Source organism: Xenopus laevis, chromosome 7L (genome assembly GCF_017654675.1).
Source record: "Xenopus laevis strain J_2021 chromosome 7L, Xenopus_laevis_v10.1, whole genome shotgun sequence".
Taxonomy (NCBI): Eukaryota; Metazoa; Chordata; class Amphibia; order Anura; family Pipidae; genus Xenopus; species Xenopus laevis.
In genome coordinates, this window is record NC_054383.1 from 14,379,524 (window position 1) to 14,449,230 (window position 69,707).

Genomic DNA, 69,707 nt, shown 5'->3' on the forward strand with positions numbered 1-69,707 from the left:
ATGGCACCATGCACAGCTTAGGACTTGTTATTGGCATAGCTTTTCCCCCCAGATATATCATATTGCTTATAAAAATATTAATAATGAAATAACACATCATATTATTTAAATAACTTTATTTGTATTAAATATGGAATCATTTTGCAAGTAGCTGCATGGCATTGCCATCATTTAAATCAATGCATCCACTGGATCTGGCTGACTTCTTCTTATAAGATAAGCTGCCAACTACCTGGCCAATCGCACCCTGACTGCTTTGTATTTTGGTGATTTCAAATGGATTAATATAGTAACATTGTAACATAGTAAGTAAGGTTGAAAAAAGTTCATCAATCATCCATCAAGTTCAACATTTTAGTTTTTGTTTTTTTTATCTGCCTAACTGCTAGTTGATCCAGAGGAAGGCGAAAAACCCATCTGAAGCCTCTGCAATTTTCCTCAGATGGGGAAAAATTCCTTCCTGACTCCAAAATGGCAATCGGACCAGTCCCTGGATCAACTTGTACTATGAGTTATCTCCCATAACCCTGTATTCCCTCACTTGCTAAACACCATCCAACCCCTTATTAAAGTGTTTATATTCATTAAATGCAGCCTCTGTCCCAACAGATTTGTAGTTTGTAGAACTTGTAGTTCTTTCCTATTAACTTCTTTATTTCTGTATTAAGCCACATTGGATAAATCTTAGAGCTTCTACATTTACTCCTTAGGGGAGTGTCTTCACAGTTTTTACCAAGTTTGGCTGCATACTCACATCTCATTTCAGTGCTATGATCCCATGGTATAAGTCCTGTTCTTATGCACCTACCTGCTTTGTAGCATATTGCTTGAAGCAATAGCTTCATTCACAATGAATATTAATCCACAGAAGGAATTGTTTTAGCATCACTTCAAATGATCCCCAAAAGTAAATTATGTTTTTTAACCCTCCCCCCACCCACATACCCACCCCTCTCACCCAGCTGTACCTTTGAATAGGTTGGGTTGGAGTGGTCATTGCAATGCAACTATAGACTGGAGTAATGTTCACATTTGGACCAGATTCTATTGATGCATTGCTCCACCACCCTACAGCCTAGTGTTTCAGGCCACATGGAGCTTTTGAAAATAAGCAATAAGGGTGCCATCAAACACTAGTCTGAGGGGAGGTTTGGGAGGGTTTTCAAAAAACATAAATTCAATTCATAAATTCAAAGGTTCTTTGCATCCTTCTTCTTCATTACAATCCGTTTTCTACGTCTGCAAAAGATCCTTCTAAAACATCCTGTAGTTTTCTTTTTTGGAATGTATGGAGGTTCTATTTGTTTTTTTGCCAGGGCATCAAAATCTATTGCACCACCACCCCACAGCCTAGTGTTTCAGGGGCACATGGAGCTTTTGAAAATAAGCAATACGAGTGCCATCAATTTAAACACTAGGCTGAGGGGAGGTTTGGGAGGGTTTTCTGAAAACATAATTGCCAGGCCTGGTGGAGAGGCCACCAAGGCCCGGACCTTGGGCTGCACAAATTTAGGTGGCGGCAAGCAGCCCAACCATACCCACATTGGTTCCGAAACACTGGTGAAGAGAAGGAGATATGATTGTTTTTTAAATCTCCTGTGCACCAACCCCCATTGCTCCGGTCCCAATGATGAATATTTGAGGGAATAAAATCCAACAGTGAGGGGGATTAGTGATTCTAATAGTGAAACGTTGGGGGATTAGTGATACTATTAGTGAAACGTTGAGGGATTAGTGATACTAAACTGACTTTAGTATCAGAATCCATCATGGAGGCCAGCCTCTTCTGCTTCTTAGCTGGTCTTAAGAAGTTGAGATTCCATCGTCTTTTTTTACTGGAAAAATAATAAATCTGGAAATCATCGAATTGTCATGACAATTCGATTATTTTTTTTTTTAGCATGATGAGGTTTTTTGGCATGGTTTTGTCTTTTTTTTGTGTTTTTAATAGGTTTAAATGTTGCTTGGTAGAAACAGCGAACATTCAAAGGAATTCACTTCAAATGATCCCCAAAAGTACATTATGTTTTTTAACCCTCCCCCCACCCACATACCCACCCCTCTCACCCAGCTGTACCTTTGAATAGGTTGGGTTGGAGGGGTCATTGCAATGCAACTATAGACTGGAGTAATGTTCACATTTGGACCAGATTCTATTGATGCATTGCTCCACCACCCTACAGCCTAGTGTTTCAGGGCCACATGGAGCTTTTGAAAATAAGCAATAAGGGTGCGATCAAACACTAGTCTGAGGGGAGGTTTGGGAGGGTTTTCAAAAAACATAAATTCAATTCATAAATTCAAAGGTTCTTTGCATCCTTCTTCTGTCATTACAATCCGTTTTCTACATCTGCAAAAGAGCCTTCTAAAACATCCTGTAGTTTTCTTTTTTGGAATGTATGGAGGTTCTATTTGTTTTTTTGCCAGGGCATCAAAATCTATTGCACCACCACCCCACAGCCTAGCGTTTCAGGGGCACATGGAGCTTTTGAAAATAAGCAATACGGGTGCCATCAATTTAAACACTAGGCTGAGGGGAGGTTTGGGAGGGTTTTCTAAAAACATAATTGCCAGGCCTGGTGGAGAGGCCACCAAGGCCCGGACCTTGGGCTACAGAAATTTAGGTGGTGGCAAGCTGTCTAACCATACCCACATTGGTTCCGAAACACTGGTGAAGAGAAGGAGATATGATTGTTTTTTAAATCTCCTGTGCACCAACCCCCATTGCTCCGGTCCCAATGATGAATATTTGAGGGAATAAAATCCGACCGTGAGGGGAATTAGTGATTCTAATAGTGAAACGTTGGGGGATAAGTGATACTAAACTGACTTTAGTATCAGAATCCATCATGGAGGCCAGCCTCTTCTGCTTCTTAGCTGGTCTTAAGAAGTTGAGATTCCATCGTCTTTTTTACTAGAAAAATAATAAATCTGGAAATCATCAAATTGTCATGACAATTCGATGATGTTTTTTCAGCATGATGAGTTTTTTTGGCATGGTTTTGTCTTCTTTTTTTGTTTTAAGAGGTTTAAATGTCGCTTGGTAGAAACAGCGAACATTCGAAGTTTTTGAACACCTCTGGGAATAAATTCAAAGGTTCTTCGCATCCTTCTTCTGTCATTGCAATCCGTTTTTTACGCCTGCAAAAGATCCTTCTAAAACATCCTGTCGTTTTCTTTTTCGGAATGTATGGCGGTTCTATCTGTTTTTTTGCCAGGGCATCAAAATCTATGTCCTTTAAAAATCAGATACAAATGTAAAAAGTATTACTACTTGGTAAATGTAAAATTATTATTCACGGCTTTAATTAAAGAACAAGCAAACTGACAAAAGGGCATGTGCAATATTCACCGTAGATAAAAATATAGGTTTTAGCATCCCAAAAAAACTAGAACGTTATATAAAATATATATAGAATATATATTCTACTACATGTCTTTGTAGCCCAAAAATCCTAATATATGGAAATTATTATCCAGAAACCCCTTACCCAGAAAGCACAAAAATATGGCATTCCCGTCTCCCATAGTTTTCTATATAAGCAAGTAGTGATGGGCGAATTTGCGCAGTTTCGCAGAAAAATACGCAAATTTTTCTTATTTACCTTCAAGTACAAGGAACTAATTTGTAACTATAGAGAAAGGGGAAATATAATAAAAAACAATTGATTGCTTAAAATCAATAAAATGGCCTTCCTGAATTTCAGAGCTTATTATTATTAACATGTATTTATATAGCGCCAACATATTGCGTAGCACTGATATCTGTATATAATACACAAAAGCCATGAATATCCTGTAAATTATATCCTTATAAACGGTGAGTTCTGATGTCATCAGTTATAAACGGTGAGTTCTGATGTCATTTCTGTCACATGACTCACTTAAACTTGTGCATTATAATAAATAAAGTACCCCCAGTTGCAAAATATGAGGATTTGTGTTTTTATATGGTCATGAAACTCCTCGTTAACTTATAATATCCTTATATTTTACAAGAGGGGGTACTTTATTCACTATATACGTCATATGCACAAAAGTGTCTGCACCGTGATTATATAGAGAGGTGTAGAAAAAAGAATCTGTTTTCTTGATAAAGGACCAGCACTTTAAATACTAAATAAATGTGTATATTTATAGTTATATACAGGTAGGGGACCTACTATCCAGAATGCTCGGACCTGGGGTTTTCTAGATAAAGGATCTTTCTGTAATTTGGATCTCCATACCTTAAGTCTACTAGGAAATCATGTCAACATTAAATAAACCCAATAGGATTGTTTTTCCTCAAATACGAATTAATAACATCTTAGCTGGGATCAAGTACAAAGATACTGTTTTATTATTACAGAGACGAAGAAAATCAATTTTATAAATCTAAATTATCTAAATAAAATATAGTCTATGGGAGACGGCCTTTCCATATTTCAGAGCTTTCTGGATAATGGAATTCCGGATATTGGATCCCACACCTGTACAAACTTAATGACATTATACTGTGGGATTATTGCACAATTTAAAAACGGTGGCGCTCAATCAAAAATATTGCGAACACTTTAAAAAAATGTTAAGGTGACCCAGGATGTGTTTTCTATTGGTCATTTACAGACTCTACGATCCCCAGTCTGATGAACCATTATGGCAAGTGCACCTGAGCATCTCTTATAATTCGGTAATTCTATACTGATTCATAAGCGGAGTTATTATTGTTTATAAAATTTGAACATACCTTATAGAAAGAACATTTCTTCACATCTTCCGCATCTTCATCAGTTGACCCAAGTCGCATTTCAGGGTTTTTATTCAAGAGCTGTAAATATATAAATGTAATGCTTTTATATTTATCATTTGACAAGGAAAATGCCCTAGTAAAGGTTATTAATTGATTACTATTTTATGTTAATTATGCTAATGTATATTGGTAGCATAGATGATAACAGAAAGCATTGGTATGGCCTCCTTGATTAATGTGCTGCTTATATCATCAACTTTATGTTCTGTTTGGACTGATATTTGAATTATCAGAATAACTTTAAGGGTTTGTTCGCCCTTTAAATTCCCCTTTAGTATGATGTAAAGAGTGATATTCTGAGATAATTTGCAATTAGTTTTCATTTTTTATTATTTGTGGTTTTTGAGTTATTGAGCTATTTATTATTATGAATATGCTGAGTTACTGCATACCCAGTATTGTTAGAGAGAGCTCTAAAATGGACATTAAGGGGCAGATTTATCAAGGGTCGAATTTCGAAATGTAAAATACTTCAAAATTTCGACCATCGAATTAAAATACTTTGAATATCAAAGTCGAAGTATTTTTCACTGAATTTAGCCATCGAATGATCGAAGTAAAATCGTTCGAATCAAACGATTTTAGCGTACAATTGAAAGATTTTACTTCAAAGTGTAAAAATGGTTGTAGAATGTCCCCATAGGCTAACATAGCACTTAGCAGGTTTAATTTGGCTAAGTATTGCAGTCAAAGTTTTTTTTAAAGAGACAGTACTTCGATTATCGAATGGTCAATTATTCAAACTATTTTTACTTTGAATTGAATTTGAAGTAAATTCGAAAAACGTAGTATCCTATTCGATGGCCGAAGTATCCAAAAAATGACTTAGAATTTCAATTTTTTTTTTTTACTTCGAAAATTCCCTTGAATTCACTTTTGACCCTTAGTAAATCTGCCCCTTTAAAAAAACCAAAAAACATTGCAAAATAGCTAAACCTTTCAAGCAACTTACTCTTTCTATGATGTCGATACTGTCTTCGCTCATTGTATCTGGAAACTGTGGCTGATTTTCTGTGATGTTGTGCTTCAGTATTGCTCTGTCACTCCCGTTAAATGGATACTGCAGAAGAACAGTGTTTGTTTAGGAAGAGAAAAACGCATACATATACATGATAATATTTTTGATATATTATTGGCTTTTTTATCTTTTACATCAGTATGACCCAAATCCTAATTGCGTATCATTAGTGATGGGCAAATTTGGGGTGAAAAATATGCGAAACGGTGCCGGCATCCCGTTATTGACGCCGGCATTAGTTTTTGATGCACATCCGCCAGCGAAAATGCGCTGGTATCCAAAAACCGGATGCTGGCGAATTTTCACTGGTGAAAATCCGCGGGAATTCAACGCAAATTTGTGCCTGGAGAATAAATTCGCCCATCACTATGGGGCGGATTTATCAAGGGTCGAATTTCGAGGGTTAATAAACCCTCGAATTCAACCCTTTAAGTAAAATCCTTCGAATTTGAATATTGAAATCGAAGGATTTTAGCGCAAATGCTTCAATCGAACGAAAAAAAAAGCTTAGAAAAGTGCTGGGGAAGGTCCCCATAGGCTAACATTGCACCTCGGTAGGTTTAAAGTGGCGAAGTATGAAGTCAAAGTATTTTTTAAAGAGATAGTACTTCGACTATTGAATTTTCGAATAATTGAACGATTTTTACTTCAAATCGTTTGAATCATTCGATTTGATCAAATTCAATCGAATTTGACCAATTCGATGGTCGAAGTACCCAAAAAAATACTTTGAAATTCACTCTTCACTCAAGTAAATCTGCCCCTATGTATCATCCATTATTATCATAAATTATTCTATTGGAAACAGGAACAGATAAGCCAATGGAATGCAAGACAATCAGGAAAACATTCATGTGCATTATATAAATAACTAGCTGGTCTATTGTAATATTTTTTTGCTTTTCTGTTTCTGGTTCTTATTCCTGTACAGAACTAATTTCCAATTAGAGACCATTGTGTCTAAGCTTACCTTAGCTGTGAGCATTCTATAAATCATTATTCCGAATGCCCACCAGTCCACAGATTTAGTGTAGCCAATTTCTTTGATCATTTCGGGGGCCATGTAATAACAGGTTCCGCCTTTGCTCCAAGTTGTATTTCCGTAGCTTAAAGCTTTAACAAAAAAAGAAAAAAAGTGACCGTTAGATGATAATTAGCATGACTTTTGTAAACCCTAATCCTAAATCTAATAACCCTAAGCCTATGTATTTGTATTTGAGGTAAATGTATTATTGTTTTGTTATTGGCCCAGCGTTCAGTTTTATTTCTGGTTACACTGCCATTGCTTTAGCTTCTCAGTCTTTCCATGTCTCATAACTGTCCTATTGTTTTATAAGGGGTGTGTTTCCTAGTTAACCAGGCCTATGGTCTGACATCACTGATGAGATGTTCTGCCATATAATATAGTAAATAGATGACAAAGCTATAATTGTACAGAGTGTGATAACCAATTATCCAGACAGAGAAAAATCGAAGGGAATGCTATGGCCCTGGGTTGTTATATTTGAGTGTCCAAACGCACTTACTTCTCTTGGCGACTCCATAATCAGTGATTTTAGCATAACCGTCACTGTCCAGAAGAATGTTTTCTGGCTTTATATCTCTGCAATGACACAAAAAAAAGCTTATTAACATGAGTTCAAGATGAAAATAGTTAGAGAAGGAAATGTAACTATTATAAAAAAAACGCATTTTCCTAATGGGAAAACAAAATTCAGAGGGATTTGCTGAATCCCTGAATCATGTGCTTTCACCTTATAGTTAAATGCCGACTTAAATTTTCTCTGTACTTACCGGTGAATGATGTTGTGTTGGTGCAGAAACTGCAACCCTAAAACGACACAACCCGAATAGAATCTGCAAAGAGAAACAGAATTAAGACTCAGATCAGATTTTTTATAAACATGATTTTTTAACAAAGTAATACCCGTTCTTGAATCTCTACATTACTGCTATTCTGATTACAATATCCTGTTTAATATTCTACTTTTGTTTGCCAAGCATCGCGGAATCTTATCCAGTATGGCATATTCTTATTACTCTCTAAGGGCAGAGACACACGCGTAGATTCGGGGAGATTTAGTCGACCAGCCTCTTCTTTGGGCGACTAATCTCCCCGAACTGACTTCCCACCGGATAGAATCTAAATCGCCGGCAGGATGGCACACGGAGCGCTTTGTTTTCCAAAGTCACCAGAAGTTGTCTCACAAGGAAACTTCGGGTGACTTCGGAAAACGAATCGCTCCCAGTGCCATCCGGCGGCGTTTCAGATTGTAGCCAGCGGGAAGGCTTTTCGGGGAGATTAGTCACCCAAAAAAAGGCAATTTGTCTCCCAGTGACTAAATCTCCCTGAATCTTCAAATGTGTCTCTACCCTAAAAGGATGTAGTGCAGTTATTAGGTTACTGCAAAGATCTTACCCATGACAGCTTCTATATAAGCTAAATACTACTTACACCACTCTCTCTCGTGGCAAGGGATTCTCCTTCAGATATGTTGATAAGTCCCCTCCGGCGCAGTAGTCTGTTACTAAACACACGTGATGTTCGCTCCGAAATGAGGCAAAGAGGCCAACTAGGAAGGGGTTTTGATTCCTTTTTGCCAATTTAAGGATGTTCTTCTCTAGTATAACGCTGAAAAATAAAAATATAGGTAAGCTTCTACCCATTTGGCTGGATAAAATGACAATATATCTTACCCTTTGCTTAGATGGACAAATTGTTCAGTGTAAATCTAATCAGACCCACATACGAGTTCCTGGACCACATGGATGTTTGTTTGTTTAAGGCTGTTCAGGGTTGGATTGGGCCGGCAGAACACTGGGAAAAAACATGGTGGGCCCAAGGTCCTCATTGGCCAAGCCAGCCCAGATGCTCTGTGATCCCCGCCCTGACCAATGCAAGAAAAGCATGTACGCACTGGTCGGGGAGGGAGGTGGATAGAGAAAGGTTGTGTGTGGCTGGTATGGGGGTCCCTGAAGTTAGTGGAGTGGGGATCAGGGCCCCTGATGTGGCAGCCCAGTGGGCCCTAACCCCCCCCAGTCCAGTACTGAGTTTGTTTTTTTACATGAAAACCAGGCCCGGATTTGTGGAAAGGCCACCTAGGCCTGGGCCTAGGGCGGCAGGATTTTAGGGGGGCGGCATGCTGTCCAACCACATCCACATTGGTTCAAAAACACTGGGGATGCGATGGAGACACAATCATTTGTTACATTCCCCATGCACCAAACTCCATTGCTCTGGTCCAGGTGATGAAAAAAGGGAGGGGACACCCACTGTAAATCCGGCCCTGATGAAAACTCATAGACGAGATTCAATTTCAATTCAATTTTCTCCTAAATTCCATTTCAGTTTCTTTCCCATAGACCTTAATAAAAAAGTCTTGTGTGATAAACAGTGAGATAAGTTTTTCTGAATTGAATTGCATCTCAAATTGAAGCTCGTCCATGCGTTTTCACGTGATCAACCTTTTTCTCTCTGAATTGAATCCTAATATCTCTGAATAGATGTTGGTGTGAATCTCCAGTATTAACTGGCCACTTTCTAACAAGACAATGTATAGTCCGGCAATTATGCAATTTAAATGTTATACAACTGACATCCACACTGACTTCTACTCAAAGGAATGTTCAGATGTTTTGTTGCTCAATGATCTAAGGAGAATTAAAGATTCTAATATTTATTCTTAGTTGCTTACCTCTTGGCAGCCCTCTCTTTTTTTATGCCTTGTTTATGCAAAGCCTTAACAGCAACCTTTTCTCCTGTAGCCTTGTGTTTCGCGAGGTAAACCTGGAGAGATAGATACTAGTTATATTATGAATTGTTACCATAAATATGTGTAGATCTTAGGGGCAGATTTATAAAGGGTTGTTGTGAATTCGAGGGACTTTTCGAAGTAAAAAATTCTAAGTAATTATTTGGATACTACGACTTCGAATTTACTTCGAATTCGATTAGAAGTAAAATAGTTTGAATATTCGAATATTCGATAATCGAAGTACTGTCTCTTTAAAAAAACTTCAAATTCAATAGTTCGCCAAATTAAACCTGCCGAAGTGCTATGTTAGCCTATGGGGACCTTCTAATGCATTTTTCTAAGTCTTTACACATAGAAGTAAAATCGTTTGATCATACGCTAAAATCATTCGAATCGTTTGATTAGAAGGATTTAATCGTTCGATCAACGATTTTACTTAGATCGGTCGATTCCAAATTCGGTGGTCGAATTTCAAAGTATTCGAAATCTGCCCCTTAATGTTATTGAAGAACTGTTCAACTCACCGTTCCGAAACCTCCTTTGCCGAGTAAAGAACGGAGATCATAGTCCTCAATATATCTGCGAGAGGGTTGCCTAAGAAATGAAATAAATTGGACAAATGAAAAAAGTGTTTCAACTTGCAGTCATACTTGATAGACTCTTCTGTAAACTGTGCGTTTTCTTACCATGGGAATCTACATATTCCAATTGAATAGATAACCTACGTATTTATCAAACATTTGCCATAGAATACTTAGGGGCCAATTCATTAACTTCGAGTGAAGGAATAGTAGAAAAAAAACTTTGAATTTCAAAGTGTTTTTTTTGCCTACTTCGACCATCGAATGGGCTACTTCGACCTTCGACTATGACTTTGAATCGAATGATTCGAACTTAAAATCATTCGACTATTTGACCATTCGATAGTCGAAGTACTGTCTCTTTAAGAAAAAACTTCGACCCCCTAGTTCGCCACCTAAAAGCTACCGAAGTCAATGTTAGCCTATGGGGAAGGTCCCCATAGGCTTGGCTAACTTTTTTTGGTCGAAGGATAATCCTTAGATCGTTGGATTCAAATCCTTCAAATCGTTCGATTCGAAGGATTTAATCGTTCGATCGAACGATTATTCCTTTGATCGTTCGATCAAACTATTCGCAGAAAATCCTTCGACTTCCCAGTCAAATATTGAGGGTTAATTAACCCTCGATATTCGACCCTTGATGAATTTGCCCCTTAGTATGAACCCCACTAAGCTTTGTTACTAGCAGATAAATGAGTGTAAGCAACCTTTTGTTCTAGCAGTCGCAAAGGCAGCAAATGAAGAGAGGATTTATATAGGATAGTCACCCAATATAATTAACACAACCGCCTTTGAAGTATCACCCTTCAAAAGCTCATTCTGAAGCACCAGCCACAAAGGGGCTCATTTACTAACAATTACATTTAATTTTTTTTCCATGAATCTCCAAAAATTTGTGATTTTATAATTTTTTTTAAAAAAAAATTGAGATTTATGAACTGTAAACACCCAAAAATCACTTATACAAAACTTTGCCATGTAAAATTTGTCAAGGTCCTATAGAAGTCCTAATGGACCATTCTAAATTATGGAAGCACCAAATCCAGATTTTTTAAAGGGGACCCGTCACTCAAAAAAATTATTCAAAATCCTATTTTATCACATTAGTCAAGCAAAATGAACTTTAATTACACTATATAAATTATTTGAATCTTGTTTCCTCCAGTCTGAGAATTCATAATTATAGCAAGCAGGCAGGAGCCATTTTGTGGACACTGTTATTAAGACAAGCCTTGCATCATCTCAGAATCTTGTTTTTGCACCAGAATGGGGGCCCTGATGTCCATCCCCATGCCCTGGCTACACAATAAAGAGAAAGGGGGAATGTGTGGAGAGCAGTAACACCTAGTAAGTGCTGAATGGAAAGTGAAAGTAATTGTCTGCCACGCCTCTATGCCCAGGGCATAGAGGAGTGTCAGACAATATTTGATTGACAGCTGATATTTTTAAATGAGCATACAACAGCTATGAATGCTTTAATAAAAAATAGAAATTGGATTTCATGTTTTATTTGAAAAGGACTTTTATTATACAGATTTTTGTGTCTGGGTGACAGGTCCACTTTAATAAATGTCATAACATTTGTAGTTTTAGGGGGCTATTTATCAAAGTCCAAATTTATTTCATTATTTCTATTATAAAAGTGCAACCAACTCAGAATTACCGATTGGACCTTATTTATCATAGAAAAACATCGCTAAAATCGGTTTCGGGCAGAAAAATCCCCAAAAAATTGAATTTTTCTGACAAAAGTCCAATTTCCCGCCAAAAAGTCAGATTTTCCAGACAAAATCAGACTTTTGGCACCAAAATCCGAAAAAAAAACGGATTTTTGCCCGAAACTCAGAGCGACCATGAAAATGGAACGGGAGCTTTGCCATTGACTTACACAGGACCGAACAGCTTGGAAATGGCATATTTTCAGATTCTGACCTTTTTCAGCCGCGGGGTATAATAAATTTTGAAAAAATCGGAGTTTGATAAATAAACCCCTTAGAGTTTGGGAGTTTAGTCATGGTTTTAAACACCACTTAAACCACGAAAACGAGACTGTTGATAAATAGGGCCCAAAGTCTTGTATTCATTGTGCAATAAATATGAAGGGGTCATAATCATAAGTCAAAGTAATATTATGTGTTAGAAAAGGTTTACTCTTTTATAGGAACTATTGTAGGTTAGTCCAACTACTTTATCTTGTGAAAACTCTGAAAAGGACTTCAAATATAAAAAACACTATGGGGCAGATTTATCAAGGGTCGAATTTCGAGGTGATGGGAGTTTTTTTAAACTCTCGACAACTTTAAATTCGAATAAAAAAAGACAAATCGAAATTTATTTAAAAAACCCAAAGTTTTTAACTTCGGCTGAATAGGCTGTATTTGAATCGTTGGAATCGAAATTTTAATGCATTCGATCGAATTCGAATCAAAGGATTTGCCCCAAAAAACTTAAATTTTTCAAAGTCCACCAAATGACTCCAAATTGGTTCTAGGAGGTCCCCCATAGGCTAAAACAGCAATTCGCCAGGTTTTAGATTGCGAATGGTCGAAGTTGAAATTTTAAAGAGACACTACATGATAAATTTAGATATTCGAATAGTCTAATTTTTTTCAAATTCAAATCGAATTTTGGACTAAATGCACACTAAAAATAGCTCAAAAATCAAATTTTTAAATTCCAATTTTCACTTAGACTCTTGACAAATCTGCCCCTAAATGTGAACATGGTTTGTAACTTACCCAGCAAGTTCCTTTGGAATAGGTGTCTTTGAAAAAGCTGACTCCTTGCACTAGAGAAGAAAATATAATACCATTAAGTGAAATTGTTTCTGGAAATAGGCTGATTTCATTCCACTTTCCAATTTTTTTTCCAATATCCAGTTCATAAAATATTAGACACAGGCAAGTATACAAATATTACTCTACAGTTGCGATCAGAAATCTATTATACAAATAACTAAAATAGATTAAGTAAGACTATATATCTATGTCTATTGAATGTGGCTTTATTAAGTTTGGGACCCACAGTGTAGACTATATGTGATATCATAAAGTAGCTTTGTAGAGTTACTTAAGGGTTAAGTAAAGCCACAGGTATCTGATACACTAAGGGGGTTATTTATGAAAGTCCGAATTTATCTCATTATTTTCTGCTACAAACTCCTATCAAATTCCCTCTGGTTTTTTTTACGCTTATTTATTATTACATTTTACCAAAAATTTGCTTTTCGGTAAAAAATCTGATTTTCACGATTTTTTCAGAATTTTCCCCCAAAAACTCAGAAAACTTCAGGGTATTGCATGAAACCCAGCGCACATCAAAAAAGCATTGGGACTTCTCCCAGTGACTTTTATGCAACCTCGACAGGTTTTAAGATTCTGACTTTTCCATCTTCAGGGTTTTATAAATTCCGAAAAATTTGTGATTTTTTAAAAGTCTGATTTTGAATAAAATGATGATGATGATTATATAGAAAAAGTGATTTCTTGATTCGGAATTTAGTAAATAACCCCCTCAGAGTATTATATTTAGCAAGCTTATAGAAAACCAGTAGAGACTTTCTGAGGACATACAAATTACATATTGAGAGTGCCTTGGTCAAAATCAAAGCCTAACCCTAACAGACCAATATTATGAAAAACTTTACCAAAAGTTAATATACCTAATAAATAAATTCATTATGACTATATGCACTTTCTATCTCACATGCTGTATTTATTCTGATTGCCTAATTAGTTGGCTTTATGCACTGGCAGGTAGACATAATCATATTAGGGATGTACCAAATCCAGGATTCGGTTTGGGATTTGGCTTTTTTAGCAGGATTCGGATTTGGCCAAATCCAAGTGCCTTGCCGAACTGATTCCAAATAATCAGATTCGGTACGGAATTTGGTTTAAGCCTAAAATAATGGATTTGGTGCATCACTAAATCATATAGTACAGGACAAAATTATAGGACAAATTTGAGAATACTTGAAAATTAGGGTTCTAAAACCACACAAGAATTCCTAATTCTTGCATGGTTTATTGATGCGAATAACTTGGCTTCCCCATCCAAAAAGTAAAAAGCTTGGCAGTAAAAGGCTTGATCATTCTTAAATTAGTCCCTATATTTAGCCCCATAAATTGGCAGTGTACATTAGAGTTAAATTGCAACTTCTTCTAATTTCCTAAAACATGGAGGGTTCCAGCATGGATTATATTATTAGATTATATGCCTCACTGTTTGGAAGTACCTTTTCTGATTCTTTTATAGCTGCTTTTTCACTTTCTTCTTTCTCATTTTCTGCCTTTTCTTCTTTATTTTCTGGTTTTTCAATTTTTCCTTTTTCCTGTTCTTCATTTTCAGATTTTATAATTTCTACTTCTTCCTGTTCTTCTTCATTTTCAGGTTTTACAATTTCTGCCCTTACCTTTTCTTTTTCAGGTTCTACATTTTCTACTTTTTCCCGTTCTTCATTTTCAGATTTTATAATTTCTACTTCTTCCTGTTCTTCTTCATTTTCAGATTTTACAATGTATTCTTTTTCCTGTTCTTCTTCATTTTCAGGTTTTTCAATTTCTGCCCTTACCTGTTGTTTTTGTTTTTCAGGTTCTATATTTTCTACTTTTTCCTGTTCTTCCTTTTCAGGTGTTATCATTTCTACCTGTTCCTGTTCTTCTTCATTTTCTGGTTTTACAATGTGTTCTTTTTCCTGTTCTTCATTTTCAGGTTTTTCAATTTCTACCCTTACCTGTTCTTTTTCTTTTTCAGTTTCTACATTTTCTACTTTTTCCTGTTCTTCATTTTCAGGTTTTTCTACTTTTCCCTGTTCTTCTTCATTTTCAGGGTTTTCAATTAATATTTTTTCCTGTTCTTCAATTTCAGGTTTTTCTTCTTTTCCCTGTTCTTCTTCATTTTCAGGGTTTTCATTTAATATTTTTTCCTGTTCTTCACTTCCAGGTTTTTCTTCTTTTCCCTGTTCTTTTTCATTTTCAGGGTTTTCATTTAATATTTTTCCCTGTTCTTCATTTTCAGGGTTTTTCATTTCAAATTTTTCCCGTTCTTTTTCATTTTCAGGTTTTTCAAATTCGAATAAATTCGAATAAACACCTGGAAGTTTCTCAGGTTTCTGCACTGGTGCATCTGGTTTTCCATGAAGCTGCACAGGCTGATCAATACCGATGTTATATTTCTCCTGTAAAGATAAAAATATTACATTTTTTTTAGGAATGCTGGCCCTTCACCATTTATTTTGGCAGTGAGTGTTTATGAAATCTTTTTGAAAGAGTTTTTAAATTTTAATTTTGTCATTTAAGATTATTTTAACAACTCAGTTACGCTGTTTGCACTATAGGATTTTTAATCCTTTTACGCTGAAATCAGGGTCTTATATCTGAGAAGTGACACACATCCATTCAACAATTTATCACATATTGAATGTGACTTTCTGAAACACAAATGTTTATATTTAAAAACCACTAAAATCTCAAAAACCAAAATGAAAAAATGTGGCCTATAAAAGCTGGCATGTTCATCTAAAAGTCAAGGAGAGTTTTAAAATTCAAGGTAATTTTTCAATCTAATTTGAAATTTGGCAGGCTCATTGAACTTGAACGTTAGAATGTCATTGAGTTTTTTAATGTTTTTAAGCGTCTTTTCTTATTTTGAGTACTTTCAGAAATAAGTGCACATATATAAATTTTGGAAAAAATAAAAAATTCTTATTTTTAGAAAAATTGGTTTTACATAGAAAGCTGTCTCATTCAGTTCATTCTTTCAACCAGAGCCATAACTTATTCCTGCTTATATTCAATTAAAATGGGTATAGCAATCTTACCTTTCTGCCGCGTCTGAATAATTTGGTAAAAGCTTTACGAATTCTTCGAAACATTTTCGTTGATTCTGTGATATAAAAATGTAGAATATTAAATAAGAGTTTAAATGAGAGGTAGTTAATACAAAAATAGAAGCCCCTTAGTGTATATTTTACCCTTTTTTCCTCAAAATGTGTTTTTGTTTCTAATATTTTTTTTGGTGAAAAAAACCAACTGCAATTATTTTTGAATTCTGATTTGATAAACTCACATTTTCAAGATTTATCAAATAAGAATCATTTGAAAACCAAAAGAAGCTAAAATCTTTTGTAGCATTCAATTGGAGGAGTATTTCCAAAATTGAAGCTATTCTAAGATTAAATTAAAAAAAAAAAAGCAATTCAGCCCGAAAATGTATAAAATAATGTTATATTATTGTGTTTGAGGTTTTTTTTCAAACATGTAATGATCCAGGTTTTGAAACTTATGGGGCTTATTTATCAAGGTCCGAATTTATCTAAATATCGGCTGCTACAAACTCCGATCTTAGCCGCTCGGGTTTTAATTGCTTATATATTATAACATTTTCACGAAAATTTGCTTTGCGGTAAAAGATTTTCACTATTTTTTCTGAGTTTTCACCCGAATACTCAGATTTTTGCCCAAAACCTCCAAAAACGTTGTGGTATGGCACGAGACCCAGTGCACATCAATCAAATCAATGGGACTTCTCCCATTGACTTACATGCAACCTCGACAGGTCTGGATTTCAGATTTGGAGTTTTCCAGCCTCGGGGTTTAATAAATTCCAAAAAATTTGTGAATTTTTAAAAGCCCGGTTTTATAACAAAAATACCGAATTTTTCGGATTTTGGGTATTCAGAGTTTAGTAAATAATCCCCTAAATCTCATTCTTAACAATGAAGTCAGCAATCCAGTAATTTGACATTTTGAATTTTTCAAAATTATAAAAAAAATAGATAATAATTGTTTCAATTAAAAATTTAACAAAATGCTGGACCAATGCGTTTAAATAAATTAAATTATGACAGTAAGAAAGATCCATACTCCAGTATTAAAGTTCTAATACACAATTTTAAATACATATTATTTACCAACCACAATTATTTTTTCGGTGCCTAAATATTGATGCTGGTAAAGAGATCTTTACTTGTGTAATTTCAGAAAACAAAACAAATACATAAAGCTTTAGACTTACAGATTAGTCGATAAGCAATAGGTGGTTTGCTTATTAGTACTGACTGACTGCTGGAAGCTAGTCCAATCAGTAGCTAATTAGCAATGACATCAAAAGTGTGGTACTGAATTATACTTGTTTCTTAGACCAATATGACATCACTTTTTTCTATGGCTATTATGATATTAATGGTTGCCATGACATCAACAGCTGTCATAACACCACCCACTATGACCTCAATGGCTTCCTAGGACCACCCACTATGATATGTACTTACCATCAGCCTATAGCTAGAAATTTATATTAAACTTATATTATAATATTTGTATTTTTTTCCAATAGAGTAATTATTCTATTTGGTTCCTAAATATTGCTGCTAATAAATCAGCCATAAATAGTATCCATATGGATTTTAATATTGGAGTCCAGACATCTGTTCTTTTCCCCACAACAATCTATTTTTTCCCATAAAAACCTCAATCAGAAAAAAAATTGAGGTTTACTAAATGGGTTCCTAACAGTCAAATCATAATATTTGAATTTACTAATCTTCACAAAATTACTAGAAACAAGTAGACAAAACACACTATGGCAGAAGAACCAGTCTAAAAAGTGCTCATAATATGTGATAAAAAAGAATCTATATGGATTTTAATATTGGGGCCTAGACATCTGCACATTTCAGAAAAGAAAACTAGTTTTCTAGATAAAGTTTTATACTTACAGATTAGTTGATAAATTGATAAGAAATTCACGTATTAGCACCGACTGAATGTTAGATGTACGTCCAGTCAGTAGCTAATTCGCAATGAAGTCAAGTGTCAAGTGTTGTACAAGTTATATTTGCTTCTTATGATGTCATAATGTGGCCATTATGACATAATAGTTTTTTGGCCATTATGACATCATTTGTTTATTTGGCCATTATGACATCAATGGTTGCCATGACAACTTGCTTCCTAGGACCACCCATGATGAAATGTACCAGCAGCTTATAAGCAGGAAGTTTATATGTAATTCTTTAACCAGTCATATGTCCACTATGAATGATTTACACAGTATAATATTTGTATAAGTCCAATCAGTAGATAATTCGTAATTAAGCCAAAAGTATCATACTAAAGCTATACTTGCTTCTTGCACCATTATGACATCATTAGTTTATTTGGCCATTATGACATCATTTGTTTATTTGGCCATTATGACATCATTTGTTTATTTGGCCATTATGACATAATTTGTTTATTTGGCCATTATGACATCATTTGTTTATTTGGCCATTATGACATTGATGGTTGCCATGACAACTTGCTTCCTAGGACCACCCACAATGAAATGTACCAGCAGCTTATAAGCGTGAAGTTTATATGTAATTCTTTAACCAGTCATATGTCCACTAAGAATGATTTACACAGTATAGTATTTGAATAAGTACATACTTTTTTCTTAATTGTAATTTGGTTATCAAAAATGTTTAATACTGTTAAGTATAAAAAATACTAGATTTATTTCTGTATACACACACATAGGGGGTTATTTACTAAACTCTGAGTGCAAAAATCACGACAATTCTTAAATTTTTTTTAATAAAATCGGACTTTTAAAGAATCACGCATTTTTCAGAATTTATTAAACCCCAAGGATGGAAAAGTCAGAATCTGAAAATCCGGCATCTCAGGCCTGTCGAGGTTGCATATAAGTCAAAGGGAGAAGTCCCAATGATTTTTTGATGTGCGATGGGTTTCGTACAATTCCTTTGAGTTTTCAGGTTAAAATTCAGAAAAATCTTGAAAATCAGATTTTTTTTCCCGCAAAGCAAATTTTCGGGAAAATATTATGATAAATAAGTGTGAAAACCCCGAGCGGATTTGATCGGAGTTTGTAGCAGAAAATACTGAGATTAATTCGGACTTTGATAAATAACCCCCATAGACACTAGTATATCTGATTTATTTGTTCTTGAGCCATTTTGACATCACTTCAAGATTCCTTGGACTTTTGCCTCCAGAATGTACTAACCATCAGCCTATAGCTAGAAATGTATTTTAAACAGTTGAATCATAATAATAGGTATTCCAGTCTCTTATTCCAATCAATGCATGGTTGCTAGGGGCAATTTAGACCCTAGCAACCAGATGGCTGAAATTGCAAACTGCTGCCTAATAAAAAGCTAAATATCTCAAAAACTACAAATAATAAAAAATGAAAACCAATTGCAAATTGTCCTCATCCTGGTGTAGTCTGTTGGTGCAGTCATGGTGCCATTGGGCCACTCAATGTCATACCTTCTAGTAAGGGTTTAAAGTAGAATAGGAAGGCTATGGGTTATAATAGGGAAGGTTGGGGCTAGATATCTATTAAGCATTGGCATCTTATATGAGACTGCAATGAAAAGGCCTTCATATTACCTAAAGACAAGCAAATAATTTCCCTCTTGATATCTCATTAGACAAATGCAAAGAGAAATGAAAGGGGAGTATTAAGTGCAGCATTGCTTCAGTCACATACATAGTCAGAACAAACACTGAAACACTGCTTTTGAATTCATTTGTAATTAATATGAATTCGAAAGCTGCTTAGAATTAAATTTGCTTTCATTGTGCAAAATGTTATATTTAGGTTTATATAGGTATGGGACTTGTTATCCAGAATGCTCGGAACATGGGATTTTCTGTTATTTGGATCTTTATATCTTAGGTCGACTAGAGAACCATGTTAATTTTAAATAAACCCAATAGGGTGTTTTTAGCTTTCAATAAGGATTAATTATATCTTAGTTGGGATCATGTACAAGGTACAGTAATGGGATGTGTTATATAGAATGCTGGGGACCTGGGGTTTTCCGGATAATGGATCTTTCCATAATTTTTATACCTTACGTCCAATAGGCGGGTTTTGCCTCCAATAAGGATTAATTATATCTTAGTTGGGATCAAGAAGAAGCTACTGTTTTATTATTACAGACTAAAATGAAATAATTGTAAAAAATTTTGATTATTTGGATAAAATAGAGTTCATGGGAGACGGCTCTTCCGTAATTAGGGTTGCCACCTGGCCAGTATTTTATTGGCCTGGCCGATAAAAATGATAGTTGATCCCAATGTTATTAATAGGGAAAAAAGATAAATATTTAGGAAGGCCGGTATTTTTTTCCAGAAAAGATGGCAACCCTATTCGTAATTCAGAGCTTTCTACATAATAGGTTTCCGGATCACCAATCTCATACCTGTACTGTTTTATTGCTATAGGGAAAAAAGGGAAATCATCTTTAAAATGTTGGATTATTTGGATAAAATTGAATCTATGGGAGATAGCCTTTCTGTAATTTGTAACTTTCCTGATAACGGGTTTCAGAACTCATTCCTGTATCACATTTACGGTACAGTACAGTGGCCTTAGAGGATGTGCTTGCAGGCTTATAGCTTATAGCAGTGGTCCCCAACCTTGTTTTTTTTTTTTACTTGTAAGCCACATTCAAATGTAAAAAGAGTAGGAGAGCAACACAAGCATGAAAAAAGTCCTTGGGGTGTCAAATAAGGGCTGTGATTGGCTATTTGATAGCCCCTATGTGGACTGGCAGACTACAGGAGGTTCTGTTTGGCAGTACACCTGGTTTTTATGCAACAAAAACTTGCCTCCAAGTCTGGAATTCAAAAATAAGCAGCTGCTTTGAGGCCACTGGGAGCAACATCCAAGGGGTTGGTGAGGAACATGTTGCTCGAAAGCTACCGGTTGGGGATCACTGGCTTATAGCATCCTACAATAACTGCAGCAGAGTTACAAGTCTGTGAATGCAGATACATTTGTACTGAAAGAAAACCATCAGGGTCCTCCTAACATCCAGGATTTAATCCGAATATCGAAGTCGAAGGATTTAGCGCTATTCATTCGATCGAAGGATTTTCCTTTGATCAGAAATTAACTAGAAAGCCTATGGGGACCTTCCCCATAGGCTAACATTGATGCTCGGTAGCTTTTAGGTGGCGAAGTAGGTTGTCAAAGTTTTTTTTTAAAGAGACAGTACTTCAACTATCAAATGGTCGAATAGTCGAACGATTTTTAGTTCGAATGGTTCGAGTCGAAGGTCGAAGTATATTTTATTCTATTCCTTCACTCGAGCTAAGTAAATGTGCCCCTATTTGTTTCGAGCAGAGTTACCCTTTGTTAAGTGACTTCCCTAAACATTTACACACACTCTTTAAAGAAATGAAGTGGGTGGTAAATAGACTGCCAGCCCCCAGGAGGAGGGAAGAAGGTTAATTACACCCCAAAGACCCATTTCAGTGCAAATAGTTTCATAATTGCAATTAGGGTTATCACCTTTTCTGGAAAAAAATACCGGCCTTCCTATGTATTTATCTTTTTTCCCTATTAATAACATTGGGATCAACTATCATTAGTACCAGCCAGGTGGCAATACATTGCATTGATAAATACACCAAATGCATAGCCGAATAGCTGGCCTTCCTTTTCATGTCCTGGGGGGTCAGAGTTCACATAGTTATGATCAGGTTATTCTGCTTTAAAGTATGAGTCTGCAAATCACAGAGCCTGATAGAAATGCTTTTTGGGGAGGAAAAGATGAAGTGACACCAGTGACAATTAGGAATTAATATTTTATTGTGCCACTTGGCAAAAAAAAACAAAAACAAAACAGTTATGCTGAAATTAAAGAAGTCGGTTTTCCCCAGGTAAATATTTCTTATTACACAAACTATTTAAACTCTATTTAAAATTCATGATATTTCTCCTTTAAGCCACATTCTCAGTTCTACAGTAAGTTCATGGCTGAGCAGTTATAGTCAGGAGTCTCTGGGGGAACAGGATATAAACAGCCCATCATAAAAACTCTTCATTACAGGCTCCTCAACCATCCACTCTACCAGAAATATTTATGTAATTATCTACTCAATGTTGTGGCACATAAAGATCTCATTAACTGGCTGAGTGACATCCTCTCTATGAAAGTTCTGCTTAAAGCCCATAGGTTACTAAATACTGTTTCTGTATCAGGAAATGCCCTATAAACATCTCCATAGTCAGTGGCGGAACTACCGGGGGAGCAGGGGGTGCGAGCAGGCCAGGGCCCGCACCCCCTCAGAGCCCCCCGGCAGTCCGCGCGCCGCTGTGCGGTGCATATTCCCGGCCAGTTCTGGGTGTATGGAGGGGGGCGGTGGCCCGGCTGTGCCTCCTGCACCAGGGCCCACCCCCTCTTATTACGCTTCGGTCCATATTGTAAACAACTCTTCCAAATGATGTTTGCAGATTCCTTTTTGAGTGCAGAGATCATGGATCAAGATGCTTTCCTGCCTCACTGTAGATGAAATAAAGAATAATAAAATTAATTAATTGAGATTAAGAATATTAAGTAAGAATTACTCCAGAAAGGGACATTTTATACATATTATAAAGGAAATTCTCTTTAATATTATGAATACTTTTAGCAAATTGTACTTCTACTCATTACACATATTAATGTATAATTATTACATGGATGGTACATGACAACTACATTTCAAAGGAAGAAAGTAATCAAATACAGGTTAAACACTCCAGTAGAACCCTGATTTTTTTTATTTTTCAGGGTACCATAAATAAATGGTGTAAATGTATTATGCAAAATATAGGATCAGATTGGGCCAGCGGGACATCAGGAAAAAACCCTGTGGGCCCCACTGGTCCAGACCCAAACCCCACCGACGTTCCCCTAGGCCACTGATCTTCCTCCCCTAATGCACTAAAGGTAGGTTTAATTTATGCTCACTCGGGGGAGGGCGGGTGGCAGCGGTCCATTTAGGGGGGTCGAGGGGGCCCCTTGGACTAACCAGTATGACCCTGGCAAAATATATATTCTGTATGGGACAACAAAACAACTGAGTAAAAATTTAAAATCAGGGGATGTGATATTAAGGTTTCACTGTATTCATTTTCCCTTACAAATAAAGGCCCATGGAATATCTGGTATCCCTATACCATTGAACTCCAACCAGTGGTATATGAACAACATGTTACTCGCCAACACATTGGATGTTGCTCCCAGGGCCGGGCTAAGGGGTAGGCAGAGTAGGCATGTGCCTAGGGCGCAAAGCTGGGGGGGGCGCCAGGCACGTACCTGCTCTATCGCCTACCCCATGTCCGGTCCCCTACTCCCCAGCTTCTTCTAGCGCCGGATGCCGCTTTTGCCCATGCGCGCCGGCATCGCCTCTTGCAGAAGCACTGGCGTCACTTCGCGCATGCGCACACAGCTGGGCACCGGGGCCGGCCAGGTTGCCTAGGGCGCCTGGCCGGTGTGGCCTGGCTCTGGTTGCTCCCAGTGGACTCAAAGCAGGAGCTTATATTTAAATCCCAGGCTTGGGGGCAAGTTTTTGTTGTATAAAAACCGATGTACTGCCAAACAGAGTCTCCTGTAGGCTGACAGTTCACATAGGAGCAATCAATTGCCAACCATAGACCTTATTTAGCATCACCAGGCAATGTTCCCTCTAATTCCTTCTCGGCTATGTGCAGGAAAAATTATTTTGTGCCCAGTTTTTAAAAACTGTGTGCTCAGGTCTGAATAAATGTACTGTTTTCACACAAAATTCTATGTGCGCACAACAATTTGTTGTGTGCGCTGGCCTAAAAATCTGTGTGTGGGCATATGAGCGCACACCTTAGAGCAGGGGTCCCCGACCTTTTTCATCTGTGAGCAACATTCAGATGTAAAAAGAGTTGGGGAGCAACACAAGCAGGAAACATGTTCCTGGGTGGTGCCAAATAAGGGCTGTGATTGGCTATTGATGGCCCCTATGTGGACTTGCAGCCTACAAGAGGCTCTGTTTGGCAGTACCTCTGGTTTTTATGCAACCAAAACTTGCCTCCAAGCCAGAAATTTAAAAATAAGCACCTGATTTGAGGCCACTGAGAGCAACATCCAAGGAGTTGGGGAGCAACATGTTGCTCACGAGCTACTGGTTGGGGATCACTGCCTTAGAGGGAACATTGCCCCCAGCATCTGTTTCATGCTTGTGTTGCTCCCCAACTCTTTTTACAAGTGAATGTGGCTCATGGGTAAAAAAGGTTGAGGACCCCTGCCTTATCCAAGCATTTATTACAGTGGACAAATGCTCGGCATCACTTGGGCTGTCTGCTACTGAAGTGAATGGTAACCACTATTGCTAGTGACATTGAAGTCTATGCAACACAAGCATATAATACAGACATGGCATTTCTGTTCTGCATAGTTAGTTTTATAAGCACAGTTTGGTACTATTTTGTTGTTTGACTTGATGCATACAAAGTAAAATTTAGAAGAACTGGTGGTGAAGGTATTGTTGGCATAATGCCTTGTTATACACTGGGGTTGCCAAAATGTTAGGCACATATATTGGTCTGGGGATATATTTTTTTACTAAATGCTGCCATTTCCCAAGGCTCCCTTAGAGGTATCTAGTCTAAACATTCCCATGCCCTTAAACAGTGTCTAAATGGCTTGTGTTGTGCAGACACATTGGCTTGAGCTAATTCTTCTTCTTAATTGTCTGCTTGTCTCCCATGTTCTGCTGCTGGTTCTTGACGGCTAGCTTTGCAATGTACCAACTTCTCACTCTTTAACCTTTGTAGTCATGACCTCTTCCAATCGCCTGATTGCTTTCCAATAGCCTTCGACTGTGCTGGAGACAGAAAAATAATCAAGCAGTAAAACCTTTTCAAAGAAAGAGAAAGATGCATTTTATTATAATTGTTTTTCATATCAACACCAACAAAAATAGATTCTCTGCACTTGCCCATGTCAATAAATAAAAAAGGACATTCTGTGCAAGATTATTATTTCATTAAGCATTTTTATACGGTCCCTTTGCTTTACCAAGGCTAATGCTCTCCAATGGTTGCCTTATCCAGCTGGACATCACAGGGATCATCTAAGAGAATTTTGGAGCTAACAAAGGAGTTGCCCACTGCTTCTGTATAACCTCCTGTAGCATTGTTTCTGTAGGTTCAGTTTCCAGCTGTCAGACTGAAGTTTCTTCATTGACCTTCAAAGAGACATATGATTGGCTGTTCTGTATAACTGCTTAGTGATGACTCATTGAGAACATATGTTAGAAATTAGGCAGCCATACACTGGTCAGTTCTATTGATCAGCCTGTTTGGTGAATATATGGATACAGTACACAGGTAAGCACAGGTAAGCAATGATCATCATTTGGGCCAACAGCCTATGATAAGAAATGCAGAAAAGAAGTGAAGAAGAGCTGCAGACCACTGGCTGTCATGGTGAATCGTCAATTCAAACCTGCCTAATCAATGTACTAAGAAATATCCATGGCACCAGTGTATGTCCAACCAACAGGCATGTATCAAAAATTGTACATGTAGGGCCATCTTGTTCTAAACCAATGAATGTAAAGGGATACTATAAACAAAGGCTGCTTTATTAGTCATATAAGAAAAAAAGGACCACTGATTCTTACAGGTTAAAATGCTGATTTCCTCTTATGGAGAATGGTAGTGGGCAAAACTCCGTTTCCATTTTATTTGATCATTTTATTTGAAATGTGCTGTCCTTCATAGATTGTTTTTTATGCTTAACATATCTCTAAATTTTGAATTGTAGCAAAAAATTTGAATTAGGACATTGATAAATCAGCCCCTGTGTTAGCGAGGATCGTATTTGTACACATGCACAAGTTTTGCTCCCACCATATACTATTGTAATGCCATTATACCAGGACTGCATGAACTCAAGATGCCAAGAAGTAATCAAGTCAACTGAATATCGAGATGAGTTTTCACTAAACTAATCCTCCTAAGAGGGCATACTTTACTCTGTAACTAGAGGTTTGTATAGGAACAGATGGCTCGGAGAAAACATTTTGACAACCCCTCCTGCTGTATCTTTTGCTGAAGTCCATTAATGTTTGAAGCCTAGGAATTACAAGGATCCCTTATGAGTGATCACAGACAATTACATTCTCCTCTGCACAAAGAATTTAAGCAGTAATTCTGTCGATAGCAAGAGCTGCCTGGTTATTGGACTGTGCTTATAGAAACATGAAAAAAAAACCTGATGTGCTTTTAACACAGTAAAGAGATCAGCCATGCATTATATTATCCTATTGATTGGAGGAGGGGTGCAGCTTCTTTACACCATCACATTGCTGGCCTCTCGCAAATAAATTCTACTTTTAGCTCCCACTTTATAAAACAGAGTTGTGCGTCTATAGATGTGATTCAAAAACACTCAGCATTACCTGATGGCTGATGTTTTTTTTATGGATTGGTTGGGTATTCATGAAAAAGAGCTCAGTTGTATGGGTTCCCAGATTCTTAGCATGACCAACCTATGGAAGCATTTAATATAAAGACCAGTCTAATGGTCTTTTAGAGGCTTGTCATAGATATTCCTAGATAAGAAAGTGAGCATTAGCAATTGCGGTAATAACAAATATCACAATCTCTAACGAGCAAGATGTTTTCTGGCATGTATCTACTGTAAGTCAGGGACAAGGAGATAACATTCAAGTGGAAAGGTGTAGCCAGAGATGGCTGAGGGCAATTATAAAGATTTTATATATATATATATATATATATATATATATATATATATATATATATATATATATATATCTATCTATATATATATATATATATATATATATATATATAGCACAATAGTAATGGTGTACTTTGACAGTATGAAGAAGGACCATATTGGATGATGGCTGGCATGAGAGATTGACCAGTGGTGTCAACATTAGACATATCGGAACTTAAGAAGACATGAGATATATGTCAGTATAGTAAATGATGTGCTAACGGTCAGAGGAAGGGCTTGGCACCTTATCTAATAAAGGCACTACGTTTGTACAGGTGCAGTTACACATAGCAACCAGTAAGATATTTGCTTTTAAACAGTAAATACATATACAGGTATATTCTGCCCTTTGCACTATATACTTTGGGACAGTGGCAGATTACCATAACGGTTTCCAGGGGCCCTAGCGACTTGGAGTGGAGGTGTGGGACCCAAAGTGGATTGGTGGAGAGAGCTGGGCACCACCTTTCACACAGGCACAGAGTTGTTCTAAAGTTGAAACAAGGCACAGCTGTGTTACTGTCACGTTCGGCACCCTATATCCAGAACCCAAGCTAAGCTCCCAGGTCTCAGCTCTCACTTCTGCCTCTAACCGCCGCCTTTCACCTCGGGAGGAGCCCTCGGCTAATCAGATGCCGTCAGGTCTTTTTTGAGAGAGAAGCAAAGCTAACGGTTCTGGACGAGCAAAGGGGCACGATTGTCTCACCTGAATACTGAAAGGAAGAACACCACCAGGAACAGGCAGGCTGGGCCAGCACAAGTAGAGAATCGTCAGACAGGCCGGAATCAGGATAGGGGAATGTAGAATAGTCAGTGGACAAGCAAAGGTCGGATTGGAGAGGTCAGAGTAGTAAAGCAGGCAGGCAAGGGTCTATAAGATCAAAAGGATTTCACTATGAATAACACACCGAGGAACAAGCTAATTGAACCTAACAACGGGCAATCATATCAAACCAGACTTCCCCTTAAATAAAGTTTGAATACGCCGGCGTCATTGTGCTTTTAAGAAACAGAAGTGTGCGCCGCGCGCCATAGAGAAAGCCGACACTGGAGAGGAAAGCACCCACACGGCAGGTGTCTCTGTCTGAGTCGCGGCAGGGGACCCTGCCGCCCACTAGTTCCCCAGGGAGAGCCACTGGACCACCAGGGTAAACTTTATTCTTTACAGTTACCAGTATATTTATCAGTATATTGGACTTGCAGGCTTAGTAAGTCACCTGCAGAAGCCCTGCTACTCCTAATAAAAATGAGTCCCCTAATCCACTGTGAGATACCAGCACAGCACAGCCTATATTTATCCAAGCATTACAAACTACACCGGCAGTCATATTGTTAACTCTGGGCTTTCATCTTTGCTTTTATTTTCCCAGACTAACTTTTATCATGTCACTTTTGATTGACTTCTTTGCGTGTTCCCTGGAATGATATAATAAAGTATATTTTTATATTTCATTGTATGAAGGCAAAGACAGAATGCACCGGGGAATAAAAGCACCAGACAGATTCAAGGGAGACTGAAGAAGAGTCAAAAGGCTAAAACAAGCGGAGATTATTTACTGGATCTGTTACAGAGCTAGCCGGGTGGCACTTGTTGACAAAACAGAATTTTGAAGGTTAACTGAGGCTACGGAAACAAACTGAAGGTTTCGCTCTTCCCTCGAAGAACGCCATCATTAAAAAATAATACATTACAGATAAAAAGAGCATATAAGGTGACAGAAGGGTCTTTAGCTATTCTATAGATATTGTAACACCTATTTGGGCTGCATAGCACACAAATAGTTAAACTGTCCAGCTAGCAGTAGAAGCATGGGTTACACGCGACTTCACACAACAGGGTCAGGGCCTTCGCCATGTGGAAGTGTTCCCTCTATGGTGTAGTGCAACTATATCCCCCAGGCTACTGTGCACACAACAAAAGATGGGCGCCAGGAGGTTCTTGCAGTAAAACAGAAACGGTTTATTTAACTATGCACGAGGCAAGTGACCACAGGTTTAGTAGTCACACAGGAGCTGAGGCAATAGCACATTTCTCACACAGAGCTGCAGGCATTAGGCATTTCTCACAGAGGAAAGATCTCCATTAGGCATTTGCAGTATTCACACACATTCCCTCCTGGAAGTTGTCAGGAAGCAGCTTCTACCCTACAGTCCCTCTTCACTGAGGTCCCTGACTGGAGGCAACACATAAAGCCTCTGGGAAGCTCCTCCCTTTCTGCAAATCCTTGTTGGAGCTTCAGCTGCTCTTTCTCTCTCACCTCTCTGCCTTTCTCTCCTGGAGAGACTATGACAAGTCTGCCCTAGTGTAACTATTCCTCATTCACGGGGTTACCTGCTCCCCAACTTCTTCTTCCAAAGCACATGGGTCTTTCTGGGCCTAGCTGTACCCAGGCTCCCCTGAGCCCACCCAGCTGGATCACCATCCACAGGCCAAAGAGGAAGTGGCCACTCCCTACACACACTATATAGCAGGGGCGTGTCATTCTCTCCTGGCAGATCACTCCAAGAAAAAAAGGTGGGGGCTTTAAAGCTGCAGGGCAGATTAACCTGTAGTTGCCCCTACAATATAATACACAATTTCTTAGAAAATAAATCTTTATCAGTGGTGCTTAGTGATGCCATTTGTGTCACATGACAAAACATGTGCATTGTAAAAAATAAAGGATATTAGAAATCACTTTGGAATTCCACGACCTGTATAAAAGCATTTGTATATGATCAAGAAACTTGGAGCACAGCCTAGAAAATAGCTGTATCAACAATGTACCAGTGAATGGCATAGCCTGGGATACTACTACTGGATAACTAAGGCTACAGATGTGCCATATAGGAGAATACCAATTTCTTTTAGCCATACCATAACTTAATGGGGGAAATTCACAAAAGCGGTGAATCTTCGCCTCTGAAGGCTCCTCCACAGCTCGCGCCACTTCGTCAGACGTTAATTTGCAGCACATACGATAATTCATCAAAATGCAAAGTTATGTCTCGGCAGATGAACGCTGGTGAAGTTTCACCAGCGAAACTTTGTCAGCGAACTTTAAATACTATTCATTTCTGCCTAGTGAAACTTCATTAACACACTTATGCTTAGGTCAATTTAAATAGACATGAGCCCACCCTAAAACAAATGTGGCATGCCCCTCAAATGGGTAAAAAAAAATTAAATATACATATATATCGAAATGTTCAAAAGAACCAGCACTCCCATATAAAAAAAATTTCTTTTATTTCTGTTACATCAATGTCCAACATGTCGGACCTAGGAGCTTTCTCAAGGACCGGACCCTTCCTAACAAGGACCGAAACGTTGGACATTGATGTAACAGAAATAAAAAAAAAAATGTTTTTTTATATGGGAGTGCTGGTTCTTTTGAACATTTCAATAAATATATCCCAACCGTGCACCCCGGCTGGATAAGTTACAACAGTGTGCCTTGGAGTGCGGATACTTACTGGATTGTTATATATATATATATATATATATATATATATATATATATATATATATATATATATATATATATATATATATATATATATATATATATATATATATAATCTAACTGAATTAGGAGCGCACAACCAAAAGTGTAATCCAAATGCTGGGTGCCAGTCTGTAAACTTTTTATTAATATCTCCAACGGTGACAGCACTCCATAATCAACCAAACTGGACAAATCAATAAATCTTGATAAACCTTTGAAAGACTTATTGATTTGTCCAGTTTGGTTGATTATGGAGTGCCGTCACCGTTGAGAAGGATGTAGCTTCATCTTATCAGTTCGCAAGGTATAACCTGGCGAAGCAGACTCGGGCGAAAGGGGTAACATAATTAAAAATTCACACTTTAGTGAATTGATCGTTCGCCTGAACGAAAATTCACTTGGCGAAAGGGCACAAAACTTCATCTGTTTTTTGGACACCAGCGAATTTGCGCCGGCGTCCAAAAAATGGACTCTGGCGTCAAAAATAAGATGCTGGTGCTGTTTCGCGAATTTTCAGAGTTTCGCAGGAAATTCACAAATTTTTCGGTGAAGCGAAATGCCCCAAATTCATCCATCACTATTGCTGTTACTAAAATGAAATCAGTGTTTCTGAGGAGTTCTTTTCCCTAAGCCCACCTATAACCTCCTGTTCTGAAGAACAAATAGATACCGGTGCTCAGGTGCCTTTGTAAGTCTGACGTTAAAATCAATACAGCACGTCAGTGTGGGAAATGACGGATCCAGCTGAATACAGAGTTGGCCTGGAAACCGTCACATAAATATTACTGAGTGTAAGAAAACATTTGGTCAAATAAGCACAAACAGTTCTTTGCCTACAGGCAGCTGGCAGTTGGCTACGCATTTATTATGTGTATTCTGCTTTTTGCTTTTATTTGTTTTTTTTGGACAATTTTTATAATTTCCTCTTGAGTATAGCCCCACCAGGTGGAATAGTGAGGAATAGCACATAAAGACGTTGTATGGCACATTTAGGGGGAACAAAGTTGTGAATAAAAATTCACACGTCACAATGCAAAAATTATTATTCTGACACCGGTGACAATTCTGACGCACATTAAAGTCAATGGGCGCCTATTAATTGTCGCCGAGTCAGAATTGGAGCCGGCGTCAAAATATTTTTGCCGTGTCGAAAACTCGCCGGTGAATTATAGCGGCGATTTCGCGTATTTATTTGCAGGTGGCAAAACGCCGAAATTCAGCGAGAATTCAAACCTGGCGAATAAATTTGCCCATCAGTAGTATTCATTCTTAATCTGACATTGGCAATGGGTCTAATTGTAGTAGACTTAAGTCTTGGGTTTAATTTAGAAGACTTAAAGCAAACCAGTCACCTATACATAAAACAACTGTGTAATGAAAGTTCTTTGCAAATTAAACATGAAACCTAGATTATTATTTATTTATTTTTTAAAAACATCCATGCCCAGGGTCGGACTGGAGGGCCCGGGGCCACCGGGACTCCTGTCCAACAGGAACGCTCCACCAATGAGGCGGGTTGAGAAACTCGCCTCAGGCGCAGCACCAGATAGGTTTCCAGGGGCGGCAAAAAGCCGCTCCTGGTACCTTTTAGAGCTGAATTTACGGTTTTGAAACCGGAACTTTGGCTTTACTAGTATTCCTGCCTCCTCTCCCGATAGGTAAGCCGGTGATAGGGGGCGGCATTAGAGGAGCCGCCTCAGGTGGCTTCATCATCAGAATCGGCCTTGCTGTCCAGGGCCGCTGTCCAGAGCCCCCCTCTGGACCCCCTACCGCAAATTGTTTTTTTGTAGGACCAGGAGATCGGGAGAGGGGGCCCATGAGGGCCGGGGCACACTGGGTTGTTTTTCCCTGTGTCCCGCCAGGCCACTCCGACCCTGTCCATGCCTGTTTTAAAGGTATTTAATTATCTGGGCTGTCAATCAAATATTACCTGCCCCGCCTCAATTGGTTTCACTTTCAATTCAGCAATTCCTACATGTCACTGCCCTCCTCACATTCCCCCCACACACTTTATAATTGTGTAGGGCAATGCGCATGGACATAAGGTCCCCCTTTCTGGAGTAAACACAAGATTTTGGGGTGAGACACAATTTGTAATAATAACAAATTGTCACAAAAAAAGCTCCTGCCTGCTTGCTGTAATTGTGTAATTCCAAGATTGAAGGAAACAAAATGTAAATAATAAATGCAGTGTAATTAAAGTTTGTTTTGCTCAACTAACATGACAGAAAAGAATTAGAAATTATTTCTTAAGATGACAGGTCCCCTTTAAGGTATGGAGATCCAAATTATGGCAAGATCCCTTATCCGGAAAACCCTAGCATTCTGGATAACAGGTCTCATACCAGTACTTTACTGATTTTCATCTTTGTATTTATTATTAGTATTACTATTTAGTAAACCAGTACAGGTATAGGCTCTGTTATCTGGAAACTTGCTATCCAGAAAGCTCTGAATTACAGAAAAACTGTCTTCTATAGACACCATTTTATCCAAATAATCCAAATTTGTAAAAATGATTTCCTTTTTCTCTGTAATAATAAAACAGTATCTTGTAATTGATCCCAACTAAGATATATTTAATCCTTATTGGAGGCAAAACCAGTCTATTGGGTTTATTTCATGTTTATATGATTTTCTAGTAGACTTAAGGTATGAAGATCCAAATTATGGAAAGATCTGTTATACAGAAAACTCCAGGTCCCGAGCATTCTGGATAACAGATCCCATACCTGTAATTGTTTCTTTTGATTCTGCCAGTATGTACCTATTATTCTCTAGGTATGTGTGTGGCTATGAGATTGTTAATATATTCAGGTATTATGGATTATTTGTCACAACCAACACTTATCCACTTCAATATGGTTGTATGAATTTTTTATATCTTACAAACAGAAAGAAAGAATATTAAAAGGCAGATGCTTTTTGACATACCCTCTTTTATAAACAAAGCAACCCTGCCATCTTGTGGTTAAAATGCAAATTCTAACATTGCTATCAAATCCTACAGTTCCCTGCACGGTTAAGTTTTGGTTGATTCCTGTATTGTTTTTTATTAGGGATGCACCGAATCCACTATTTTGGACTCGGCTCAACCCCCGAATCCTTTGCGTAAGATTCCGCAGAATACCGAACCGAATCTGAATTTGCATATGCAAATCAGGGATGGGAAGGGGAAAACATCAGTGAAAAGTATTCATGGGCAATAAATTAGGACGTTACAGATAGATAGAGATCAAATGTAGAGATAATACAATGAATTAGGGTGGGTTGTAAATAGTCCAGGAGTCTGGATTCATAGTGTGACATGAAACCTGACCCTAAATTAAGGCCCTGTCTTAATGTGTTAAATAACTCCATACATATGAATTCATAAATCTTCCTTTCCGGTTCAGTTTTAAAGTTCCCTTTTAGAATTAAGACCTGCATGTCCTGAAGACATGAATGATATGAATGAATGATAGAGGTAATGGTAAAACTGGTCGTCAGTAGTTAAACCTAATTTTTGGTAACCAAGTGTGTTAATATATAGTAACCAAATTGGGATAGAATGGTTCAAATATGCATTTATGCTTGTTTTTGGATGTGAAACTGGACTTTGGACAATAATACCAGGACATGGACTTTGAATGTCAAGCCTCACTTTGGAACACCCTGGTGGATTATGGGAAATTGGGTGGGACTTTATGTATCCCTATACTTTAAAAATGTTTATAGCACAAATGTTTGTATCCTGACGAAGGGAGGGTTAATCCCCCCGAAACGTGGCTGCTAGGGCTGCCACCTTTTTAGGATTTTTTTACCGGCCAGTGGTGGGGGCGGGAACAAAAGGGGCGGGCTGTAACATAAAGGGGGCGGGTTGTGACATAAAGTGGAGGGGCCATGATGGACAGACGACGGAGAAAAGGTATGTTTCCGGTGGAGGGCCAAGGGCTTTTGTTAAGGGTATTACAAATTTGTAATACCAGCCCCGGCTTGGCAGGTGTTTGGCCGGATGACAACCCTAATGGCTGCACATGTACAGAATGCATTTTAGGACATCCTCAGGAAACCACACGCTCCTACATGTGCTCTCCTAAGGCAGAAGAATTCAGACCTGGCTGTTATTGTACGAACACCTCTGTGCTGCCCACATATTTTGTTGCAATCTCCCCCCTCGTCGCTCATTTCTCGGCAGGGTTGCCGTTTTCAAAACCAGCCAAAGTCGGCTACAAAACCAGCCCAAAACTAGCCAAGATGCACTTCCAAAGTAGCCCAACAATAGCACAATATGTGCAGTGAAAAAAAAAGTAAAAATTAAATGAATATATATGAAAAAATGGCTTTTTTAAATTTTCACAATTTTCGCAAATTTTTCCATGAAGCTAAATGGGAGATATTTGCCCGTCACCAGGGGTGTAACTACTGAGGGGGGCCAAGGAGGTATAGGGGCCCCATAAGGCCCTAATTCATATACAATCTCAATAAATATTGGTAAAACAGGTCAACCTCTAGACATTTTGGTGACCAGCAGATTTTTGCCCCAAAATTGTCTGAAATTAAGGAAAGTCACTGGAAAATGCCAGAATGCTTAAGAGTGACGGAAGACTGGGGTATAGAGGCCAAAATCTGGTAACTCGACTTCTACACAAGTCAGTCCCTTTGCATGCTGGGTATTGTAGTCTTATATTAAACTTGACAGTAGACAAATTGTTAAGTAAAAGCTACATTAGCCAACATGCACTGGGAGATGATTGGCACATTAGGGCAAGAAAAAACTTTGGCGGGTTTCCAAAGGACAAACCAGTCAAAGGTCAAAAAAGTATCCCAAAGCCATACTTTGGCTAGTTTGTACTTTCAAAACCCACATGGGCTTTAAATTAGTAGCCCAATTTGACTGGAAAACCACCAACCTGGCAACCCAGGTTTTCGGTCCTCCCCAGGGCCGCCATTAGAAATCACGGGGCCCCGTACAACAAAATTTTTGGGGCCCCCTGGGCCCCGCCCACACTGACGACCAAGCTCCGCCCCATATCCCGCCCACATCGCAGTTAAAAGACCACACAGACATCAGCGCTAAAAAAGTAACCCCCCCCCCACACAAGTTGTAAAAAGCTATTGATGGTCAGGGCCCCCTTATAAAAAAAATTGGGGCCCCAAAAAAAAAAAAATTAAAATTTTTTTTTTTTTAAAAACATTGGTGGCAGGGGCCCCCTGTTAAAAAAAACTTGGGGCCCCAACAAAAAAAAATGTAAAAAAAAACTAAAAAATAAACAAACATTGGTGGCAGGGGCCCCCTTCTAAGTTAAAAACAAATTGGGGCCCCAAAAAAAATTTGAAAAAAAATTTATTTTTTTTTGAAAAAAAAAAAAAACATTGGCGGCAGGGGCCCCCTTATAAGTTAAAAACAAATTGGGGCCCCAAAAAAAAATTTGAAAAAAAATTAATTTTTTTTTGAAAAAAAAAAAAACATTGGCGGCAGGGGCCCCCTTACAAGTTAAAAACAAATTGGGGCCCCAAAAAAAATTTAAAAAAAAAATAATTTTTTTTTGAAAAAAAAAAAACTGGTGGCAGGGGCCCCCTTACAAGTTAAAAAATTTGGGGCCACCAAAAAGAAAATTAATTTTTTTTTTAAAAAAAAAACCCAAAAAAAAACAATGGTGGCAAGGGGCCCCTTACGAGTTAAAAAAAAAATTGGGGCCCCAAAAACAAAAGTTTTAAAAAAAAGATTGGTGGCAGGGGCCTATAGAATATTAAAATAATACATTGGTGGCCAGGGGATTAAAAAAAAAAAAAACACAAACTGGTGTTCAGTAGAATTGAACTCATGGTTTCAGTACTTCAACTTCGCCTCCTTTCGTGACTTCGGGTCTTTTCACCGCTTCAGGACTTCGGCTTCGGCTGTTTTCGTGACTTCGGGTCTTTGCGCTGCTTCAGGACTTTCGGCTTCGGCTGTTTTCGTGACTTCGGGTCTTTTCGGCGCTTCGTGACTTCGGGACTTCGGCTTTTTCCGTGACTTCGGGTCTTTTCGTCGCATCGGCTTCGGCTTTTCGGCACTTCCGCATTCGGCACTGAAGAGGCAAGACGTACGGCTCGGGCGCTCGTAAGGGGGGCCCGGATCTTCAAAAAAATGTAGCGCTGCCGGGCCCCCCTTCATGCCCGGGCCCGGTACGCTTGTCCCCCCTGTCCCCCCCTGATGGCGGCCCTGGTCCTCCCTCCTCAGCCCTCAGTGCTGAAGCTCTCCGTCCTCAGCCCTCCCTCCTCAACTCTCAGCCCTCCCTCCTCAACTCTCAGCCCTCCCTTCTCAACTCTCAGACCTCAGCTTGTAAGCCAGGCTAAAGGCTGAGGAGGGAGGGCTGAGAGCTGAGGAGAGAGGGCTGAGAGCTGAGGAGAGAGAGCTGAGGAGGGAGGGTGAGAGCTGAGGAGAGAGGGCTGAGAGCTGAGGAGAGAGGGCTGAGAGCTGAGGAGAGAGGGCTGAGAGCAGAGGAGAGAGGACTGAGAGCTGAGGAGGGAGGGCTGAGAGCTGAGGAAGGAGGGCTAAGAGCTGAGGAGAGAGGTCTGAGAGCTGGGGGGAGGGCTGAGAGCTGAGGAGAGAGGGCTAAGGAGAGGGGGCTGAGAGCTGAGGAGAGAGAGCTGAGGGGGGAGGGCTGAGAGCTGAGGAGAGAGAGCTAAGGAGAGAGGGCTGAGAGCTGAGGAGGGAGGGCTGAGAGCCGAGGAGAGAGGGCTGAGAGCTGAGGAGGGAGGGCTGAGAGCTGAGGAGGGAGGGCTGAGAGCTGAGGAGGGAGGGCTGAGAGCTGAGGAGAGAGGACTGAGAGCTGAGGGGGGAGGTCTGAGAGCTGAGGAGAGAGGGCTGAGAGCTGAGGAGAGAGAGCTGAGAGCTAAGGAGAGAGGGCTGAGAGCTGAGGAGAGAGGGATGAGAGCTAAGGAGAGAGAGCTGAGGAGAGAGGGCTTAGAGCTGAGGAGAGAGAGCTGAGAGCTAAGGAGAGAGGGCTGAGAGCTGAGGAGAGAGAGCTGAAAGCTGAGCAAGGAGGGCTGAGAGCTGAGGAAGGAGGGCTGAGAGCTAAGGAGAGGTCTGCGAGCTGAGGGGGGAGGTCTGAGAGCTGAGGAGAGAGGGCTGAGAGCTGAGGAGAGAGGGCTGAGAACTAAGGAGAGAGGGATGAAAGCTAAGGAGAGAGAGCTGAGGAGAGAGGGCTGAGAGCTGAGGAGAGAGGGCTGAGGAGAGAGAGCTGAGAGCTAAGGAGAGAGGGCTGAGAGCTGAGGAGAGAGAGCTAAGGACAAAGGACCGAGAAATGAGACACGAGGGGGGAGATTGGAACATGATATGTGACATGACAGAGCTGTGACTGCAGCCCCTTCGGATGTGAGTAAAACAGTGGGCCCCTCTGCATTCCGCTTCCTTAGGAGAGTGCATACAGGAGAAGACTGATTTCTCCTGAGGATGTCCTAAAATGATTTCCGTACCAGGGTCTGCTCTCAACTCCCTGAATATTAATAGACGCGCACCTGCCTCATAGTCAGGAGGGCGGGTGAAGGGAGAAAGCATTCAATTGGTGAGGGGTGTGTTCGCTCAGCCAATCAGCGCGCTGATGGTGGGGGCACGTCACGTAGTACCGGCATTATGAGTAGCTCAGCTGTAGAGCACGCAGATTTAGTTCTTTGGGAGACGTCGCTGTGAGCAGACTCGGCAGGTAACGTGAGGGCAGGGGAAGTCTCAGTCAGTATTTTGTGGTTGTTAGTTAACATGGCTGCGTGACGTCTGTCCCCTCTAACACTAAGCTGAGAATCTGAGCTCGGGCTACACTGCAGGAAGGCCGGAGCCCCCGTTACCCAAATCAAGGGAACCAATCATTCTGCCCTTGAGTCTAAAGAACTACGTATCCCAGCATCCCCTGGCAGCCTTTGGCTGTGTAATGAATGCTAGACATTTGTAGTTCCAACAGTTATAACCTGGGGCTGCTGGAAGAAACTTGTTTCTTGCTAAGGGGCCCAATTGACCCAGCGGGGGGGGGCCTTTCTGTCTCTGACCCCGCTGGGGGGCCGCCTTTCTCTCTCTGACTCGGCTGGGGGGCCCCTTTCTCTCTCTCTCTCTGACCCCGCTCTCAGAATTAACCCTATGTAACAGGTGTAGCACAATTTGTGCAGGGTAACTGTATATCATGGTGCCACAGCTTGCTTATAATTTCCCTGTAAGTTTTTAATATGTTGGTGGTTTATTGCTGACCTTATTATACTTTCTCCTGCTGCCAGTTAAAGGGATGAGTGCCAGTCCTTGGTTAGTATTGATTGAATGGAAGTGAGAGTTGCAGTTTGGCATAATGAGTACAGTGCAAAGAGCTTGAGACAGACAGACCTCCTCCTGTTCTGATAAGAGAATTATTGCAGGTTGGTGTCCGTTTCACCTGACAGGAACCAATCTTGTGCTGTGTGTATTGGAATCCACCGGAGGGGTCAGAAACCTAAATTTTCAGTGTGTTAAACTTAGTTGTGGGAGATTCTCTTCACTGGTTTATGAACTACACGTGTCAGTACTCAGCAATATGAGCTGCCTCTTGGTCACATGAACAGCTTGCAGGCAAAGACCCTTCCCTATCTGCCCAACAGACCCATTGCCCCCAGAGCTTACAGTCTCTAAATTGTACATTCCTAAATTGTAACATTCCATCTTTTCCATTTTAGAAGTGTGATTCAACTCCTGTTTCTCTTGCTCCTGTCCTCTTACTAGTGCCCTTGTGCTGGGAATTGGTGAATATTCGGCATAGTAAGACAAGTGTGGGTATCACACGCCACAGGAGAGTGGTTGCTTATTTGGGTCCCCTTTCTTACAAAGCTGTTATTCACCTTAAAAGGGGTGGTTCACCTTTAAGTTAACTTTTAGTATGTTATAAAATGGTCAATTCTATAATGTTTTGATTGATATTTATTATGTATATTTTTTAATAGTTTTTTTTTTCGTTATTTGCATTTTTCTTCTGACTTTTTCCAGTATTCAAATAGGGGTCACTGACCCCATCCAAAAAACAAATGCTCAGTATGGCTACAAATTTTTATTGCTACTTATTACTTATCTTTCTATTCGGGCCTCTCCTATTCATATTAGTCTCTTATTCAAATCAGTGCATGGTTACTAGGGGAATTTGGACCCTACCAGCGAGATTGCTGAATAAAAAGCTAAATAACTCAAAACACAAATAATAAAAATGAAAACCATTTGCAAACTGTCCAATATCTCTCTCTACATCATACTAAAAGTTAATTTTAAAGATGAACAACACCTTTAATCCTCGTCTTGGGCCCCTTCTATAAACATATTCTTACACTGTGACTGTCTGTAAGTTATTGCTTGCATTAGATATTCACTGCCTACTCAAACTATTTGTAAAACTCTATATAAAAAGTGTATGCGACTAAATAGGGAGGTGGTAGTCGCTGCTGTTTCTACGTAACACCAACAAATTGTTATGAAAATTTCATGTAATGTAAAACTGATGTGGTTGCTTCAGAAACACTACTATAGCGCTGAGTAGCAATGGTGGAAATTATAAAAAGACTATGGCACAGGTTAAATACTGGATAACAGATAACACCATTATGTTCTACAGAGCTTATCTGCTGTGTAACCTGAGCCTTTTCTCCTTTGAGTGGCTGCCCCCATTGCTACACAGCAGCTTATTTATATAAACAATAAGTCGTGTTTCTGAAGCAAATACAGCAGTTTTACCTGTGTAGGGCAACACTGAATTATATTATTATTATTACTACTACTTTAAAACACTTTCATTTGTTGATGTTACTGTTCCTTTAACCAATGAACAGAAGAAATTCTTTCACTAATAACTTTCCTTGCAAGGATAGAAAGGGCTGCTCTGCTAAAATAGAACCAGTAAAAGCAGAATATACATTAAGGTGCCTAGAATTTCTAGGCATATGGGGATCTTTTGCAAGGGACTAATAACTAAATGTATATCTTGTGACTTTTTTATTTCATTTTTTTCCCCAACCGGTCTTGGGCCAAGGTGCTGTTATGGTATAATGGGTGTTGCTGCTATGGGGTGACTGTATGTGGAGTGATTTACTTTGGCTGAAGCTGTGGGGGAAAGTAAAGTGATCTCTAACTGCACACACTTAAGGTGGCCATACACGGGCCGATAAAAGCTGCCGACAGACCGAGTCGGCAGCTTATTGGCCCGTGTATGGGGGCCCCCGACGGGCTTCCCCGATCGAGATCTGGCCGAAAGTTGGCCAGATCTCGATCGGATGGGGTTAAAAATCCTGTCGGATCGCGGCCGCATCTGTTCGTTGATGCGATCCGACCGCCCGTTTGGCGAACGCTAGGATCCGATCGTTGGGCCCTAGGGCCCACGATCGGATCAGCCCGATATTGCCCACCTCAAGGTGGGCATATCGGAGGGAGATCCGCTCGTTTGGCGACATCGCCAAACGAGCGGATCTATCCGTGTATGGCCACCTTTAGGGTAGGACTACAGTTATTTAGTGACAAATCGCATGCAATGGAAATAAGGTAAGAGATAGAAATGTCATATGAAGTCGCAGTGGTGTCAGATCAACGCTGCGCCTTCATCCGACATTTCTATCTCTTACCTTATTTCTGTCGCATGCGTCTTGTTGGGATTGTGCCGAAACATCAGTGTAGTCCTACCCTTAGGCTCCGACATCTGGAAGTGCAGGCACTGGGCTGAACAATGCAGTCTCAAATTGACTCTAAAGTCACTAAAAAACTGTGAATAATTGTATATGTACTTCTGTTGGCAGGTAGTCTACTTTCAAGACACTTGCAGCCTCTGCGTTGTTGCAGTTTGAGTGCAGCAGCCTGAACAAGGTTAATGTGAACCCAAAACTTTGCCATGTAGCCCCAGTAACTGTGTTTTGTCCAACCTTCATTAGCAATTTGCGACATAGTTCAACTGGACCCTGGCTGGGAATATATCCATACAAAAGCCTTTGATACAGACAAAAATGAACTAAATCTCAATTTATCACATGTCAAAATTTCTGAGTCCGGTGAATTTTCACTGCAAATTTTGAGAATTTATTCGGCGGCGGCAAAATGGGCAAATTCGCGCCTGCACTATTCTGCATCTTTGTAGCAGCCGAAACTTTCAAGCAAGCCCCCACCACCTACAACTCCTTTGCAATTCATATCCTTGAAACCTTATGTAATACTGGTTGTAAACCCTTGTGCACTTTCACCAGCTGACCTTTATGATGTAGTCGGGAGGAGTGTTTTGGGCAGGGGTTGTCTTGGCCAATCCAGTTGAACTTGATCCTTGAGACTATTTGCATGTTGTCTATTTGCCAAAAGGTCTGACTGCAGCCAGTTAAGGACCATTATGTACTTTGGAAAGTCATTGGTGTAACAGAAACCTTTTGCAATTGTCCATGAAATCTGTTGGCACAATATAAACAAATAGAATATTCGTCTGTAATCCAGGTCACCTTGTTACAGCAGGAATTCTAAAACTATGGGTCATGGCCCAAAATTGAGACCCCCCTCCCATGCTGTCTTGGTGGGTCTGAGTCCTCTACATAATGGGAATTGCCTTTTTGCAATAGAACAAGATGTGCATCTAATTCTAAAAAGTTTTCAAAGCTTATTTAGCACCATAAAGGGTTGCTTCACTTTCCGTCAACTTATTGCTTAGAAGATGTATTAGAGCTCACTCTTAAAATCACTAGAAATACTCACTCTCTACATGCAGGATTTTTGTGTTTAAGTGAGCTCTAATACATATGCTAGGAAAGGGACCCCCCCACCCCCCCCACCCTCCCCCCACCACCAAAACCTATATTGGATCTTACACTCAATCAAAAATCAGACTCTCCAACTCCTGTATGAAGAAAGGGAGAAATGATTTAACTTAGAAAGCTTCTTAATTAAAAATTCTGCATAGTTTTAAGTATAATCCATTTCATATTTCATTATGACTAAGTTTTTATTAATTTTCCGATAGTTCCTCTTTAGCGTGAGCCGGGACGGAATGTGCGTGCTCTGACTCGCGTATTCATGCTCAGTAATGAGATATTTTAATGTATTCTCTCTGCATGTACTTTGCATGGGAGAAACCCCTGCCTAGTGCTTTGGCTCTCATTCAGGAAAGCTTCACTTTCTGTATTCAAAGTAACGTGCCAACACTTTGCTTTTGCCTTTTTATCTCTGCCAAATAACAAAGGGTGATTATTAAGTACTATATTAACTCATCTACATATTTATTAAAGGGGAACTCCGGCTGCCCCCCCACCAGAGCTGCTTTAGAAGGTAAAAAATTACACTTTACACTTCAATATTAGAAAAACAGTCACAAATGGAAACTAGAAAGTCATTTGAAAAGTTATTTCTGGTGATCATCTGAAAGCTAGTTGTTTGAAGATGAACAACCCCTTTAATATAGCTGCCTACACCATACTAAAATGTTATTTAAAGGTGAGCCACCCCTTTAATACCTGCTCGGTTGTTAAAGTAGAACGAAACCCACATAACCAACATAGGATCACCTTTCCCGAAACCATTGCAACCTAGTGGTGACTATCATATTTGACTGATTTCTTTGCTGGAGCAGGTTTCCTGGAACATGTGACCATAAAGCCCCAGGACCAGGCTCCTTTTTTAATGAGCAGCATTTTGTAATAAGGCAGCACAGTGAACAGCTGATCATTGCAGTTGCTACACAACCCTGTTACTCTGCCGGAAGAAAGGTACTAGTGAGTAGCGCCTTTTTTGGGGAGCAAGGTTACAGCAACTGGGCAGAGGTGGAGCGGTCACTGTGGCTTTCTGTTGGGCAGGGGTCACATGACATGAAGTTATAGCAGGTGTTCTATAGGTGTAACTGCTTGTGTAACTATTGTCCAGCCTGTACCATTAACTTGGCACCTAGGGTGAGGGTATATGCATTTAAAACAATACCATTCTCTACACATAGAGGCACATTTTATCAAAGGTCAAATTTTGAATTCATGTTTTTTGTAACATTTGAATATACTAGAGATTTTTTTTTTATTAAATCAAATATCTAAAACTCTTAACAAATATTACCGACCCAAACTCGAATTCAATAATGAACTCAAATCGAGGTTTTTTTTTTTTTCTCAGAAAAAAAACTCGAAGGCTAGTAACATCTTCAAATTGGTCACTGGAACTCTCCCATTAACTTACACGTGAACTTGGCAGGTTTTAGGTGGCGAATAGTCTAATTCAAAAGGGGCAAGGTTTGATAAATCTCGAAGTTTGGATTATCCACAATTCAAATGTGAGCGTTTTGGCCACAAAAAAAAATTCATTTTCGATTTGACCATTCATAAATCTGCCCCATAGTGTTTTGGGTTGACTTATTCGTGCATGTTTGGGAATTATTTTACATGAAAGGATGCATGTTATTTGGCAAAGAATGGCAGTGCTGTGGCTACTAATCCTGGGACTGGTTTCACATGGGATGCAGTTTTTGCCATGTGAATCTTTATTATTTAGTAAGTAATCTTACATGCGTGACCTTGCGGTGTTGCCATTTTTGTATTCCTTCCCATGTCCTGCCCGCTGTTAGAATGTGAATTCCAATTACCTAGTTATTTGTTTTTAGCGCTCACTAATGATCACCAAATTCTAATTGCTCTTTCCAGGTATTACAGGTTCTTCCCTACTTATCCAGAATGCTTTCCAAACTAATCCAGAGACGCAGTGTGGGCGCTTTATTTGTCAACGTCAAAGTATCTATGAGCTCTGCCACATCGGCTGCCACAGAGAAACCAGCGGAGGAAGCTTTATCATCTGAATATGTATTTGACCGGGAATCCAAATATGGGGCACACAACTACCACCCTCTGCCCGTTGCACTTGAAAGAGGAAAAGGTTTGTTTTAACGGTTCATTAGATTCCCAAACTATAAACAAGAGTCGCAGCTGAATCCAGTACCGAGGTCGGTCTCCTTACAGCAGAGTGACTGGGCATGCGCGTGTTTTGCAGAGGCTACTCAACATTAATGGGGTGGTTCAGCTCTATGTTAACTTTTAGCATGTTATTGAATGGCCAAGTCTAAGCATCTTTTTCAATTGGTCTTCATTATTTATTTTTTAATTATTTGCCTTCTTCTCCCGACTCTTTCCAGCTTTCAAATGGGGGTCACTGACCCAGTCTGAAAAACAAATACCTGCAAGGCTAGAAATGTATTGTTGCTGCTACTTTGTATTACTCATCTTTCTATTCAGGACTCTCCTATTCATATTCCAGTCTCTTAATCAAATTGATGCATGGTTGCTCGGGTAATCTTGCCCCTAGCAACAGATGGCTGAAATTGCAAACTGGAGCTGCTGAACAAAAAGCTAAATCAAAAACCACAAATAATAATAAATGAAAACGAATTGTCTCAGAATACTCTACATCATGCTAAAAGTTAACTGTGGAACGCCTTTAAAGGAGACTTTAACCTGTGGGGAAAGCTGTAACCCCCACCCCAGGTAGACCTCCCTCCTCCTCCCCCCCCCGGCTAACTACTCCCCCATCCTTCTGCCCAACCGAACCCTAATTTGCTTATGCAAATTGGAGGTGGGGAGGGAATCCCGTGACAAAACAAGGAAGTGTAAATTTTCCCCTTCCCACCCTGCATATGCAAAATAGGATTCAGGTAAGGTATTCGGCCGAATCTTTTGAGAAGGGTTCGGCCAAATCAAAAATAGTGGATTTGGTGCATCCCTAATTGGAAATATAACTCAATGGGTCTATGCTCAGGAAGGCTTTAGAAATGCATATGATTTATTTTGTGGTTTTTATTCTTTAAGGTGTATATGTTTGGGATGTAGAAGGCAGGCGCTATTTCGATTTCCTCAGTGCCTACAGTGCTGTGAATCAGGGACACTGCCATCCAAAGATCCTCTATGCACTGAAGTCCCAGGCTGACAAACTCACGCTCACTTCCAGAGCTTTCTACAATGATGTGCTTGGTGAATATGAGGAATACATTACGAAGATCTTTGGCTACAACAAAGTGCTACCTATGAACACAGGTATGGCACTGCTGTTGGTACAAAATTAGGAATGTACCAAATCCAGAATCTGGTCCAGTATTTGTCCAAATCTCTGCAGTTTTTGAAGAATTCATTTATTTTATTTTTTCTAGCTGATTAAATTTGTAAAGATTTGAATTTTGTAGAGGGTTCAGTTGGCTGAATTCCAGAATTAGGCTGCAGACACACAGGCTAATGGCTCTAGCTGTTGTCATCCGGTGTGTTTTTTTGCAGGCTGAGCGAATCCGCTCTGCTCAGTGACCCTGCTCCATTGATTTGGATCCAATCTGCCTGTGTGCCTTCACTCATAGCAGAGATGGAAGCATCTGGGCTGACCTCCGCTTCAGCTCTGCTGTGTTTGTACACACAGGCTGATTGGATTCAAATCAATGGAGCAGGGACACTGAGCAGATCTTCTCGCAGACTGCTGCTTTCACGCAGAGAAGCTGATCTGCTCCGTGCTCCTTCCAAGCTGATTTTTAATGGGATCCACTTGCATGGATATTCAAAAGCAGGTATTTTTAGGTTGACCTCCACTGCACGCAAGCAGAAATTATTCAAATGAATGGAGATGGGGCAAGGAGCTGATCCGCTTCTCTTGGACTGCAAAAATACACAGACTAAGAGCAAGGGAGCCTAGAGCTCAGAGTGCCCATAGCCTTATAAGAATCCAGTCCTCCACAAGCAGAAATGGTCCGGGCCAGTGTCTGCTCCTGTATTATGAAACATAATTACATTTTACATTACAGGGTAAAAGCATAAAATTAAGAGATGATGGATCGTTGTATTACTTCATTTCTGACATATTAATAGGTGTTTATTTATTTTAAAATGTTAGTAATATTTAAAGGGCTAAATTATAAATATTTGCACTTCAAAACAAGGATAGAAAAACATTCACCCCTACTTAGACCCCCCCCCCCCAGCCTAAGCGTTACCCCAGCAAATGCCCCTAATGTTTTACTTACCCCTCGGTGCAGATTCAGGCATCTGATTTCACTGGCGCCATCTTCTCTTCAGACTGAGACGTGGCGCTGCATGTGCAGTTGGAGCAATTTTCTGTTTCATGACAATTGCAGAAGCGCCAGTCTTAATTCCGACGATTACCGAAACGGCTGAAGATTGCAACCATGAACTCTGATGCCTGAATCTGCACCAAGGGGTAAGTAAAACATTAGAGGCATTTGCAGGGGTAACACTTAGGCTGGGGTTAGGATGGAGGGGGGGTCTATGCAGGTTTTAGTTCTCCTTTAAATGAGAATTTAACACTAAAAATGAATATATTTTATATACTGAACAAATTGAATAAGCCTAAGGGCAGGACTACATGGCCGATTCCGCTGCGCAAAATCGCAGGTGTCACGTCGGATGCGACAGAAACAAGGTAAGTAATGGCAGTGTCAGATCGTGTTGCATTGTTGATGCGGAAGCAGCGTCTGCATCCGACAGTAGTATCGACAATTGAATTACTTACCTTATTTCCGACCGACTCCTGCGGTTTTGCGCGGCGGAATCTGCCATGTAGTCCTGCCCTTAAGGTTCAGCATCTCTATAGTAGTAATGATCAAGACCTTCAACGTTGTCACAGGAGTTTCACATCTTGGATTTTGTTTGTTTCTGGCTCTCACATGCTCGGGCTTTTAGTAGCTTTTTAGAAAAGAAACTTCGGGGTCAACAACCTCAAGCAGAAAATGAGGGTCAGTCATATAAGCAGACTATTAAATCCTGATAATTGTGCTGCTATGTACCTATAAGTATTTACAAATCTGCCTCATATTGTGATATATATTCAGTATATTGTGCATTAGTCCCCTAAACTCAGTAAGTGACAGCAGCATAATCCGCAGAAAAGATGGGAAGCTACTGGGGCATCTTTGGAGAGACAGATCTTTACTGCTAAAGGGCTGTGGTTGCCTTGGGCTGGTACAGAAGACTAAAACATAATGTTAAACATTTCTACCTACTTCTTTAGTTCTCCTTTAACCTTGTCTTCTGCCTCAGCTAACCTGATATAATCTGCTAATGTCTATTTCCCCATGTCCATTCATGAGAGGTTTCAGTGATCTGTTTAACAACCACTAGATGAGTGCATTATCTGCCTTACCATAAAGTGAGAAATAACATAGGCCCTATCGCACTAGTCTCACACGCTTAATGAATCCTTTCCATATTCTTTAAGGTGTTGAAGGCGGAGAAACTGCATGCAAGCTAGCCAGGAAGTGGGGCTACACCGTGAAAGGGATCCCCAAGTACAAGGCCCAGATCATCTTTGCAGGTAAGTCGTGCCAGGTATGGAAACCTTATGCACATCAGAGAACCCTGCAAACGAACACTACCACTTGGATGTTGAGCGTGCGGAAGTGATCACACTACTTCTGCTAACTTGCATTTTGGCCTTATTTGTATTTAGAAACTTCATTCACCTTGTACTTAAATTTTTCCTATAATTTCTGAATCCTCCATACCAAATGTGATGCTCTGCTCCACACCTGCTGCTGAAACTTACTTTTTTTTTTTTTTTTCTTGTTTTGTAGCTGGGAACTTTTGGGGCAGGACAATGTCTGCGATATCGAGCTCTACAGACCCATCTAGCTACGAGGGCTTTGGACCATTTATGCCAGGCTTTAAAATTATTCCTTACAATGACCTTCCTGCTCTTGAGGTAACTTTTTTTTTTTTTTTTTTTTTTTTTCCTTTGAAAGATTTGCTTAGACATTATTAGACCTATTTGGGTGGACAACCCCCTCTTAAACTTACTTTAAAGTAGGGATGCACCGAATCCAGGATTCTGTTTGGGATTTGGCCTTTTTCAGCAGGATTCGGCTGAATACTTCTGCCCGGCCGAACTGAATCCTAATTTTCATATGCAAATTAGGGATGTGGAGGGAACTAGTGTGACTTTGTCACAAAACAAGGAAGTTCAAATTTCCCCCTTCCCCTAATTTGCATATCCAAACTGGGATTCGGTATTCCGCCAAATCTTTTGCAAAGGATTCGGGGCTTTGGCCGAATCCAAAATAGTGGATTCGGTGCATCCTACTGTAACACTTTCTTGGGCTATCCTGCCAATTAGGGGTTAAGGGTGTCCAGCTAGTGTGTGAGCATGGGTAACACTGTGAAACTACACTCAGGGCGGAGCCTTCGCTAAATGGAAGCTTCCCCTTTAAGATGGTGTAAAACTACAACCCACAGGCTAATTAGTGTTAAGGTGGCCATACACGGGCCGATAAAAGCTGCCGACAGAATGTGTCGGCAGCTTATTGGCCCGTGTATGGGGGCCCCCGACGGGCTTCCCCGATCGAGATCTGGCCGAAAGTCTGCCAGATCTCGATCGGATGCGACATCGCCAAACGAGCGGATCTATCCATGTATGGCCACATTTAAAGATAGATTAATTGGACGCCAGGAGGTTCTTGAATAGTAAAACAAGTGAGATGGTTTATTGGCACACAAATATGCAAAGGCAATTGACCACAGGTTTACTCAGGCAGGAGTTGTAGCAGGACTTAGCATATCACAGAGGAGGAAGGATAGCATGTTGATGATGATGATGATGATGATGATGCAGCATGTACAGATGTCACTCCCATAGTCAAATAGTAGGAAGAATATCTCACTCTCAAAGACCAGCGACCAGTGTGAAACAGGATAAATCAAGTAGGGGTCAGGCAGTGCTCTGCTAAACTGAATTCCCTATCTCTGAGTTCCCTACACTAAAGGCACCTTAGAAGCCTTTGGGAGGCTACTCCCTGCTATTCTCCTTGATGGAGCACACCGCTGCTCATACTACCTAAATCTGGCTATCTCTCTCACCTACAGAGACTATTACAGATCTGCCCTAATGATAGCTAATCCTCATTCACGGGAGAGCCTGGTTCCCGACTTCAGCACCAAAGGTACAGGTCCCTTTGGGGCAAATGCTCTACTGGGGCCTTGGTGATCCCAGGCTCAATGGGAAACACCGAGCAGCACAGACACCAGGAGCCAAAGAGGAAGAGTCCACTCCCTACACAGCACTATATAGCACTGTGGCAGGGGAGTGTCATTACACTTTGTCCAATAGGTGAAGATGTTACACTTAACCAGTATAAAGGGCTTGGCCCAATAACAAGGGATAAGAGAACTGAAAGAAAGGTAGGGGATTAACTGTATAGGAGCCTAATAGATCCTATAGGTCCCTACACTACTTTGAAGGGGAACTATCTCAAAAGTGAAAACTGAATATAAGCTTCAGCATACTGAAATAAGAAACTTTCTAAGCACATTTAAATATTCTGCATCGTTTCTGAAATCAAGTTTATGTTTAGGGATGCACGGAATCCACTATTTTGGATTGTATATACTGAATACCGAATACTGAACTGAATCATAATTTGCATATGCAAATTAGGGGTGGGAAGGGGGGAAAATAACTTCCTTGTTTTGTGACAGTCATGTGATTTTCCCTCCACGCCCCTAATTTGCATATGCAAATGAGGGTTCAGCCGGTCAGAAGGATTCGGTGCATCCCTTCTTATGTTCACTATTCCTCTCTTCGCATCTGTTTCTCTTCATTCTGTCTTATAGGGGGTTTCCTTTCCTAGCGGGTGTATTAGAGCTCACTCAAATAACTGATTTCAGCACAAACACAATCTGATACAATAATTGTGCAAATACTGCATGTAGAGACAGGATTTTTAGTGATTTTTTTTTTTAACAGTGAGCTCTAATATATCTTCTAGGCATAAGGAGCCCCCCATAACTATATTGGGTGTAACTGTCGAATATCTGACACCCAACTGCTGCATGAAGAGAGAATGAAGAGAAACAGATGCTGAGAGAGGAATAGTGTAACTTTATTTCAGAAACTATACATAATTTAATTGATTGTATTTAGTCATATCTCGGTATGCAGAAGCTTAAATTTTCATTTACGCGATAGTTCCCCTTTAATATTTCAGAAACAAGGTGTTCCCACCGCCCACAAGCACCAGTACAACGGCTTGTTTTTCTGACTAGTAGTTGGTATTCCAGATGGTATTCATTCTCACTATGCTTTGAAGCATGCAAATAAGCCACGTTATAAATTGTCTTGTCTGTATATAGCTTTCACAAAATATGTAGCAAAAAGACCCAGACTAGAAGGTGCAGATGTCAATGCAAGCTTAATAACCAGTACCGTAATGTAATTTATAGCTACAATATGATTTAAAGTAAGTAGAATCTCAGCAGGCTAACAGACTGGTCTTTTGCAGCGAGCACTACAAGACCCCAATGTTGCTGCTTTCATGGTTGAACCAATCCAGGGGGAGGCTGGTGTGATTGTTCCAGATGAAGGTTACCTGACAGGAGTGCGGCAGCTCTGCACGGCACACAATGTGAGTTTCTATAGAGAAAAGCAAAGCATGTTTATTTTCAGGGGCACTTTGCAGGAAAATTAAAAGTGGGAGGAGTGCAGAGTAAAATTGATATTACCAACTGTCCATTTCCTTTACATTCTCTTCCTATAGTGGTGGAATCCTATACTGCATGCGCTTTCTATAGTGGTGCTTCATATTTAAAATTTAAGGGCTGGAGTGCAACTATATAATAAGCTTGTGGGGTGGGGGGATAAGTGATGTCTAAGTGTACTCTTAAAAGAGAGAACACAAACTCTAATGGAAAGCTACCAGGAGATTAAATATCTTCTATATATGCAGTGCAGATCATCAAATGTATCATTTAAGGCAGGGATCTGCAACCTTGGCTCTCCAGCTGTTAAGGAACTACAAGTCCCACAATGCAATGAAGGAGTCTAAAGGCAAATGCATTGTGGGACTTGTAGTTCCTTAACAGCTGGAGAGCCAAGGTTGCAGATCCCTGATTTAAGGGGTGACTCTATAAATGACATTCATTAAAGTGGACCAGTCATCCAAAAAAAAAAAAAAAAAGATTCCAAATCCTATTGTTATTCAAGCAAAATGAACTTGAATTACACTATATATAAATTATTTGAATCTTGTTTTAATCAGTCTTCAGAATTCATAATTATAACAAGCAGCCATGAGCCATTTTGTGGACACTGTTATTAAGATGAGCCTTCCATAGTCTCAGAATTTTGTTTGTGCACCAGAATGGGGGTCCCCATGTCCATCCCCATGCCCTGGTTACACAATTAAACGGGGATAGTGTGGAGAGCAGTGACATCTAGGAAGTGCTGAATGGAAAGTGAAAGTAATTGTCTGCCCTAAGGCATAGAGGAGGGGCAGACAATATTTGATTGACAGCTGAGACTTTTAAATGAGTTTACAACAGCTATGAATGCTTTTATATAAAAAAAAAACTTGAATTAATTTGAAGGACTCTTATTATACAGCTTTTTATGTCTGGGTGACTGATCCCCTTTTAAGTATTGGTATGCTGCATAAGTGTAGTAACAGTACTAAGCTATCTGGGGTTAAAATGTTACATTTTGCAGGTGCTATTTATTGCTGATGAAGTACAAACAGGCCTGGCTAGAACAGGGAAGATGCTGGCAGTGGACCATGAAAATGTCCGTCCTGATCTTGTTATACTTGGAAAGGCCCTATCTGGAGGGGTTTACCCAGTGAGTATTCAGACTCCCTATGTCTTTGGTAACTAGTCAGAGTATGACAAAACCAAGCGTAACGGAGCCTAGACCTTTCAGCACTGTAACTCGTGCCATTTCTTCCTGCCTGATGTTTACTTTAGGTATCTGCTGTTCTCTGTGATGATGAAGTGATGCTGACCATTAAACCAGGAGAACATGGGTCTACCTATGGCGGAAATCCTCTGGCTTGTCGCGTGGCTATGGCTTCTTTGGAGGTACGTTCCACCCCATCTATTTCCCATGTATTTCTTGTTTTTGTAGCTATAAAGTGGAATCGCCAGGAGATTTTAGGTAATGACTGAATTCAAAGGTTTTATGTCCAAGGTGTAGCATTGGAATTAAAGTGATACTGACCCTAAAACTACTTTTTAAAATATGAATGTACATTAAGTTGCATATAGATCATGTGTATTTTTTTTTTTTTTTTTTTTTTTTTCATGAGAGGCCTTTTTGTACATAATTGCTTGTTGAAGTTCCGGTCTTGTTCCAGGTCATTGAAGAGGAGAAGCTTGCAGAAAATGCAAATGCAATGGGAGAGCTGTTGAGAGCGGAGCTGATGAAGACTCCGTCTGACATAGTGACGGCTGTAAGAGGGAAAGGCTTACTGAACGCCATTGTCATAAAGCAAAGCAAAGGTACAGTGTTCTGTCAGACATCAGAAATTTATCTAAACCTTGCAGAAACATTAAGCCCATGAAGAATGGGTAAAGCATTCAAGGATTCCGAGGCCAGGCTTAAAGGACATGTAAAGCCTACATTTTCCCACCATGTATATAAGTCTCTTCCTGGAAAATTAGCGAGTTGCTCTCGCACACCCTGGCCTTCAATCAAAGATAATCCCTGGTGCACAGCAATGGCGGAATCGGCGTCCCACCTTGAAATGACGGATCCAAAGAAAATTCACTGGCACACAGGTATAGCTAGCAGGGTAAACCCTTGCTAATTTATTAAATGGTTTGCAGCATGCAACGTTTCGGGGTAATAAAGGGGGTTACCCCGAAACGTTGCATGCTGCAAACCATTTAATAAATTAGCAAGGGTTTACCCTGCTAGCTGTACCTGTGTGCCAGTGAATTTTCTTTGGACATCTCTTCCCCCATCCGATCATTTGTGCTGCATATACCCCCTCCATTTGCCAGCACCATCACATTTTCCTAAAACAAATGGCAGCTTTCACCCAGCAGCCATTCCCACACTGACACATCGGTAATATTGACATTGCAAACCAGACATGTAAGTTTTAAAGTTCATACAATGCAGACTGCAGGGTTACACAGGCACAACATACTTTGATGCTCATTAGCCAACAGCCTAAGCAAATTTCAGAGGCAGAGTGGGTTAGAGGAGGAGAAGGATTTCTTAGTGATTAAGGGGATGCTGCAGCCTCGCTGTTAAAGGAAAACTACCCCGAAAACGAATACTTAAAGCAACAGATGGTTTATATCAAATTAAGTGGCATATTAAAGAATCTTATCAAACTGGAATATATATTAAGTAAATATTGCGCTTTTACATCTCTTGCCTTGAGCCACCATTTCATGATGGTCTGTGTGCTGCCTCAGATCACCTAACCAGAAATACTACAGCTCTAACTGTAACGGGAAGACGTGTGGAAGCAAAAGACAGAATTCTGTCTGTTCACTGGCTCATGTGACCTAACATGTATGGTTTGTGTGAATCCTAGGATCCCAGAGGGCGGCCCTTGTTTTTTTTTTTTTTTTTAAAATGACGACAAGTTTTCAATTTAGGATTACCCAATTGCACATACTACTAAAGTATATTCTGATAAAGGTTTATTTACATGAAGCAGGGTAGTAGATTTTCCTTAAACTGCCACTCTGGTTCAGTCCACAAGAGCAGATTCAGGGATATTTAGTCCCTTGGCAACTAATCGCCTCTTCTGGGCGACAATCTGCCCAAACTGCCTTTGCATGTCTTCCCGTCCGCGATAATGAAAAGTTGCGGTGCTTCGTTTTCCAAAGTTTCCTCGTGAGGCAATTTTGGGCGACTTGGCAAACTAAGCACTGCGTGTGCTTTAACGCAGACGACTTCATTATCGACTGGAAGACACGCAAAGGCAGTTCGGGGAGATTGTCACCCAGAAGAAGAGCCGATTAGTCGCCAGTTGACTAAATCTCCCCGAATCTGTTTGTGTGGACTGACCCTTAAAAGTTTAATCTAAAGATTTCTGAGGTTGTTCACTGATTACATTTTGTGTGTGTGTGTGTCCTTTTAACATTATTCACAATGGTTTAAATTTGTATTTTCCAGACTGTGATGCATGGAAGGTGTGCCTTCGGCTACGTGACAATGGGCTTTTAGCTAAACCCACCCATGGCGATATTATCCGGCTGGCTCCTCCACTGACCATCAAGGAAGATGAGATTAGAGAGTGCTCTGAAATCATCCACAAAACCCTGCTGTCTTTCTAAGCTGCTTGTCAATCCCTGAATGTCACAACGTCTTGTGTTGCACATTCTGTCTCTTATGTCTTTTTTGATTGGATGGTGTGCTGTTACAGAGACTATTCTGGGTTTTCCTGGAATCTGTTCTAGTGGAACTAAAGGTCACAGTCTGAGCTGCACTTCTCTGATGCTTTCGGTGCAGACTTCTGTACAGTAGTGCAATTAATGCTGCAGATCCAACTACGTCAACTGCTGTCTTTTTCTGAAAGCTCTGCAAAGTTATTGATCCTGATGTGTTTAGCAAGCTTGAATATGTTTGTATGTAGTGCAGAGGTGGGAAGCCTAGTTCACCATGGGTTGCCCTCGCTGAATCAGTGTATAGTTTAAATGTGGTGCAAGTCTGTGTGCATTTATAGTAAAAGGACTTAATATAATGTATTTAATATTTGGTTTAATAATGAGGTAAACTATATTTTATTGCTTTGTAATGATGGAAAGAAATAAACGGGAGTTCTCATTTCCGGTGTTCTGGCTTTTGAAAAGTTATATCTGTGGTTGCTGTAGTTATTGCGGTACATGTATGGGATCTGTTATCTGGAAAGCTCCGCATTATGGAAAGGCCATCTTCCATGAACTCCATCTTAACAATTTTTAAAAAATGATTTGCTGGTACTGAGATCTAATTCTTATTGGGGGCAAAACCAGCCTATTGGACTACATGAGTTTCTAGTAGACATATGGTCTTATGAAGATCTAAATTACAGAAAGATCCCTTATCCAGGAAACCCCAGGTCCCAAGCATTCTGGATAACTGATCCCCCCCCCCCCCATACCTGTAGTTACTGAGGCATAAGACTAGGAGAGGCCTGGGCAGAAAGACAGTGTAAAGTATAAACCATAAAATTACACCTTGCAGCGTAATGTGTTTTTAAGATGCTGGCGACCCCCATTTGAAATCTGGAAAGAAGCAGAAGAATAAACTATTGGCGATAAAAATAAATAAATTCATTAAAGTTTATAGAAAATCGACATTCTAGAATATAGTAGTAAAAAAAAAAAGTGACTTAAAACATTCCCCCATCAATACTTTAACCTTATCTTGTCATGCTTTTATAGTATTTTTTTCCAAACTAAACTTTTTACATTACAGAATTCACTCTACCATATAATTTTATTCTTGACCCAAAATCTTTTTTTTTTTTTTAATATTGTGTGGGCAGGGGGTGGGGTCTGCCAGGCCCTGCAACCCCTAGTTGATACTGTTGTCTAGGCAGCCATCTTGGGTCACTGTGCCTGATCCTGTTTCATTAAGAGCCAGCACATCACAATCAAGCTACTTTCAGATAAGTTATGGTTTCTCCTACCCATTAACTGAAGGGAGTTGCATTGGGACTTGGATTTTACTGTTTGGATTTTACTGTTTGAACAGATTTCAGCACAGGATTCTATTGGAGCAGTCAGTGGTATAGCTAGTTGTTGCTGGGCCCCACAGCAAATACGTTTTTGTGCCTCCAACAAAGCCAGAGGTTGCCCTGTTTTTACCAATGCATGGTGAAATTGCTCATTGATTGGCCCACATGGGGCCCCCTATGCCCAGGGTCTGCTTCCTCTGTAGTTACACCCTGAGAGCAGTATTATTAAAAAAAAAAAAAAATTATACTCATTTAGATATAGAAGAATTGTGGTTAAAATAAGTTTCAGGCTGATTTATTGAATATTTCTGCAAAAACCCTAATAATCCCTCCCTTCTCTTCCTGCTCACTGACTTCCCAGGCTGTACAGGCGAGCTGCCAGCTCTCAGCTCACTGCACTATAGGACAGGAACCAATCAGTAGCTAGCAGGACCTGTTAGGGAACTGAAGCCTGTCGGTGCTTGTGTGACTGCAGGGCTGTGATTGGTTGTTCCCCCTCCTACTGTGCTTCTGGCAGGGACTGTTGGAACACGCCCACCCCTCATTTGAAACTGGGACCAGTGAACATCTATAGGGAGCTCTAACAACGGGGCTGTTTTTAAAGGTTTTTTTTTTTTTTTTTTTAGCATCATTTAAAAGCAACACCATATATTACTTATAATTGCCTACAGGTTTTTTTTTTTTTTTAATTTATCCGATGTGTCCTTTAAACATTTACTTGTAGTACCATCTAGTGGTCAGTCTTAAATTGGCAACAAGGTACAGGAAAAGTTGGGGGAAAATATCCATTGTTTTTAACATTGTGGCATAACTAAAGACTGTATGGTACATACACGATTACATTTTAGTTAACATTATAAAATATTCCTCACTCTGTTTCTAAATCAACTTGTACTTTTTTGATTTTGCTCAAATACTAATTTAACAAAATTCTTTGACCCCGACCGCTTTGTCTCCGGTTACATCAGACAATAGGCATTTTTTCCCCTCTTATCTGTGGTCTCAAGTTGTGAGTTGTACAACTAATTGTTGAGCACAGCACCATTTGTACACAACTACTTAAAGGAGATGTAAACCCCTTATTTAAAAAAAAAAAAACCCTACCCCCCTACATAGACCCCCTCAGCCTAGCTAACTACCCTGGGCAAATGCCCCTAACTTTTTACTTACCCCTCGGTGCGGATTCAGGGCATCTGAGTTCACGGCAGCCATCTTATCTTCGGTCTTCATCGGGAAGGAAGTTCCGTATCGGCGCATGCGCAGTTGAAGTAGTCTCCGGGCTTTTGTCAACTGCGCATGCACCAGATGACCCGATGAAGATGGCTGCCGTGAACGCCAATGCCATGAATGTGCACCAAGGGGTAAGTAAAAAGGGCATTTACCTGGAGTAGCAGCTAGGCTGTAGGGGGGGGGGGGGTTTAATAAGGGGTTTGCTTCTCCTTTAATTCTGTTACAGACCTTCTCACCAATCTGCACACTGTGGAATCTTTTTGCAAATACAAACTGGAATGACTGATTGCTTTGGTCATATGATTTGAATTCACTGGGTCATGAAGTCAACACTTAAGGTGGTGGCAGACGAGGCTACTGTGGGACATGAGTCGCCCAGCGGCAAATCGCTTCTTTTTTTGGGCCACTAATCTCCCCTAAATGCCTTCCCGCCGGCTAGAATGTCGGCAGGATGGCACTCGGAATAATTAATTTACTGAAGTCGCCTCACGAGGAAACTTCAGGCGACTTCGGAAAACGAAGCGTTCTGAGTGCCAATGCCTCTTCTTTGGGCAACTTATCTCCGCTAGATGCAATGCATTCCAGCCGGCTAGAATATTAATTGCTGGCGGGAAGGCATTTAGGGGAGATTAGTTGCCCGAAGAAGTGATTAATCTCCCTTAGTAGCCTTGTCTGCCACCACCCTTATTTAGGCTTGTTTTCCTCTGTGTTTACTTAGCTTCGCTCTCTTGGGGCAGAACTACACTGGAGATTTTGGTCTGATTTTTGGTCTGTCCCCATGAAATCTTGTCATGTGACTGCAAGCAACAGTATAACGTTTAGTGGGTTGCTGCAAAATCTTTAATTTTTCCTTTTGTAGATGAGATCCCATACAATTGTACTGGAAAGCAAGGAAGTGTGTGGGATGTTGGTGATCCCAAATAACAGAAAGATTCCCAAGGTCTCATACATTCGGGATAAAAGGACCTTTGCCTGTATTTTCGTAATTACTCCAGGCTAGAAGTCAATGTGAAGTTGATCCAAACCTTGTACTTGTAGCAGCGCAGGGCAACACTGCATTATATTTTTATTACTTTATAACACTTATTTTTTTGATGTTACTGTTCCTTTGACTTAAAGGTGAACCACCCCTTTATCTATTTACATTTGACAAATGTAATCAGGATGTGGCCAGCTAATGGCTCCTTTAACTCTTATCCAGCAGGGGAGGCAGAGGACTAGACCGTTAAATTTACCATTGCTTTTACTGTGTCCAGGAGTCAGCGCTCCCTGCTAGCACCAGAGTTTTAAATTGTTTTTTTTTCACACTGGGAAAACATTGAGGAAACTGCAAAAACAAAATAGAAATAAAATATTGTTCAAAGTTTAATAAATGTGTCTTTTAGAGTGATACTGACACATCACTATTGTTATGTATCACTAGTAATTAATGAACTTCCCCCACCAACCACAACTCACCCCCAGTACAGGTCCAACCATGGTGTAAGAAATCACAGAGAGACCCTTTTGGCCCATCCATAGTGCATTTTTAAAGAGAATTCAACCCGTAATTTAAAAAAAAAAAAAACCCTCCCGCCTACCCTGGGTAGACTCCTCCCCCCCCCCCCCCCGGGAAAATGCCCCAAATTTCTTTACTCACCCCTCCATGCAGATTCTGGCCACAGGAGTTCATCTTCTGTCTTTTTCAGAAGTTTTGGCACATGCACAGTTGGAGTAAATTTCCGGTCCCGAACCACTGCGCATGTGCCGAAAGTCATGAAAATTTCCCAAAAAATTTCTATGACTTTCGGCGCATGCGCAGTGGTTCGGGAAAATGCTGTCAATACATGAAGATTACCGGAGAAGAAGAAGATGGCTGCCATGAACTCCGAGGCCAGAATCTGCATGGAGGGGTGAGTAAAAAATTAGGGGCATTTGCCTGGGGGGGGAGAGGGAGGGGGTCTACCCAGGGTAGGGTTTTTTTAAACCATGGGTTGAATTCTCCTATAAAGCAGTAGGATTGGCAGTGCTATTTACATTAGAAGTGCAGTGCTTTTTCATGTCAAATGTTCTGACCGTTATGCTTAAGAATATTTCTTTTGCTCTTTGTTAAAACATTGTATGATTAACATATTGTCAAGTTCTTGTATTTTAATGAAAAGCTCAATAAAAAGAATTAAAAAAAAAAAAAAAAAAAAGCAGTGCTGTTGGGCACAAGGGAGCCCTAAAAGGAACACCTGCCATAGGCTGTAAGTACAGGGCTCCTCCGTACCCAGCAATGGACTGGGGTATTGGGGGCCCACTAGGGCTGCAACACTTAAGGGTCCTCCTCCCAGGATCCAAACTTCTCTTTCCGCCCGCATGTACCATGTCATCTCGTGTACCGTCTTCTTAACAGGGGCAACTGATCACGGGAGTGGGCCTGACACCATCAAGATTTTTCCGGGTGTCCCACTGGCTCTGTCTGACCCTACAACAAATGTTGCACCCTTTTGTTTGGGTAAAATATTGGACATTTATAAGGTTGCTCCTGAATGACTGGCTCCAAAACATTGGGGCTGCCCCCCCCCCTGGGGGCAGTTTGCCTCTGGGGTAGGCAGAGTAAGCGCCCGCCTAGGGCGCAGTCATGATGGGGGGTGCACTTTTAAGGGGAATTTGTTTTTTTTTAAACTCTGGTATGTTTGGCCTTTAATAGGTTTTTATAAACCACCTCTTCCAACCCCCTCTTGCCTGTTATTCGTACTGCGGGCAGAAGCACTCCCCATCTCCATCTTGGCTCCCTTTGGCACAAGTACATATTTGGGGGCAATATTGTGGATTTTTTGGCTGATGCTGGCACAGGTACAGATTACACAGATGTTTGGGACAATATTGTAGGCTTTTGGCTCCTACTGGCACAGGCACATATTTGGGGGCATTATGATGGATTGTTGGCTCCTGCTTGCGCAAGTAAATATTTGGGGACAATATAATGAATTTTTGGCTCCTGCTGGCACAAGTACATATTTGGGGAAATATTGTGGATTTTTTGGCTACTGCTGGCACAGAGACAGACTGGGGACTTGGGAGGCAAGCTGATTGACTGCCATTGGCACAGGTACAAATGGGGGCAACATGATGGCTGCTGGCACAGGTATGGCTGCTGGCAATATGAATGTTAAGTTGGGAAATGCAGGACCGAGTGGGGGGGCACTGATTGAAGCCCTTGCTTAGGGTGCCAAAATACCTTGGCCCGGCCCTGTGCTAGATACACCTAAAAGCCCAGCTTGGAGACCAATTAGGATGAGATTTGGGGTGATCACTTATTTTCTGTCCTACATATTCTTGGAACTGGAATTGAATGACACTGATATTTTTCTGTTATTAGCTAAGGGGGACTTGACCACCTAGACCTCAGAGTGTGGTTGAAATGAAAATTCCTGAATAGTAATGGGCTAATAAATTCGGCAATTTTCACGTTTCACCACCCACAAATGTTTTCATGAAACTACATCAAAAATTAGACAGGGAAAAATCCGCCTCGACAAAAAACATTTGTCGTGCATCAAAGTTATTCGGACACCCATTGACTTTAATGTGTTTTGCTTATTTTTTCAGTGTTTTGCTTATTTTTTCACCGTTTCGCAAATTCTTCGGTGAAGCAAAATTTGCGCGTATAAAACTTGTCAATCGCGTCAAAAATTGGCGTGCGTCAAAATTACTTTGACTTCAATGTGTTTTACTCATTTTTCGGCGTTTTGCCGATCACAGATTCGCCCATCACTACTCCTGAAATCCAATTTGTATGCGTTAGTGCTGGAATCTATATCTAATTATGATTTTGCACTGTCAGACAGGGCTGTGGCACTGAGCTCAAAACTGCTGAATAATTTATGGCTTCTAGACACGACTGATAAAGAATCTGTGGCTCATCTATAAATACATATGAGAAACCTGAATCTGTACATCTCAATTAAAATAAACAGCAACAATCTGCACGATGACTAGTATCTGTCAAGAGAAATATTGTTGAGGCTATAAGATCACAAGGAAAATCAGGGACACCTTCTAAATGCTGAGCTGCACTGACCCCAGAGTGAAAGCTATTTATATGCAATCAGTGCAATCCATCTATCTGATTTTCTACACATTTCCCTCATATTTGGCATGGTCTGTTAAACCTACATTAAAGGGGTAAATTAACTTTTTAGTATGATTTAGAGAGTGATATTCTGAGACAATTTTCAATTGGTTTTCATTTTTTATTATTTGTGGTTTTTGTGTTATTTAGCTTTATATTCAGCAGCTCTTCAGTTTCGTTTCGGTAGTGTGGTTGCTAGGGTCCAAATGACCCTAGCAACCATGCATTGACTTGAGTAAGAGACCGGAATATGATAGGAGAGACCTGAATAGAAAGATGAGTCTTAAAAAGTAGCAAAAACAATAAATGTGTAGCCTTACAGAGCATTTGTTTTTTAGATGGGGTCAGTGGGCCCCATTTGAAAGCTGGAAAGAGTCCAGAGACAAATTCAAATAATTCAAGAACTATAAAAAAAACAGAAAGTGAAGACCAATTTAAAAGTTGCTTAGAATTAGCCATTCTATAACATACTAAAAGTTAAGTGAAAGGTGAACCACCCCTTTAAAGGGAAAATATACCCCTTGAACCCCATACTACATTCATTATTTTCCTGCAATTATTAAGGGGTGACGGTATGGGTAGGATTGATGCCTGTTCTGGATAAAAATAATTCTGGCCTTGGTGCCACCCAGAGCCGGACCAGGCTGGCCAGTTGCCCTAGGCATCCTGGCCGGTCCAGGCTGGACGCAGGAGTGAATTGCCGATTGCGTGAGCATGCACTAATTAGCACTTGACACGCATACACAAATTACCGAATAATGCGCATGTGCAAATTGATGCGCATTATTTTGCATTATATAGGGATTTGTGAAATATGTGTTATTATTTTAGGTCAAGTGTCTAATTGCTGCTAAAACATTGGCTGGGAGTCTTTACTTTTCCTTTAGATAATATATTCACTTAAATTGCTAATATTGCCTTATTCATTAAGCTAATACTAGTAAAATAGTGCAAGTGTGCGTTGAAAACTTTTTACATATTCAATTGTAAAAAATACAGTTTTTTTTTGTTTAATCAGTGTTTAACTTGTTTTGTTAAGGAGACTTTAACACTAGTGATGTGTGGGCCGGCCCGATATCTGCAGGACTTGCACGTAGGGTTATCACTTTTTTGAAGCATCTGACACTGGGCAGGGGGTGGGGCCGTGACATCAGAGGGCGGGGCTGTGACGTAGTTGGACGTGCCAGTGCCGCCAGGGGGCACGGCTATAACGCAGCGATCGGATTGAGTCTGAATTTAGGCGGATTTCTGTTTGTGAATATGGAGAAAGTATGTTACACCAGTTTACCACCACTTTTACTCCAAATGGGCTCTTTCCACTTGTGAATTCCTCCCATTATGTCCCTTATGTGACTCTATGTTGACCTCCATACCAAACCAAACAATTAAATCAGAACAATCTGGGCCCATCAATGGAAGTGTCAGACAAAAATCTGCTCATTAGTAATCTGGTACTGAGCCAACTTTACACTTCTGAGGAACTGCACTTTAAATATGCACTGACCAATCCAATGAAAAATGAATAAACTTTCATGTACAATAATGATTTCTTTATGCAGCTGTTCCGCTCTCATTCATTTAGACTGCCAAAACATTTTTACTTTGTTTAGTATGTGCACTATATTGGCAAAAGTATCCAGATACTTAAAAATGACGTCCGCAGTTGGAACTCTCACTGTCGAGTTCCAAAGCAGGACAGGAATTGTTGGAGCTCAGAGCATTTATGGGTGAGCAGCTGCACACAAAGCCTAACATAGGGGGTTATTTACTAAACTCCGAAGGCAAAAATCCTGAATAATCTGTGAATTTTTTTTTTTTAATAAAATCTGACTTTTAAAAAAATCAAGAATTTCCCAGCATTTCTTAAACCCAGAGGACGGAAAAGTCCGAATTAGAAAATCCGGCATCTCAGACCAGTCGAGGTTGCATAGAATCAATCGGAGAAGTCCCATTGATTTTTTTTTGATGTGCGCCTGGTTTCGTGCAATACTCTGATGTTTTCGGGCAAAAAATCTGAGTTTTCTGGTGAAAAATCCGAAGAAATCATGAAATTCAGATTTTTTTTCCCACAAAGCAAATTTTCGGGAAAATGTAATAAATAAGCATAAAAAACCGGAGCGGATTAGATCGGAGTATGTAGCAGAAAATGTTGAGATAAAATCGGACTTTGATAAATCAGCCCCATAGTGTATTGAATGCTAAGCATCAGCTGGAGCAGTGTTAGGGTAGGACTCCACGGGCGATTTGCGCGCGATCCGATGCGCTGCGAAAAACACAGGCGTCACGTTGGATGCGACAGAAATAAGGTAAGAGATGGATGGCGGATGGTGTCGCAGCATTGATCCGACACGACTGTCAGAAGGTCTGCATCTGACAGTCGTGCCGGATCAATGCTTTGACACCATCCGACATTTCCATCTCTTACATTATTTCTGTCACATCCAACGTGACGCCTGTGTTTTTGCGCAGCGTGTGCAAATCGCCCATAGAGTCCTACCCTAAAATTCCCCACCACTGGACTCCAGAGCAGTGGAAACATGTTCTCTGGATTATAGAATCTCACTTCTCCATCTGGCAGTCTAATGGACATGTTTGGGTTTGGAAGATACCAGGAGAACGCTACCTGCCTGAATCAGTAATGCCAATTGTAAAGTTTGGTGAAGGAGCAAAAATGGTCTGGGGTTGTTTTCCATGGTTTGGGCTAGGACCACTGGTTCGAGTCACAGAAAATTTTAAGGCTACAGTATATAATTACATTCTTGGCAATTCCATGCTTCCTACTTCCTGCATCCTGCGATCTCTTTGAGGAATGTCCTTCCTGTTTCAATAAACGAATGGCTTCATACAGAATGGGTTTGCAGTGATGGGAGAGGAAGAACTTGACTGGCCTGCACAGAGCCTTGACCTAGACCCAACTGAACCCCCATGGGATGAATTGGAATGGAAAGTGCAAGCCTGTTTTGATCACCCCAACATCAGTGCTAATTTCACTAAACAATCTTTTGGCTGAATGGAAGCAAATCCTACCAACAATGTTCCATTATCTAGAGCAGTGATCCCCAACCAGTGCATTATCTAGAGCAGTGATCCCCAACCAGTGCATTATCTAGAGCAGTGATCCCCAACCAGTGTCTTATGAGCAACATGTTGTTCACCAACCCAATGGATGTTGCTCCCAGTGGCCTCAAAGCAGGTGCTTATTTATGAATTCCTGGCTTGGAGGCAAATTTTGGTTGCAAAAATACAGTTGTACTGGCAAAAAGAACATTATTTAGACTGCCGGTCCACATAGGGACTAACATATACCCAATCACAGACTAAATTTGGCATCTCCAGGGACATGTATCATGCTTGTGTTGCTCCCAAACTCTTTTTATAATTGAATGTGGCTCATGGGTAAAAAAGGTTGGTTTGATCTAATGGAAACCTTCCAAGTAGAAAATACACCCCAGGGCAATTGCCCTTATTTACACTTCTCCAACCCCCCCATCCAACTACAACATTGATATACAGCAGGGGGGAGAAAAAAAATCATATTTCGCCATACAAATTTCAGTAATTTCTGGTAAAATGTTCTTAGTAAATAACATGCAACTTGCTAACAGGAAGATGACTCAGCTCCTCTCGAAGGTTCCTTTGCAATAATAATAATTCAAACTTTGAGAAAAGGCTGAAAACAGGATGCGGAGCAGTGTGTTTTTCTTAGTGCACAGATAGTATATAGGATCATCAGCGACTGCAGCGACTGCCTAACTCAACATATGGCATATGCACAAATGCTAGAAAGGACACTAACTTAGAAAAATAAAACCATTCTAATAATAAGTAAAAATTGTAATGTGCAGCTGATTATACAGTATTAGTGTTGAAAACTGATTTATATTTTGTTTTTAAAGATAGATGCTATTCTCTGTTTCCATAAGGCAATATATATATATAGAGATATATATATATATAGATATATATCTAGATAGATAGATATAGATAGATAAGTCCTAAGATTTTTCTTTATTCGCTTTTAGTAATAATAATAACAATGGCATCAAGTATTAATTAGTCCCCCTTCTAACATATTTATATATAGGCAAGTGGTGGCCCTCGGGTGCCTATATAACAAATAGTTTATTTTTTTGAAAAAATAAATAAATCTCCTCAGCTGCTGTGATAGGCTTGTGGTTAAATCTGGCAGCTAAGTTGGGTGGGAGGGGTTAGGGTCGCATTTTTTGGCGTGTGACATTATACGTTGAGTGTGTTGCATCGCAAAAGGGGTTTAAATACTAATTAATCCTAACAGGATTGTTTTTCCTCTAATAAGGATTGATTACATCTTAGTATCAAGATACGGGGAAAAAGAAAATCAATTTTATAAATCGAAATTATCTGATTAAATGGGAGTCTATGGGAGATGGCCTTCCCATAATTCTGAGCTTAGTGGATAACTGGTTTGTGGGTAACAGATCCTATATCTGTACTTGTACTAGTGGGAAATGGCCATGGTATAGGCATACAAGGTCACATGGTTGGATGAACCGCAGGGTCCACTGATACCAGGGTCCACCTGGAGTTTTCCTTGTCCCTGATAGGCCAGTCCAGCATTGTCCCTGCCTCAAAATTCAAAATAAAACATCTTTAACCCTAGTCTAAAAGATACTGCATGATGGGAAATTACAGAGGGTCAAGCAATAAGGTAAATTGCTTACTATAGATCAAGTGCCAGGCAGAAACATAGACTCTAAAGCTGGCCATAGACGCAAAGATACGATCATACGAATCATCATACGATTGGACTTTCCCATCTCCCGACCTGCCACTAACCATTCAGATCAAATAAAGTACAAAAGAACAGATCAGCCGATGTTCTGCCCCTGACAGCAATCGTACGAAAGTTATGTCTGACAAAGCTGGTGACAGTCTCCCTCTGAAAATCGTACAACCGGCAATACACGCAGAGATATTATCGGCAGCCAACAGAAATCTTTTAACCTGTCTGATCGACCAAATGAGCGATCTCCACCGGATGAAAAATGTCTGGGCTCTCCACACATGAGCCAAAAAACGTATGAATCCTCGATTCGTACGATCAGATCTTTGCGTCTATGGCCAGCTTAAGGGGGGAATTCACAAAAGTGTGGACAGGCCATTGGAGTAAAAGTGGTGGTAAACTGGTGTAAAATACTCAACTCAACAAGTTTCTGTCTAACCCTATAGGTGTAAAAGCCTCATTAACAAAACAAGTAAAACACTGATTAAACGAAAAAGTGTATTTTATACATTTGATATGTAAAAAGTTTTTAACTCACACTTGCATTATTTTACTAGTTTTAGCTTAATAAATGAGGCAATATTAGCAATTTGAGTGAATATATTATCTAAAGGAAAAGTAAAGCCTCACAGTCATTTTTTTTTTAGTTTTGGCAGCAATTAGACACTTGACTTAAGATAATAAAACATATTTCTGATACAAATCCCTATATTATGCAAAATAGCATGTCTTGTATTTAGACCCTTATACAGTATATTGTTACATAAGTGGAATTACACAAACATGTAGGCAGATTTAGAAAGCCCAGGTTATCCTGAAAAAAGTGATGTAAAACTTTCCTAGGTAAAATAAACCCCCTCCCCAAAAATCCCAATTTGATGGCTGACTGACAGGTGTAGTAAGAGCTAAAGACAAATTCAGAAAAAACAAATTCAGAAAAAAATGTCTTTAAAATGTCGTGCAAAAAACAATATCTGAAAACTGTCTGTTTAAAAGACAAATTCACAAAAGTGGAGATAGAGGTTTGTGAATTCGGTGGGAAATCCAACATTTTTATCTACACTTTTATTTTATCTCAATATCAACACTTGTGTGAATTTCCCCCTAAGTGCCAGCACTATGGTTCTCACAAGAGCATAAACATAAAAGTGTTTCATGGTGCTTAATGGTTTAAACTAGACGTCTGTTACGGTAATACTGTACGAAGGCATAGTTTGTGTATATGGAAATCCATTCTCTGCATATTTATATGTATATTTTTAGTATCTAAACCACCAATGTATTCACACCTATTAGTGGACTATGGTCTTTCACAGACCAGCACCAACCAGTGGTCATATATTAATGGAACTGATCTAATACTCCCTATAAATTGTGGCACCATAACTGATCTTAATCCAATAAATGAAGTGGTGTAAAGTAACTCAGAAACATCCTCTGAGGACTTTTCTAATTTGCTTTAAAATGTAGTTTTTGGTGGTTTCTGAGATATTAGCAGTTTGATACTACTAGGCAAGCTTTCAGCTCACCAATTTTTGAAGGGCCACAAAAAGATGGAAGTGGTGCATTTTTCATGAATGTACCCTTGGCCAATGCCTTATTTTACAAAGGAAGAGCTTCTGCCAGGGTGGGAGATGAATGATTATAATCACTGGGGTGGGGCTTTCCTTCTCCTTCCGAATTCCACAATCTCTTTACATCTCAGAGGGGATGAAAGAATCTGTCAGCAAGGGCTGAAAGCAATGACAACAGCTTCTGAAGGGATTTAAATACCAGTGTCAGTTTCCCATCAGCCCCATCATGTGGGGCAAGTCACTGCAAATATATTCCCAAGGCAGTGCCTGTTTATTCCGTGTGTGCAGGACGCATCATTTTTTTCATTGCACGGCAGGCATATTAGGAGATGTTCATTTATTTTTAAAAACTTTTTTTTGTGCTAAAAAGAGAATGAACGGTTTATTGGGTTCAGCAGAGCAGGGAAATTAATTTACTGAAATTAGTAAAAAATAACAGTCTTTTTTTTTCTTCTTGGGTGTATGAATGCATTATGTGTAAGTGACGTAGCCTGGGTCCCCTCTTGTCTTTGGCCAGGTTTGTTCAGTCTTATATAGAGTGTACATCATCGGTCTCGCTTCTTGTGGTGGACTATTATCCCACTGTTACTATAGGCACCATCTCTCCCTACTATCACGCAGCCACACTCCCTTCACTGAGATTATTATCCCACTGTTACTACAGGCACCATCTCTCTCCCTACTATTCCACAGCCACAGTCCCTTCCCAGAGACTATTATCCTATTGTTACTATAGGCACCATCTCTCCCTACTATACCTGCTATCCCACAGTCACACTCCTTCCCCAGAGACTATTATCCCACTGTTACTATAGGCACAATCTCTCCCAACTATACCTGCTATCCCACAGTCACACTCCCTTCCCAGAGACTATTATCCACTGTTACTATAGACACCATCTCTCCCTACTATACCTGCTATCCCACAGTCACACTCCCTTCCCAGAAACTATTATCCCATTGTTACTATAGGCACCATCTCTCCCTACTATACCTGCTATCCCACAGTCACATTCCCTTCCCAGAGACTATTATCCACTGTTACTATAGACACCATCTCTCCCTACTATACCTGCTATCCCACATCCAAACTCCCTTCCCAGAAACTATTATCCCATTGTTACTATAGGCACCAGGTCTCCCTACTATATCACCTATTCCACAGCCACAGTCCCTTCCCAGAGATTATAGGCATCATCTCTCCCTTCTGTACCCTGTTTCAAGTGTAGTTGTCCTTTAAATATTTTAAAGCCAATGGCAGGTGGAGATGTGAAGATTCACACCACTGTGGGTTGAGATGTGAGCCATATGTTTAACGACCCATGATATATGCTTAGCATTGTTCATTAAGTACATAGGGTGAGAAATAGTCTTCCTGCTGGTTAATATTTTCTTAAGCAGTTGTGAGTGTTCCAGAGTTTGGGGAGTGAGGCTATCATGACATTCCATTATAAAGGAAAGCCAATGATGCAGTAAAGTAATATGTATACTAAGGCTTTGTAAGAATTAATTTCTTTAGAGGGAAAGAGGCCAACAGAAATAGAATGGTTTTATATTTTCAGTGTTCTTCATTTATATTCATTGTAACAGTCTCTTTCACAAATAGTTGAGATATGACTACTAAATATATGAGATCATTTTTAGGGATGTAGCGAACGTCGGAAAAAAAGTTCGCGAACATATTCGCGAACTTGCGCAAAAATGCGAGCGGTTCGCGAACGGTTCGCGAACCCCATAGACTTCAATGGGAAGGCGAACTTTAACATCTAGAAAAGACATTTCTGGCCAGAAAAATGATTTTAAAGTTGTTTAAAGGGTGCAACGACCTGGACAGTGGCATGCCAGAGGGGGATCAAGGGCAAAAATGTATCTGAAAAATCTGCCTGTGTGTGCTTGGAAGAGATAGTGTAGGGGGAGAGCTGTTAGTGATTTCAGGGACAGATGATAGTAAGTTTGCTGGCTAGTAATCTGCTTGATACTGCTCTGTATTGGAGGGACAGAAGTCTGCAGGGATTTGAGGGACATTTTAGCTTAGGTAGCTTTGCTGGCTAGTAATCTACTGTTCTCTTTAAACAACTGCCATACGTTGACCTTGTAGGCATTGTTTGCCCAGTTTTTTTGGACGCAGCCACTGAAGCACAGTTGCCAGAAAAAATATGCCATATAAATGCTGAAAATAGTCATTTTTCGCCATACGTTGACCTTGTAGACATTGTTTGCCCAGTTTTTTTGGACGCAGCCACTGAAGCACAGTTGCCAGAAAAAATATGCCATATAAATGCTGAAAATAGTAATTTTTCGCCATACGTTGACCTTGTAGACATTGTTTGCCCAGTTTTTTTAGTTGCAGCCACTGAAGCACAGTTGCCAGAAAAAATATGCCACATAAATGCTGAAAATAGTCATTTTTTGCCATATACGTTGAGTCAACGTATGGCAAA

General features: G+C 40.0%; 2 protein-coding genes and 1 long non-coding RNA gene across 4 annotated transcripts; 1 reads left to right on the forward strand and 2 right to left on the reverse strand.

Moving 5' to 3' along the window:
• Positions 1-3,029: 3,029 nt before the first annotated feature.
• On the reverse strand, positions 3,030-14,788 carry LOC108695747 (serine/threonine-protein kinase N1). Its single transcript, XM_041570040.1, has 12 exons — positions 14,756-14,788; positions 14,561-14,677; positions 12,885-12,934; positions 10,090-10,159; positions 9,506-9,597; positions 8,266-8,442; positions 7,605-7,667; positions 7,337-7,413; positions 6,781-6,923; positions 5,745-5,852; positions 4,730-4,810; positions 3,030-3,236 (listed from the first exon to the last, which is right to left on the reverse strand). The coding sequence occupies exons 1-12, from the start codon at positions 14,786-14,788 to the stop codon at positions 3,030-3,032; spliced, it is 1,218 nt and encodes a 405-aa protein (XP_041425974.1).
• Positions 14,789-15,174: 386 nt separating this feature from the next.
• Positions 15,175-18,102, reverse strand: LOC121395719. Its single transcript, XR_005962639.1, has 3 exons — positions 17,867-18,102; positions 15,968-16,032; positions 15,175-15,325 (listed from the first exon to the last, which is right to left on the reverse strand). It is a non-coding gene; the product is annotated as an uncharacterized LOC121395719 (long non-coding RNA).
• A 19,744-nt stretch (positions 18,103-37,846) lies between these two features.
• On the forward strand, positions 37,847-54,735 carry oat.1.L (ornithine aminotransferase L homeolog). Of its 2 annotated transcripts, none has more exon segments than NM_001086593.1 (10): positions 37,847-37,874; positions 43,816-44,044; positions 44,971-45,195; positions 47,375-47,470; positions 47,730-47,857; positions 50,430-50,552; positions 51,632-51,760; positions 51,886-51,999; positions 52,275-52,419; positions 54,056-54,735. In NM_001086593.1, coding segments are annotated over 9 exon segments (1,320 nt in total). In that variant the 5' UTR covers positions 37,847-37,874; positions 43,816-43,845; the 3' UTR covers positions 54,217-54,735.
• The last annotated feature ends 14,972 nt before the right edge of the window (positions 54,736-69,707 follow it).

Coding starts and splice junctions, on each gene's coding strand:
- LOC108695747 (XM_041570040.1), bottom strand. CDS start 14,788: ATGATAACACCTGAAAAGGAAGAACAGGAAAAA. Junction 14,678..14,755: donor AAAAGGAAGAACAGGAAAAA/GTAGAAAATATA, acceptor GAAGAAGAACAG/GAAAAAGAATACATTGTAAA. Junction 4,811..5,744: donor GTATCGACATCATAGAAAGA/GTAAGTTGCTTG, acceptor ATATATTTACAG/CTCTTGAATAAAAACCCTGA.
- oat.1.L (XM_018224293.2), top strand. CDS start 43,846: ATGCTTTCCAAACTAATCCAGAGACGCAGTGTGGGCGCTTTATTTGTC. Junction 44,045..44,970: donor TGCACTTGAAAGAGGAAAAG/GTTTGTTTTAAC, acceptor TTATTCTTTAAG/GTGTATATGTTTGGGATGTA. Junction 51,761..51,885: donor TATCTGGAGGGGTTTACCCA/GTGAGTATTCAG, acceptor TGTTTACTTTAG/GTATCTGCTGTTCTCTGTGA.